The sequence below is a fragment of the Eubalaena glacialis genome, chromosome 14 (genome assembly GCF_028564815.1).
Source record: "Eubalaena glacialis isolate mEubGla1 chromosome 14, mEubGla1.1.hap2.+ XY, whole genome shotgun sequence".
NCBI lineage: Eukaryota > Metazoa > Chordata > Mammalia > Artiodactyla > Balaenidae > Eubalaena > Eubalaena glacialis.
The window spans coordinates 64960825-65030288 of NC_083729.1; the positions used below are offsets into that span (position 1 = coordinate 64960825).

The 69464-nt window shown below is 47.6% G+C and overlaps 5 protein-coding genes across 9 annotated transcripts in view; 1 reads left to right on the plus strand and 4 right to left on the minus strand.

Moving 5' to 3' along the window:
• Positions 1–6441: 6441 nt before the first annotated feature.
• On the minus strand, positions 6442–36367 carry DCTN1 (dynactin subunit 1). 2 transcript variants are annotated; one of them, XM_061168660.1, is made up of 28 exons: positions 36263–36367; positions 23304–23549; positions 22957–23035; positions 22723–22757; positions 16796–16987; positions 16251–16448; positions 15896–16100; positions 15741–15819; positions 15469–15628; positions 15253–15357; positions 14881–15072; positions 14675–14791; positions 14276–14428; positions 13519–13679; positions 13245–13413; positions 12910–12978; positions 12610–12672; positions 12349–12498; positions 12026–12187; positions 11807–11938; positions 11450–11575; positions 11067–11209; positions 10658–10791; positions 8600–8733; positions 8292–8484; positions 7970–8049; positions 7332–7421; positions 6442–6922 (listed from the first exon to the last, which is right to left on the minus strand). In XM_061168660.1, the coding sequence occupies exons 2-28, from the start codon at positions 23529–23531 to the stop codon at positions 6785–6787; spliced, it is 3687 nt and encodes a 1228-aa protein (XP_061024643.1). In that variant the 5' UTR covers positions 23532–23549; positions 36263–36367; the 3' UTR covers positions 6442–6784. The 2 variants fall into 2 exon arrangements, with proteins under 2 accessions (XP_061024643.1, XP_061024642.1); XM_061168659.1 differs by having other exon boundaries at positions 10625–10791.
• Positions 36368–55120: 18753 nt separating this feature from the next.
• On the minus strand, positions 55121–60003 carry LOC133074741 (retinol dehydrogenase 12-like). Its single transcript, XM_061168701.1, has 6 exons — positions 59826–60003; positions 59403–59642; positions 59020–59109; positions 56023–56211; positions 55427–55533; positions 55121–55309 (listed from the first exon to the last, which is right to left on the minus strand). Exons 1-6 carry the CDS (start codon positions 60001–60003, stop codon positions 55121–55123), a joined length of 993 nt encoding a protein of 330 aa, XP_061024684.1.
• Positions 60004–60681: 678 nt separating this feature from the next.
• On the minus strand, positions 60682–64830 carry C14H2orf81 (chromosome 14 C2orf81 homolog). The gene is given in 6 exon segments (XM_061211305.1): positions 60682–60839; positions 60842–61761; positions 61763–62112; positions 62115–62468; positions 62555–62776; positions 64705–64830. Coding segments are annotated over 6 exon segments (1974 nt in total). The 5' UTR covers positions 64723–64830; the 3' UTR covers positions 60682–60729.
• An 85-nt stretch (positions 64831–64915) lies between these two features.
• On the plus strand, positions 64916–68630 carry WDR54 (WD repeat domain 54). Of its 2 annotated transcripts, none has more exons than XM_061210957.1 (10): positions 64916–64980; positions 65292–65580; positions 65748–65810; positions 66211–66277; positions 66364–66417; positions 66745–66872; positions 67747–67847; positions 67947–68109; positions 68301–68375; positions 68452–68630. In XM_061210957.1, the coding sequence occupies exons 2-10, from the start codon at positions 65359–65361 to the stop codon at positions 68581–68583; spliced, it is 1005 nt and encodes a 334-aa protein (XP_061066940.1). In that variant the 5' UTR covers positions 64916–64980; positions 65292–65358; the 3' UTR covers positions 68584–68630. The 2 variants fall into 2 exon arrangements, with proteins under 2 accessions (XP_061066940.1, XP_061066941.1); XM_061210958.1 differs by having other exon boundaries at positions 66784–66872.
• Positions 68631–68772: 142 nt separating this feature from the next.
• RTKN (rhotekin) overlaps positions 68773–69464 on the minus strand; it is a 14843-nt gene continuing 14151 nt past the window's right edge. For all 3 annotated transcript variants that reach the window (XM_061211009.1, XM_061211007.1, XM_061211008.1), the window contains one exon: positions 68773–69461. In XM_061211009.1, the coding sequence (XP_061066992.1) occupies positions 69127–69461 (335 nt within the window). In that variant the 3' untranslated portion in view covers positions 68773–69126. The remainder of the gene's footprint in view (positions 69462–69464) is intronic.

A 69464-nucleotide genomic window follows, 5' to 3' on the forward strand; every position in this document is an offset into this window, starting at 1 on the left:
CCTGGGTATCTATCTGACCCCTTTCCATAAACATTTTTTCAATCCTTTCAAATCTTCAGTATAAATTTGTTACATCTACCATCATTTGTAAAGTTGGAGAGTCACTGCTTCAGCTATTTGACAGACTTCCCAAAGTGAAGGGTTTGATACCCATTACCTAGAGTATCTCAAAAGCAAGCTGCTCTCCCATCACTTTCCTTTCCCACTGCCCAGCCTTTCCATATACAATGCTGGGAGTGCTCCTTCTCCGGTGATGGGCACTATATATTTGGTATATTAATGGGTAATCTGAGGCAAAAGCAAGAGGATATAATTTCTTTCCTCAACACCAATTTGGATGCTGTTATGGACTGAATGTGTGTCCCCCAAAATTCATATGTTGAAATCTAATCCCCAATGTGATATAGTTTTCCAAGTAAAAGCTTTGGGAGGTAATTAGGTCAAAAAGGTGGAGCCCTCGCGAATGGGATTAATATCCTCATAAAAGGCCAGAGAACTAGCTTATTCTCTTTCTGCCATGTGAGGATATGAAGAAGTCAGCTGCCTGCAACCAAAACAGCACTCTCTCCAGAACCTGACCGTGTGGACACCCTGATCTCAGACTTCCAGCCTCCAGAACTGAGAAATCAATTTTGGTTGTTGATAAGTGACCCAGTTTATGGTATTCTGTTATAGCAGCCCAAGCTAAGACAGATGCTTACACTCGGAATGCAGGAAATCCTTATATTTAGTTTCAAAATATATTCTCTCTCCTTGACTTCCATCTTTTATCTCCTAACAACTCTGGGTCCATTTTTTTTTTCATTGTACTCCCCCTCTGGCAAATCTGTTCTTGCAGAGCCATGGCAGGACATCTTTAAATTAATGTTCTACATAGAAAACACTAAAAGGAAAATCTCTACAATCACTAGTGACTACGTACTGGGAACCTCTGTTCTCAATCTTCCTCCACGTTGTGTTCTTTGTATTCTCAGGATAACATAAGCTATATTTGAATTGCTGACACACTGAAAATGAAGTTTAAGATACATGCATATAAAGTATATGTTGTATTGATGCACTAATGATAATTTAGAATATGGAACTCAAAAGACAACTATTTGTAGTATGTATCTTTTTCTTGAACCTTACCCAAATACACATACTATAATACAAAACATTTATAAGACAATCAGGGAAATTTGAACACAGGATATTTGATGAATTTTTTTTTTTAGGTGCTATAATGGTATTGTAGTTTTCTTAAGTGCTCTACCTTTTAGGGATACTAAAATACTTTTTGATGAAATAATGTCTGGGATTTGCTTCAAAATAATCTGGGGGTAGAGGAGAGTGAAGAAGAGCTACACAGAGGAAACAAGATGGATCATGAAACAATGAATATGGGCACATGGAGATTCTTTACACTCTACTCTCTTCATTTGTATGTTAAAATTTCCCACAATAAAAAGTAACAAAACACAGGGTGACAGACAGTTATTTGAGCGAGATGTCCAGGTCTCACCCCCGAACTCCCCAGCCTTCTGGAGAGAAATGGAGGCCAAACATCCCAGGCTACCCCCCCCGAGCACCTCAGCAACAGAGGCTGTCTGTCCCTGGGAGCAGCACTGCCTGTTTCCGTTGCCACATGTGGTAGAGATGAAGGAAGCCTGGGTGAATGGACATGCTTCTCGATATACATACAGGAGGAGAGGGCTACATGGAGTTTAACGTCCACAGGGAGGCAGGAGAGGCTGCTCACCCTCAGATTCCGTGTTCTCTAGGTGTTCTGGGCCTACTTGACAGGGTTCAAGGTATTTAGTGCTATGAAGCTTCCCCAGTTGGGCACGTGGAGCTGTAGAGCACACAGGGTCCTGGCTTTCAGCTCCAAGGCTGAGTAGGGCAGAATTGGCTCTGGGGCCTTGCACATTTCCTAGGATTAGGCAGCAGAGACTCGGGTCTCTGTATTGCACCCACTCCTGCTTCCCGCTCCGTGACAGCACAGAAAATGGGAACCACGAAGGTAAATTCAAACTGGGGTGAGGTAGGAGTGCCGCGAACATTTGACTCTTCCCCAGCCTTGGCCTGCTAACAGTAGGAGGAAACAGTGCCTGGATGGTAGAAAATAGGATGGTAACCACCCATGAAAACAAGCCAAAAACTGGGGCACTGAGGATTGCCTGTCCTTTGGAGACCAAAATATCATTATTTGTGTCACAAGTGTATGTCTTGGGAATGTGGCTGCTTGCATTTTATTTCCTTTTCATTTGTTCAATATCATCCTCCCCCAGTATCATTTCTTATTGAGTACCTGTGTCAAACATGATTTCTCATTTAACCTTTCCCTGAAGATTACCTGAGGAAAAAATACCACCTGAGGAAGGTGCTATTAGCCTATTATAGAAACAGAAACAGAGGTTGAGAAGTTAAGCAACTTCCCCAAGTTCATACAGCTTATAAGTGTAAGGGCTGGGATATAAGCCTTATACTTACTTCACAAAGTTGTCTCCAGGCTGGGGAAGGTGATGTTGACCCTGGAAATCTGCCCAAGAACCCCAAAAAGAGAGGGGCTCCTAGGAGACAAAATTGAGACTGTGTTCTTGTATCACAACTGGCAGTTCTGGGTGTAGATGGATCAAAGGAGACTGTTCCCATGCTATGCACCATCCTTGGTACACATAGCGCCTCACTAGGCCTCCCTCCCCACCACCACATCCTATCCATTTCCAGAAATCTCCTGGGCTCCATGAGCAGCTCCCATTATCATCTACAGGCAATGATGCTTGCGTCAGCTATCTGCCATCCCCTGGCCACCCAACTTCCACCACTGAATATCGGGAAACAGTAGTGCACACGTGCTGCTCTCTCCCCTTTCTCGCCACCACAACCCAGTTGCTTTTCCCGCTCTTCCACCAATAGAGGGAACTCTGACCAGCTCAGCAGGCACCTCAGAATCAGATGCCACTTTTTTTCTGAACTCAGGCCCGTTTGACCACTGAGCAATACATGAAACTATCAACTACCTCCCCCAAATCTCTCTCTTCCTTGGCCCTGTGACACTTCCTCTGGTGGCCTCTGCTCCAGTGATGATCCCTGGGGCTCTGCTGTGGGGTCTTTAACTCTCAGAACTGCCCAGGGCTCCGCCCTCCTCCTGCCCTATACTCTCTCCTCAGGTGATCTGCAGCCTCACCTGATTCCCAGACCTCTAGCTGCTTACTCTGTCTTGACCAAGTCCTATAGGCCAGTGCCCTTCTGTTCACCTCACACTTCAGGACTTGGATGATACGCCATGCTGCAGGGCATGGGATCTGGCTTTTCTGGTGGTCAACTAACACAATCCCAACAAGTGAAGGGGAGCAAACACCCAACAGGGCAAACTTGGAGCAACGAAGGGCAGAAGACAGAAGAGACAGGAGGTGAATTTGCTCTCTCCATCCCTCCATCAACCCAAACGTAGCATTTCTGTATAGTCTATCCAGAGACATCACACATGGACAAGTGGCCGGTTGTGTATTTATGAAGCAGTGGCCCACTCATTAAAACAAACCTTGTGTTTTCTTCTCTTTTCCTGCCTAGCTTTCCTCACCCTCACTGCTTGGGGATTGTATCTACCAATAAAGTACTAGCACTGCAGCTTTGCCTCAGGTTCAGTTTTCTAAGTAACCTGAATTAAGACAATACACCTCATCCCAATCATGTCTTCAACCACCACTGACACACTCCCAACTCATTCCCCAAAGTTTATCTCCAATCCAGACTTCTCTGCTGAGCTCTGTACCCAGTTGGATCCACTTGGACATTCTCACAGGCACCTCAAACTTATTTCTAAAATGAAACTCACAGTGCTGCTCCCCAAACGTGTGCCCTTCTCCTGTGTTTTGGGGGAAGCAGAGATGAACGACACCTTAAAGGAACTCTCAGTCTGGCTAAAGAAGGAGACAGATGGGTGAACTCACAATTACAATGGAAAGAGACACTTACTGGTATAAAGCAATGCCACAGGGGCGTGTACTGAAGAAGAGAAGAAAGGCTGCTGTGGGCTAGGCTTGCATGCGTTCTCTCATTTAGCCTTTACCACAGCCCTGTTAAGGTATTGTTATTCCTATTTTGCAGTTGAGAAAGCAGACCAGTAATTAGAAACCTCGCCAAGGTCACAAAGCAACTAAATCCAAGCACACCTGAAAAAAAAGAGGTTCATATTCTTTGCTGCTCCAGAAGAGGAGCACCTAAGAGGTTACAGGGATTGGAGATTTCCTAAGGTAGCAGCGCCGGAACTGTCTTAATAAATGAACAGGCTGTCAGCTAAGATGGGGTGGGGTGGGGTGGGGGCAGAGAGATAGAAAGGAAGGAAGGAGGTAACTGGCATTCCTGGCAGTGGGAAGAGGCCTGAGCAATCACATGGTGGCAAAGAAACTGCAGGGGTTCACTAAGCCTAGACCATAAGGCACAAGAGAGGCTGGAGAGGTGGGCAGGATCCAAATCATGGATGGCCTCATGCGCCATTCTAGTGAATTTAAATTTTAAATTCTAGACACTTGGAGGAACCATTTCAGGATTTTGTTTAACTTTTAAATTCTACTTGAAAGAACCATTTCAGAATTTAAACAGAGAATGACACAGCCCAGTGTGCATTTTGGAAAGGTCTCTCGGGCATCCATGAGAATTGGGTGAGAGAGGCAACGGAGGTAGGATGACCATTTCAAAGACTGCTGAAATACCCAGAGCAAGAAATTATACACAAAGTTAGCAGTGGAGGGAGTGGAACAAAGTGAACAGATGTGAGAGACAGTAATGAAGGAAAAACTGAACAAGACTGGGTAACTAAATTAGCTAAGGAGAGTGGAGAAGCCATCAGATACCCTGGTTTGTGGCTTGTCGTATACGGGACATGGAAAAGATGCTTTCCGTTTTAGACATGCTGACTTTGAGATAGATACCAACAGGCAATTGAATAAATAAGTATGGTATTCGGAAAGCAGTAATGGTGAGAAACCACTACCAAGGCAAAAGGACAGAACAAGAAAGCCCTGTCCTCTTCTCGTACCCCCAGGAGTTGCCCAGTCTTGGCCCTTGGTATCTTGGGCCCTTGGTATTGGTGGCCCTTGGTAACCACCAATGGGAAGGGAGGTCAGCAGCTTAGGTAGAAAGGACAGGAACACAATCCAATCCCAGGGAAAGAACAGTGTGGTCTGCAACTTCCTCAGCACTAGAGGAGGCCAATTTGGAGAGGTGAGGTAAAGACTCTGATACCAAGACACAGCCACCCTCCTCAACCAATTCTGGAAGAATTAAGCCCTAATACCCTAAGGTATCCCTTAGGTATATAAAGAATTGTATCCTATGCATCTCAAATGGTATCAGCTATGTGTAATCCTTGAGAGTATTGAGGAAAGTCACACAAATCATTTTCTCTTGGAACCCCAGTTGAAAAAGGCTAAGGTGCAGAGCAGGTATCAAAACACCATAATCCACTGACCTTCCCAGAGGGTACACCAATTGGGAATGCGCCCAGTGCTAACGTGTGCCCTGGGCTCCCAACCTGGAACTTCCTTGTCCTGTTTGCTCCTTTCCCACAAGCAGAGGACCTGACCTAGCTGGAGCTGCTCCTAAGCACCAGGGGTCTCTCCCTCCAATTGGATCAGAGACCTCTGGCAGCCTGGGCAGGATTTCCCCAAGGAGGGAATAAAAGAGAGTATCAAGGGAATTCCCTGGCAGTCCAGTGGTTAGGACGCCACACTTCCACTGCAGGGGGCGCGGGTAAACAGCGCAGACAAAAAAAAAAAAGAGAGAGAGAGAGACAGTATCAAGGAAGTATCAAGGAGTCAGCCAACTGAACTAAACTGGGGCTAAGCTCTAAAATGCCGGGGCACTGCTCATTGGCCTAACGGGCCCCAAATCTAGAAGTGATTTCAGTAGGTCTGGGCCAAGGCCCAGAAACGTGCAAATTTTTTTCAAAGGAGCTCCCCAGGTGATACTAATTTGTAGTGGGACTTGGGAGCAGCTTTTGCAACTTCTATCCTTTCTTACCGGTCTATTGCTTTGGTCTTCCCTTGCTTAGTAAATGTTCCCTCTGAGAGGCCCCAGATCTTATGGGGAGACTGTGCCAGTGCATCAGAAAGTTGTCTGGGGTGGTGATCACACCATCAGCCCAGCTCCAAACACTGGCCTGAAGAGCAGTGGAAGATCCAGAAAGCAGAGGCAGGCCTGCTGGCAGAGACTACATACTCCTGGCCTCCTAACTCCACAAATGAACTCAGGAGCTGAGCCCGTGGTCTAGCCCTTTTCCCCTTGCTCCGAGAAACTTACTGCACACAAATTTGAGGAACACGGCATTCTACTGGTCACTACAGAGGGAGACCTTCAAATGTGACCCAGCCAAAGCCTCCTCAGCATCCCTTCTCCTCCACTCCTGCTCTGAGCCAAATGGCCCAAGTCCCACTCCCAACACCACACAGAGAACACTGAAGCAGAAGTGACTTTAATCAAGGGGTGAAGTCTTCAATCTGGGAGACCTCACTTGACCTTTGGTGGTGGGATCTCAGCCTACCTACCCCCCACGGCCCCTGAGGCTCCTCAGGAAGGAGGGAGCAATTGAACAGCAAGTTCCAGCAGAGGTCAGGGAATGGAAATAGGGGAACCAGGTCAAGCTGCAGGGGCAGGGCACTGACAGGTGGGAGTGAAGCTGAAAAGGGCAGGAACAGCTTTACACAGGCGGTTCTACCTGGGGGCTACCTGGTGGCTATGCATCAGGCAGAGCGGCACCAGGAGGGCTGAGTGTAGAAGAGGACAGCGAGGGAAGGAGCATTTAGGAGATGAGGCGACCATGAAGCTGGTGCAGCTGCTCCTGGGTGAGCACCAGCCGGTGTCGCTGTCCAAGGCCAGCAGCACACGAGAAGGTCACTTTGCCCATGTATACAGTGTCGTCCTGCTGCTCTTCCTTGGCCTGGGAGTTGGGAAGGGGAAGAGGCCTCCAGGTCAGGGGCTCACTTGAGCTGTGTGCCACTGACAGTGTCCCTGAGCACTGAGACCCTGGGTGACTGAGGCTTTGAGGCTGCTAGGCTATAATGACCACATTTTCCAAATCAGAATTGAGGTGCACAGCCTGACAAGGGAGTTTTGAGCCCCTCCTGATGTCAAAAGTCATAGAAGATGTTTAACTGCTAAAGTATTGGAATTTCAGGAAGCAATGCAAGCACTCTTAAGATACTTGCAAGTAAGACTTGGCCAGATTTCTCAGGATGTTCAGTTGTTGGACCTGAGACCCTAGAAGCCTCTTCGAATTCTGGAGGAGAGGGGAAGGACCCACCTGAGCCCTCCATACTGCCCATCCCCCTCCCCATGCTCCCTCTTACCCTGAGGAAGGCTGATGAAGGGAAGGTGGCAAAGTCAGTGGGGACCGTGGCTCCAGGGCGCTGAGATACGGTCTCCTTAAGGACCTCATCCTGGCAGAGGGGAAAAGGATTCATTTAGGGGACCCCCACAGGCTAGCCCAGTACCTGCCTGGTTTCACAGGAAGGAACACCAATACCAAAGAAGCAGGGACCAATCCTCTTTATCACAATACTTTTGCTCTCAACTCCAATCCCATCCCTACCCAACATCCTTACTTTACAGATACTTACCCTTTTAAGGCTCAACTCAGATTCTATAGCTTCTGGGAAGCCATTTCCAACCATTCTACTCTGCAGTGATATCAGCTCTGACAGAAGTTGTGCCTGAAACCACACGCTCTAAAGATGATCCTAGCTCAACCCATTTTGTCGATAAGAATCTGTTTTCTCTTGATGAGAATCTGTTTGGGAGTGAGGGCAGCTTCCCAAGGCAGGAGTCCTGCCTCCCCTTCCATCTCCTCCCCAGTGTGTCATCTAGCACAGGGCTGGGCCCCCAGGAACCCTGGGAGTCCTTGTGGAAATGAACACGCTAGGGGCTCCACCACGGAATGCTCTGAAGCGGACACTGTCGGGTGAAAAAGGGCAGGGTCTAAACTAACCTTGAGCTTCTCGATGGTGTCGCTTAGGGACTTGAGCTGAGCCACTTGCTCTAGGAGCTGGGCCGATGGGCTCTTGGCAGCTGTGGGGAGAGAAGGCTAGTGAGGCCCACCAAGGCCCAGGCAGGCAGCTGTACTGGATTAAGGGTCATTAGTGCAGATACTGGACCCGCTCATGGAGTAAACATGTAAGAGAGTAGGTAAATCAAGCAAATTAAACACTTAGGCCAAAGGGCAGTGCTAGGAAGAGCCTCTCTGGCGTGGGAATTGCCTGGGGCAAGGGGAAGGGGTGTGTTTTTCATCTCAGGAGTTGGCTGGTCCATACCAGGGCTAGTGCGGGTGATGTCCACGACATGGGTGTGTGTGCTCAACTGATTCAATGTCTCCAGCAGCTGGTTAGTCTTACGATACAGCACTCCAGCAGCTAGATCACTGCCAGGGCCTTCACGGGGTAGGAGAGAGAGCTTTGCCACGTGCAGAGGGGGCAGGGCTGCTAAGGATGCCTTCATCTGGGCTCCCTGTGGGGGAAGGGGGAAGAAGGGTAGTGGTAATAAGTGATAGAAGGCCCTGCCATCCATCATCAATGAGGCAGTTACACTCCACCTCTACCCATCCCCCCTGTGACCTCCTCACCTTGAGGATGCTGTTCTCATGCTGGAGCTGGGAGATGTGCAGCCTCATGGCAGAGATCTGCTGAAGCAGCAGTGGTGAGTCCTTCACCACCCCTGGGCCTGGCACAGATCCCAGAGCCTGCCCAGAGGCACCTCCTATGGGTACCATAACAAATGTCATGAGCCCCAGGTGCAGAAGGCTGAAGATGGGCTCCATCCCTACTCATCCCCTTTCCTTATCCCCTCCTACCTCCAGTCGTGATTGCTCCCAAGGGGGCAGTCTCACCCTGCTCCCCCAGCCCCAATTCCCACCAGCCCTGTTAACTCCCCACCAGGATGGGTCTCTACCTCGCTGCTGTTCTTCTGTGCTCAGGATAGCCCATGGGGGAGCAGGAAAAGAGGAGAGAGCAATTAGATGATTTGGGAGTGAGGGGGACATACCAGAGAAATCCTGGGCATGCAGGAAGATTTTTTTCCTGATCACCTTCTCTAACAAGACCCTGCCTCTACTTTTGGGGAAAGAGCAAATATGTGTGAAAGACAGAAAAGGGGAGCCAGGCCACGATACAGGGTGCAACACGTGAGGAAGAGTGGCAGCGGGAGTGTGCGCTGGAGGAAGCACTTGAGGCCATTCTTGCCTCCCTGCCTCAGACTCCAGCTCCCAGAAGGGCAGACGGAACACTCCTGAAACCCTGATACGTCTGCACCCTTAGTGCTCCCCAGCAGCAAAACTTAAGTTGAGGATGTAGACACATTCCCATGTTCCTCAGGTTCCCCAGTGCTCTGAGACAAAAGTCACCCTCTTTCTGGTGTGAAGTTTTATAAACTAAGAACCAATATTTGTTTAAAGAGCCTATGCTAAAACAACGCAATGCGGTAATTCTGGAGACTCCCCTCCCAAGGAACATGGAGCCGTCTGCACCACAGGAGTCTAAAGTCAAGAAGACGCTTGGTCACTTTCAGGGTCAAGCGGCACCAGTGATGGGGGCTTTGATGAGGACAAGACCCTAGGTGAGGCCAGCTGACAAGGCAAGCACAGCAGGGGAGATCTAGAGATCCTGAGGGTTTAATTCCATTACAAGGAGTTTGTCTTCTGGAGGTGAGAAGGGTAAGTAAGAAACTGAAGAGAGAACAAAAACCAAACTACATGGTAGATGAGAACTAACATGGTGGTGGCCGCCTCCTTGGTCAGGAAACTAAGGAGATTAGGCCTGGAAGCCAGAAAAACTCCAGGTAAGGAGCCCTGACCACATTAAGAGACCAGGCAAAGGTCAGAACACAAGCCCCAAGTGAAACTGGGAGAATTCAGTAATGGAAGAGACAACCACTCTATAGGGTGAAGCCACGTGAACTCAGTGGGGAAGAAAAAATGCAGTGCCCAAGCAGAGGAGGAATCAAGAGCAAGCACCATCCACTGCTGCAGGCTGATGACCCTCTGGAATACAGGGCTGGGACAGAAAAGCCAGACTGTAGACCCAGAAGAGACATCTACTAGAGTCCAACTGTCACTGTAATTCTGAGCTTCACCAACAACTTGGTAAGGCCCCACTGCCCCATCTTGGTCAGAACTCTGCACATATCTTCAAGGAGAAGTAAAAACTTGGTGAAAGTTGCCAGAGAGCTTCCCTGGTGGCACAGTGGTTAAGAATCCACCTGCCAATGCAGGGGACACGGGTTTGAGCCCTGGTCCAGGAAGATCCCACATGCCACGGAACAACTAAGCCCACGCGCCACAACTACTGAGCCTGTGCTCTAGAGCCCGCGAGCCACAACTACTGAAGCCCGCGCGCCTAGAGCCCATGCTCCACAAGAGAAGCCACTGCAATGAGAAGCCCGCATGCAGCAAAGAAGACCCAATGCAGCCAAAAATAAATAAATAAATTCATTAAAAAAAAAAAAAGTTGCCACAGAGTGAAACTGGGCAAGCATGTTCCTGGTTGAATATCCAGGGGGAAAAGAGGGGGGCAGAAGTCAAACTGAAGCCAAGGGCAGGAGGGGGGCCATTCAATTTCCTCTGGGCTAGTGCTGCCTGTTCCACTGCACTCACCACCAGCAATGCCAGACACCAGGGTAGCAATACCCGAGGGAGGGGGACCCCGGAGCCCCTCGATCGTGCGCTTGGACTGGCTGTTCAATCGCTGCTTTAACTCTGCTTTCTCTGCTTCCAGCTGGTCGATGTCAGCCTGAAGTGCATCCATCGTCTCCTCAAACTCTCTGTGAAAGAGAATCTGGGCTTGGACAGTGTCCCTTCCCCATGGCCCCACCCCCCCTTCTCAGTCCTAACTGAGTCCTTGGAGTAGCCCTACTAGTGAGGAGCCAGGGGCAGAAGAGGCTCAGACTGGGATGAGACTATGGGGATGTCAGTTGGGAAGGAAGATGGCATCTGTCCCCCTGGGGAGTCTCACTACAAGAGGCCCTGGGCTAGGTGGCAGGGAGCTGCTGGCAGGAGGGAGGCGTGGAGAGAGCAGGGGCCTGGGAAGGTGCCTGACTTCTCCTTCTTCCGCAGCAGCGCCTGGGTCTCCTCCAGCCGAGTCTGGACTTTCTCGATGCGCTCATCTGCATCCTTGGCTGCACTGTCCAGCTTCTTCTCCAGGAGGCTCAGCCGCACATTGGCCTCACTGAGCTCTTCCCCCTGGACGAGGGCAGAGAGCGTCTAGTTCCCTTACACCCTCCCATGGCCCCCCAGAGACCTGGGATGGACCATGAGATAGAAAGCTTCCTGAGGGCCCACGAGAACTCTCACTGATCACAGGTGCCACTTCTCCCCACTCAACCCCCAGCCCCCCTCAGTTATGATCACCAACACTCACTGCTTCCCTGTGCCCCATGCTATTTCCTGGCCTCCCAGATCCAGAGCCTTCCCTATCCTCACCTTGATCTTGAGTGACTTCTTCAACTCCTTGATAACTGTCTCTCGATCTTCAAGCTTCAAGCCCAGGCCTTCAGCATCTGTGATCTCTGCACGAAGGGCTGCAGCCCGCAGCTCAACTGGGGGAGGCTAAGGGTAGGGACAGGAGGCAGAGGGCAGGGATAGGGAGAGGAGGTCATCAAGGCACTCCTTTCAGAGATCCAGTCAAAGGGAAAATCTTCTCCTTGCCTTCTAAGCAGGATGGTGCTCCCCAGATTCCTTCCTGCTGCCGCCCAGCCCTCCCTCCCACAATTAGCAGCAGCTCTCCAAGTCCTGCTCCTCCAGGCCCCTGGAGCCCCTCCAAGGAGCTACCCCGCTCACCTTGCTAGGGGGCCGTTCTGCATCATACTCTCCCTCCTGCATGGCTGTGGCCAACTTGTTCATGGTACTGATCAAGATGTTGCATGACTGGCGCAGACACTCATAGGGGCTGCTGGAGGGGGTCCCGTAGATCTGCAGGTGCCAAGGGCAGTAGTGAAAACCCCACACTGGCCACCTGACTCCCCCATCACCACCTTCTGCCCAGCCATCCCAGCTCACCTGCTCGCCTGCTTTGAAAGCCAGCTCCTCCAGGGCAGCCACAGGCAGGCCTTCATTCTCTGCCAGCGGGGCAATGAGCTGGGCAGCAGCAGCGGCCACCTCCTGCAGCACAGCCACCACCCATGTCAGGTGTTTCCTGCAGTCTAGGAGTGTGTCGGATACCTGTGCAACAGGCCAGAGTCAGGAGCCCACTCTGGGCCCAGCACCACAGCTCCCAGCTACCTCAAAACCATTCTTGTCCCCTGACCATATCCAGATCTTGACATGCCGGGCCCGTCCTGGTTCTACTTGGCTTCCTTCCTGTCCCCCTTCACAGCCCAAACCTGTGGTCCAAAGGCCAGTGCAGCTGGGATCCCAGGAGCATCTGTCCCTGGCATTCGCCTCCGGATCTTCTTGCAGAACTGGCGGATATCACTGCACGAAGTTTCCAGGTCCCGGAGCAGGAGGGCAATATCTGAAGCCTCCTGCCCACCCTACTCAGGGAATAGGAAACAGATGGAGAGCCAAGTCAGCATTAGGGCTGGGGCGGGGAGGTGGAGACTAAAAAGGAAGAGGAGCTCAAATAGATCTAGTTGTGCTCTCACCTGCAAGAAGGCCCGCAGCCGTCCCACCTCCACACTCATGCAGTCCAGGGCACTCTGGGTGAACTGTGAGGACAGAAGCAGGTCATTGTCAGCCCCCAAGAGGAGCCCTTCTGCCCCATCACCATCTCTAAGAAGTCTCCGCCCTCAGCTGGCCCCCATCCATAAGTGGGTCCTCTGGCTTCCCTGATCTGGCCTTAGTGACCCTGTTCCAGTCTTATGTGACACCCCTTGAGGGTGTGATCTGATGTCTTCCATTTCTGATCTCTATAAGGGGCTCAACCACTGGCCCAGACACCTCACCTTAATGTGGTCAGCCAGCTGTATGGTACTGTCTTCCGGTTGTTCAGAGAGGTGGATGCTGTACAGATGCTGAGGAGGAATGGCAAAGAAACAGACAGTCTTTAGGCCTTGGAAGAATGGAGAATTCTTCCCAAACTGCAATTTGACCCTGTCATCACGGGGCTCCAGAGGTATGAGAGCATCCAAAACCCTCAAGGAGCTGCATCCTAAGGTGAGTCCATCTACGAGCCTCAAGCCATCAGCCTGGGACATACAACCCTGGCTACACTGCAACAGCCTCCAGCAGAAGAAACCCTCCCTCCTTCCTGTGCCAAGGCTGAATTCTCGCCCCAGACCTGGTAGTACTTGATGGCTTTGGTGAGAGGCTCTACGTTGACAGTCTCATCCAGCTGATCCTTGTGCAGCAGCTCAATGAGAAAATCCAAGGAGCGTTCGTGGGCACTCATCTCAGGGTAGAGGCTGCCCACCTTCTTATACACGTCCACACTGCACTGAGAGAGGGCACTAGAGACCAGAGAAGGGCCCTGTGAGGCCAGGGTCTACCAGGCAATCTCAGTTCCAGCCAATCTCAGACCCGTGGCCCTGGAGTAGAGGTCAGGGGTTACTTACTGCTCATAACGGTGGAGTGTGGCCTGCAGCAAACTCAGCGAATACACCAGCCCAGCAGCAAAGCTGAGCTGCTCCCCCACAGCTCCTCGAAGTCCTGGCCGCTCTGAACAGTTCTCACTTAGTTCAAACTTCTCCTGGGCCTGCTTCCGGATTAGCTCTGCCTGTGGGAAGAAGCACCAGAGACCTGGGGCTCAGAGCAGAGGATGGAGAACACAGACTCAGGAATATAGAGAGCTGAGCAACTATGTAGGGGGCATGGATACATGGGGGAGAAAGCAGAAACAGCTCTTAGATGGGCAGGGACTATCACATGGGGAAAGGGTAATGATGTGATTACTGGTGGTTATGAAGATTTGAGATGTGGGGATGAAAGGGTGGCAGGACCAGTGGGACCAAGCTCTTTCCCACCTTAAAGCTGCTGCTCCTGCTACCTTTCTACCTAGAATGCTATCCTGACAATTACCTCCCCACTAACTCCTAGTCATCTTCTAAGTCTCGCCTCAAATGTCATGCCTTCAGTGACATCCCTCTATCTAAATCAGCTCTCCGACCATGCTCTCTCAAAAACGCTACCTCCCCTTCACAACATGCCATCTGTAATATACACCCATCTGTAACTTTGTTGACTGTGTTCCTCCACTACATCATAAACTCTGTGAGCAGGGACAATGACTGTTACCTTCACGTGGCATCCTCAATGCCTGGTTCACAGCAAGTTCAACAGATTCCTGCTGGGCACGTGACTGATAGACCATACCTTGCAAATGAGACGAGGCATGAGCAGCAGCACCAGGACGCAGTCGTGGTCCCCACCTGGCCGAAGGAAGCTGTCAGGCATGAAGGCTGTCAGCAGGGACATGTGCCGGTTGGCCTGTGCCACCTCCATCTGCCTCAATTCCATCTCAATTGCCTGTGAGGTAGACAGGGAGGTGGGCTCTCAGCCAGGCTGCAGAGAGCCTCATAACCACCATGCCGTGCTCCACCACGTCCCCCGCTTCTAGGACAGGCCCAGGCCAGGAGTCTTCCAAACCACCACACAAAGCACCCCCCCATCCACGAAGCTGAAGCCCAGAACCCCACACCAGATCAGCCCACCGCCACACCCAGGCTGGGGTACCCAACACTCAGCCCTCTGCGACCCACCCACTTTCCTGACCTTGGCATGGGCCTTAGTCTCAGCAAACTTGATTTTGAAGTCAAAAGTCTCTGGGGGTGGCTGCTGCTGCCTCTCCACAGATGCTTCCTGCTGGTTTGTCAGTTCCCGGTTCACATCCTGGGAACAGGGACGGACAATGAGGCACAGCTGGGTCCTCAGGGAGCCCTGGGGAGATGGTGGGCAGAGAGTAGCGGGTATGCAGGCACCTGCAGGTGGGCGGTCAGCTGGCGATACTTCTTTATGGTCTGCTGATAGTCTGCAACTGTCTCCTGGGCCGCCTCCACACGCTTCTGGGCCTCTCGCACCCGTGCACCCGCCATATCCAGCTGCTCCCGCAGCTCCAGTTCTGTCTCACGTGCATTCTCCTGCAGCTCATCGTTCATTTCATTCATTGCTTCCTGGGAGGCCACAGGGGAGTTGAGGCAAAGGAAAGTCAGAGTCAGGGTAGCAGGCCAGGGTGGGTTCACTCACCACGCCTCCTACTCAAAGGTCAGGGGTCACATGTCAGCCCTTCTCTCAGCAAGTCACTTCCAAAACCCTCCATCAGGGTCATAAGTCAGAGTCTGCTCTTCTCTTACCAAGTCCCCCACGGTTTCTCTCAATTCCCGCACTTTCTCTTCCAGATTCAGGTTCCGGTCTGTCAGCATCTCCACCATCTCCTCAGCACCCAGAGCAGCATCCACCTGTGTTACAGACAGGGAACAAGGAGAAGGGCTGAAAGGTGCCTAGAAACAGAAGGCACCAAAAAGCGAGTCAGTGGAGGTGCTCTGGGCAAGGCGCTGGGCTCCCCAGACCTGCTCCTTGAGCTCATCAATGGTGCTCTCTGCCTGGCTCAGCTCCTCCTGCAGACGCTCCCGTTGTTGCCTCACAACTTCCAGCTCTTGGTTCTTCTTTTCCATGAGCTTCTGGAGTTTCACGTGCTCCTGCTTTTCGGAGGAAGAAAGATCCCGCATTCTGTGGGAAAATGGGGAGAGAGAAGAGAGCGCGTGTGTCAGCGTCACCGGGTGGTGGGCGCGCTAACACATTTGGAGGCAGGAGAGTGAGCCGCGCAGCGAGAGGACCCTACCTCACTAGGGCATCCTTTAGGCGGGCGTTCTGCTCCTCAAGCTGCTTGAGCTGGTAACTGGATGCAGCGCCATCTGAGCCTGGGGGAAACCATTAATACTTTCAGACAAAGTTCCAACCCCACCATTTGGCCCCCAGCAGCTCCTGGTCCCTTACCCTTCTCTTCAATCTCAGCCTTGAGGATCTCCAAGTCAGTGGTGAGCTCGTCCACACGCTCCTTCAGCGCCTCCACCTCTTGCTGTAGGGACTCAGCCCGCTCTTCAGCCATCTCCTTATCCAGAGTGGCCATCTCGATGGCATCAGCAGTGTCAGCCATCTCCTCCATGTAGCGTTCCTTTGCCTCTAGTGCCTCCTTGGCTTCCTGAAGAGGAGTGGAGGTTGGTTGGGGTACAAGCACAGAGCTGCCTCATGCACCCTTTCTCACAGGACATTCCAGCCTCCAGTTTCAGCTTCCAGTACACTTCCTTGGGCCCCGTGCCTCCCCAGGCACCCTCTTCATCCCAAGTCCCACCTTCCGAGCCTCTTTGAGGCGCCGCTGCAGGTCTGCCTGCTGCTCCTGCATTTTGCTTTTCCATTCCTGCACCTGCTCCAGCTGAATCTTGTGTTTCTCCAGCTCTTTTAGCTTTGCCTTGTCTTCTGCACGTTTCAGTCGCAGGGTCTCCAGTTTCTCCTCCAGGTCCCGCACTTGGGCCCTCAGCCCCTCCTCCTCCTGCAAAGGAGAGACCCTTCAGTCTATGCACAGCCTCCCCCGTTTTCCCCTTCAAGACTGAGCTGGAGTGGAAAGGACAGGAATGTGTGCAGACATCATTCCAGGCCCAGGGCCAAAGCAAGTGGCATACAAACATCTGAGAAGAGCCTGATACATAAGGGGAAAGTGTGGAAGGGCGGAGAGTATAAGGTAGCTTAGTCAGTGATGGGATACCTATATGCTGTGTCCCCCACTCTTCTAATCCAAGTTCTGGGTCTCCCCCAACCCTGGGAAACTTCAAAGACCCTGCCAGGGGTCATAGGCCCCTTCGTGTCTTGGTTCTTCTTCACTCCAACCCCAGACCTTACCTTAGACGGGGAAGGAAGCGGTGGGGCTGCTCCAGGAGAGGTGAGGGCTGGCGTGGGGATGATGGGTGCCGCCAGCGGAGTCTGAGCTGGGGTGCTGGGCTCACTGCTGCTCAGCTCACCTGCTGATGCTGAGCCAGAGGGGCCCAGGGAACTACTGGTCCCAGCTACCCCAGTGCTGGCTGGGCGGGTGGGCTATTCAGACAGGGTAGGGGCAGACCAGAAAAAGTGTAGGGGACAGGGAGGAGTGGTGAAAGAGAGTAAGACAGAATATGAGAATATGGTGAGGGAAGTGACAGAAAAGGAAAAAGGCAGAGAGTATCAAAGCACAATGAGAACAGAGAAACAGTGATGGGCAGAACGAAAATGACACAGTCAGAGATAGTGACAAAGGACCGGGGCAGGGTGGGGGTGAGAGGATGGCAGGAGAGGAAGGGATGGAAAAAGACATAAGATTACAATGCTCCTCCCTTGGCACTGACCCCACATTCCTCCAAGCTCTGGCACTAACCCCTTAGAGCAGAATCCCTTACTCCCCAGACCATTCCTTTTGTGACCCACTTGTGATCATTCTAGCAATTTCTTAATACTCCCAATCCCATTGTTGCTCTGGGCCTGTGCCCTCCTCCCCCAGAGGGAAAAAGTGCCTCAGTGTCATTCCCAGAGAAAAAGAACAGATTGATCTCTAACTTTCATGTTCCCAGAGAAGGCTGGGCTAAAAGTGGGGGTACTAGGCCCCCCAGCTCTTTAAATCAAGCTGATTCTCCTTCCCTTGATCTACTTCAGGGGACCCTGCAGGTAAAAGAGCCAGGGTGAAAGTTGTAATCCTTGGCTCCCCTCTGAAACAAGGTCAGTACAGCCAACCCATCTGTCACCTCCCTCCCTCCAAGACAGAGGGGCTCTCATCAGATGACACTACCCAGGCCCCTGTGGAGCTGAGGCCCTGGAGCAGACAGGCCTGCCCAGTGCTCCTCCCTGCAGTGCTGAGCCCTGAAGCTCTCCCGATGGGCTGACACTCAGAGACCACATGCCCAAAGCCTTTCACAGACACACCCACCTCCGTAACTCCTGACATTTACACTGCCAAGTTCTTTTTCACCTTTCTTCCAATCCCCGCCCCTCCCCCCCAACACACACGCGCGCACACACACACACACCCAAAAGCTGGTCTAAATGCCCTTCTTCAAGAAAGCCTACCTTGATTAACCACAACCACTCTCGTTTCTCTTCTGCACTCAAGCTACTGGCTCAGACACCCTCCTAAGAGCTGGATGTCACTTTCCCCGGAGGGGCCTGTCATTACTCTCAGTCCCCTCACTCCCCTTAAGAGAACCCAGGATACACTGTGACCAACTTATACTTGCTCATACACATGCCCACATACATGCACATGCCTAAAATGAGTGTGTGTACACTCAGCAGTAGCTTGTACAGAGGCCTGTTTTTCCTCACCTTGGGCCGCCGAGTTGTAGTCTGGACAGGCAACAGGAGCCAGAGGAGAAGTAGTCAGGAAAGAAAGGATAATGGCAGAAAGACAGCAAAAGGGACAGCAATGAGAGCAGAAGCAACAGAAATGAGGCTACGGTTAGCGGTCCCACCACTCCTCCCCCATCCCCATCCCATCCCCTTCATCCAGTGAATCACCTCGTTCCTACTCCAGGAACTCAGAACTCCTATTTCCCGTTAGTTCCTTCTCCCACTTTTGTCCTACCCTTGCAGACCTCACCCCTTCAGACACCCTGGAAATCCTAGAAGTCCCTGTCTCCTAGGCTGAACCACAGGAGACCAAACACAGCAGCTGGTAGAGAAGACCAGTCCTTCTGCAACAACCTCTCCCACTCTAGCCCAGAGCCCCGCCCACCCACCATTCCCAAGGACTTTCCCAGGTCAGCCCCTTCCTTCAAGTGCTAGACTCCACAGAGGACTCCCTAGAAATACCATGTGACAAGAATGATGATATGAGCCCGAAGTGAGTGATATGAACCCAGCAGAGGGAGATCAGGCCCCCAAGGCAGAACAGCGTTACTGTATACCCCACCCCCACTCCCTTCCCCAGGACCAGTTCCGGTAGCAATTCCCTTCCCCAGGGCAGAGAGCTCAGGTGTCAGGACCATGAATACTGCATGAGCCAGAAGCCCAGAGCTCAGCAAAGTAACCCCACCCAGCTGCAAGAAAAGAGGGGGAGGGTGGGCAGCAGCATAGGGAAACTACTGCCCTAAACCAAATCCAGAAACCCCTCAGGTTACTGCAAAGTGATACAGATGATTAACTCCAACTCCCAAATAATGCTCCTGATACCCAGTGTCTCATAGTTCTGGCAAAGCCAAGATTTGGCCTGGGCCCTGCTTCTAGGTCTCCCAAGGAGACCAACGCCCACCTCTACTACCCTGGGCTAAGCCTCCATAGCTGTGTATCAAAAACTATTCTAGGGAAAGACCCCTGACACAAACCCCAGTGGGGCAGGGATGCTGGTATTACAACCAAGAGTCATTCTAGCAAAGGCTGGGTGAGGTAGGCCTGCTAGAGGCACAAAGACATCTGGACCTGCTTCCCAAGATTCTCTCATAGGAAATGCATCCAGAGCCAGTTTGCAGCAAAAGCTGCCTGAAGCCCAAGCCTGTGAGGCCACTGGGTACAAGGCCCAGAACACAGATTCAAAGCCAAAAGCAGGCAGTCCAGGGAGCAAATGCCCAGGGTGTGGGGCATGGCAGTGACACACACCTCTCCCTGCCCCCCAATTTCATCACCATCCTCTTCCCCCAACCAGGTAGACAGAGGAAGTCAATCAGCCCCCACCCCCACCCCAGCAGCCTGCTGCCACCATCACACTGGCAACCCAGCAGCAGGACCAGAGCAAGCAAGAGTACCTTTCGGGCTGTCGGTGCCTGTCTCATCATTGCAGAAAACCAAAGAAAGCCAGGAGAGGAGAGAAGGAAGGACAGAGGAAGACGGACAAACACAGAGGAAGGGCAGACGGAGGGAGGGAGGGTGGGAGGAAAGAGACCGAACAGAGGGAAAGGCGGCGGAGACAGGAGATTAGTGCATCAAATCCCAACAATGCAGCCTCAGCTTCCCAGACCGGCAGCTTCCCAGCTGGCAAATGGCTGCAGCTCAGATGCAGAAGCCCCCACAGGTGCGCAGTGGGGACAGCCAGGCTCCGGCAGGCACCGGAGAGGTACCCGGCCTAGTTCGCCAGCTTAGGCTGATGGCAGCCTCAGTGGCCGCAGCAGCAGCTCCACCTGACGTCATGCACCCACCCTCCTCTGCTCCACTAGGGGTGGAGACACTGCTCCTCAGTCACCTAGCAACCACCAGGCTCTGATGGCTCCTCCTCCTCCTCATGATTGGACAAAGTCCTCTGCTGAACCCGCCCTACTTCCTCCTCCAAAGAATAGGTTCTGGCTCCTCCCTCTCCTTCCCTCTCCCCCAGCCCCAAGAATTTGCTCCAAGAAATTGGGCTAGGGGCCATCCCATTTCTGGGATGACCTCTCTGGGACCAGGGCATCACTGCACAGGGACACAGGGCCTCACTGCTTCATCAGGCCTCTCTCATACTCATACTCCCCTCTGTCCACAACCCCATCAACTCTACTTCTGTCTCATACACATGGACAATACCCTTATGGTGGCTCATCAGGCACATGTACCCACAGCACTCCTGCTGCATCAGCTCTGCAGGGCACACTAAGAAACCTGGGGAACATTCTATCTGGGCTGCAGCAGCTCTAATGACAGTGTTTGGCTCCTCTCCCAACTCTACCCTTGTTGTAGTCAGGTTAAAACCTGTCTCTAAAGGGCTTCCAGAAAGGACTGGGCACGTGGCAAAGACATCTGGGTTCTCTCTTCCACCCTCCTCCTCAAAGTTCCTTCTTTTGTTCTGGTGCTAGCTCCCTGTTCCCTGGGCTAAGTGATGTGCTGTGAGAGAAGCACTGGAGAGGAAGACCTAGGGGAGGACTTGACTACTTGACTGACACTCTGCATCATGAGCCAAGAAGGTGCTATATCCCAGCACAGGCAGCCTAGGCTAGGCTTTGCCACATTTCCCTAGGCAACCGCCAAAACCCCAAGATTTGGGCATGGCTCAGGTCCCTCTCAGGGTCAAGTCAGACTGTGGCCAGAACTCCTCCATAGATATCAGACTGCAGGTCCATCCTCTTCTCTATTCAGGGGTCTGATGTGAGATGGGAACCCCAACCCGGAGCCAATAATCAAGGGAAGAAGCCAAGTGTCTGGAATGGGTCCAGCATCCTTTTGAGAATTATTTTCCTTTTTATATCCCCATTCCCTCCCAAGCCAGGACCCAAAGCAAGTACCATCATGTTGTCTCTTCCAAGGCAAAACTCCAAAGTGAGGACCCACCACCAACCAGAAGTCAGAAAAAAGATGTTTTACTCTTCCCCTCCACTGCCCCAATCTAGTAGCTCTCCATGCAAGGTCAGAAGGGCCTGAAACAGGCTGGTGACAAGGAAATCACAGAATAATACATACAGCACAGCACATACAGGTCTGACAGGCACATGCAGGTCGGAGGCAGCTTGGGCATAGCCCCAAGGCATGGGCTGGTGTAAGGAAGTGGTCATGGCAGCAATTTATGACTAAAAGAGTTTCAGGGGTGTGGGAGGTGTGGGAGGTGGGCCTCAGGCACACCACCAGAGGAAGGAAGAGGCAGTGAAAGACTGACAGAGCACAGTGAGGGTGGGCATTCATGGCAGCACCCACCCAGAGACAGGAACAACACAGGCTTTTCAACTCAGGACTGTTCTTCCTGTGCTCTGTTCCCTGACCTCCCACCTCCTTACCTAACCACCTCACTTGGTACTTTCCTCACCTCTAGACCCCCAGTCTCTCCTCCCACTGCCCCCAAGATGAGGCTAAGTGAGAATCCACTGTAACCCAGTAAATGCTCTATTCCATGCTGCTACTGTTTACAGTCAAATGCTTGGAGTCTCTGACTAGATGTCCTGAGGCGATGGGCAGGGGTGTGGGAAGGGGTGAGGATCATCCCTAATGAGTACTACCTGAGCCTGATGTCATTGCACCCCTCAAAGGAACTCTGAAAGCCAAGGCTGCCATTTCCTCTGGCCATCCCAGCCCCAAGGTCACACACACATGCATGCAGCCCAAGGACATGCAGGACAGCTGGGGAGGGGGCTCATGGCCCTCACCCACCCAGGCACAAATAGTAAACACACCACCTTCTTAGGCTTCAGGCCCCGCTGCATGAGGAGTAGGAAAGGGCAGAGTTAGAGAACAGAGTTAAACATCACACTGTGCTAGCTGGCCAGATATCTTGGGTGTAGGTATTAAGACCAACTCAGGCATACCCAGGTATGGGGGGAGTCAGGTCACTGTCAAATCCAGGGTAAGTGAGATGAGGGCTCCCTTAAGGATCAGCTTCCAGGAGGTCCACACCCTGACCCAGAGGAGCTGGAGAGTCTGGAGCCCCACCTCACACACCCTGCGCAAAGCAGCGGAGGGAGGCTCCAGCAGGCCCTCTGCATACAGCTTAAAACAGGTGGCAGAGGGTCCAGCTCCTCTCCATTCACTTGTGAAAAAGAAAGCACCTTCTTTCTCCAGTTCTTACCTTACCCCTACCCTTCACCCATCAGATGTTGGCAGCCTTGGATACCAACAGGTAGGAAGTTGGCAACAACACTACTGGGGTCAGACCTGTCCTCCCTTTCACCCCCAGCCTCTGTTCCAATTGATCCAGAACTTCTGGGCCTTAATAACTTTTTCCCTGCTACCACCCTTACACCTAAAGTAGCAACTCATACCCAGAAAGCTTCCTTCTCAGGGAGGATGGAGACTGGAAGGCTAACTCAGTTTACTCATCTATTGCTTCTACCTGCCTGGTATTGAGTCTCCCTCCTCTCTTTCTCCTTTCCCTCTTCCCTCTACTACTCCCACCCCCACCCGTAACCACTTACCAGTTTGCTGGTCTTTGCATTTGAGTCAGTTCCCTCTGTAGAATGCAAACAGAAACAAAGCGTGTGTTTGTGTAGAGGGGTAGAGGCAGAGAACATCATGGCAGGTTAGGCAAGATATAACAAGGGAATATGGTGGTGATGGAAACTCTCAGGATCCACTATGGCCCCTTGTTCTGGGGAGAAGTCCTGGGGACTCCTGGATGTGAGGAGGCAACTTAAGTGGGTGGTTGTTACCTCTTCTGAGGACCTTTGAGGCAGAAGAATCAGGTGTCTCTGGGGAAGTAGTATCTGCTCCATCTTCAAATACCTGGATCTGAGGCCACAGAATAGACTCAATATAGCTAGATCAAGGCTGGATGTAATATGGGCCCCTCCCCAGGCCTTAAGCAAACCTGGGGTACAGGCAGCTTCCTTAAGGATAGCTCTTAATCTTCCCTCCCCCATTACCTCCCACTCTACCAACCAGAGACTTATGCTCATGCCCAGGAAAAGGGAGCACCAACACACCAGCCGCACATGCAACAGAGCATGTATACACACACACACACACATACACACACACAGAAGCAAGAGGTGAGTACCTGGGATTGGCGCACAAAGATGCCATGCCCTTCATCACAAGTGAAGTACCTCCTGCCTTGGACGGTTCCATCATTCTTGCCTTTTGCTTCATCCAGGATCACACCTACCCATTTGCCAGTGGCAAATAACGTGGCTCCAACATAGGCCACAGTGCCACGGTAGCCTTTTCCAATCACCTCCACGCGGGAGCCCACTCGCAGAGGCCGGGCACTTGCCTCCGCACTCATTCTGTTGCCGCTGGGAGTCTGAAAGACACATGCAAACGTACATAGTTAAAAGCCTCAGGTCAACGGTGTCATCCTAATATATAAGAAAGGCCCCAATCAGGATCCCGGCCTGAAAAAGGATCAAAAGTCACTTCCCTGAACCCCATTCTCAAGGTAAAGTGTCCCCCACCACCACCAAATTCCCTTTTGAAAAATGTCAGTGTTGTGTTCTAAAACTTCTCCAAACGCCTCTGGAATCTGCCATAATTTTTAAGAGATTATATTTAAATTTAATAAATCAGAATTCATTGCTAGATCTGTGAATGTCACCCCACATGGCTGCTTTCTCAAGGAGCACTGCCCCCTAGGAGGGGAATGAAGCTCAAACAAATAACTCAGTTTAGACCAGGCTCCCCACAACCCAGTGCCTGACTCAAAAGCCTGAGCTGGGCAGACAGGTGAGTCAGTGAGTGACCCCCTAGAATCCTGTTCCCTCCCTACTGCTGCCTGTCCTCCCTGAGGGCACCCAGCTGTGCCTCCTTCCAGCCCTAAGTCACTACCACTCCTTCCTGACCTGACTTCCCCAACCCCCACCAGCACACTCCTAGATGCCTCACCAAGCCCATCCAATGATTTACTCCCTTCTTCCTGGCCTGAGCCCTGTTCTATCAACTCTCTACCCACAAGTTCTGGAGATCCTTCACTCATGCTATGTCACTATAAAAAGAAAAATAAAGGCCAGGTAAATCGGGTACCTCAGATCTGTCCCGCATCTGTCCCCCAGACTCTGCCCAGTGGTTCAAATGGATGGCTTATCACCCTATCCATGGTGATAATGGACAAGGTAAGGGAATAGACTAAACATTGTCCTTGGGAAGCTCTCGGCTTCTGACATACCCGTGATGACAGGACAACATGAAATTAGGTTCCAAATAGGCCCATGGCTTAGAAGAAAATCACACCTAAGCCATTTTTAGCAATAGCAGCTCTGTGAACCAGGGGCCTTGCAACAAACAGAGAAGGAAGCATGAAGAAGTAACAGCATGGCCTTGAAGACTCCACAGGGCCCCCTTCTGATGCCCCCACTTGGCTTCCTAAGAGAGCTCTGCCAGGGCCAGTGACTCCCTAACTCTCTTCCCCAAAGAGCTCATCCAAGAAGGTGAGGATACCATTCCCAGGGGCTCCGAGAGGCCAAATCATACCTGGGACAGGCGAGTGGCTCTCACGGACCTGACAATAAAAGGAACTGACAGGAACATCAGGGCTGGCCCCAAACTCAGAGACGCTCTCCAACCTCCTACCCCTAATAAGCCTCTCAGAATCAGGTGGACACAGCAGTGGCTACAGATTCAATCTCAGTCAGAAGAGCAAGAAAGCGAGTGACAAACAACAAAGCAGCTCTAAAGAAAGACTTCACTGAAAAGCCATTCCAACCCACCAACCCCATTTGTAATCCCCAAGATAGTCTGGCCCCCTCAGGAGCCTCTGGCCTGAGGTCCACTTGGAGTCAAAGGTCAGGCCTCACCAGTACCCAGAGAGGGCCCAACTCTGGGAAGGGAAGCCTGTGCAGTCCCACACGGTCAGGGCCGCGAGTGGCCCCAGCCTAGCTCCCGCCTGTCTCCCCACCCCCCACAGCAATGTCCACAGCCACCCAAGGCCTTCTCCAGAAGCCCTCCCGTGGCCATCCCAGACCAGGGCCACTTACCCGGCTGTACACGTGCCTCTTGCTCTGGGCCATGCTGCTCACCCGGCCTCTACCCCCTCCCCCAGCTGGCCAAAGACAGAGAGAAAAGGCAGAAACCTAGGCAGGAGGGTCAGGGCTCCAGGCCCTCATGGACAAACACAGAAGCCAGCAGGCGTGGCCCTCCCCAGTCCATGGACCTCCCTGGGTGGCCTACTGGGGTACGGGTGGGGACAGAGATGGGGGCTGAGGAGCAAGTCCCCTCTGCTGCTGGAGGATTCCTGAACCCAGAGACACCGAATCCTGCTTGCCAGCTGATGAGTCTCACTCTGCGCTAGTGCTGCTCTAGACTTGTCAGGAATCGAGCTAGCCTCTGGGTCCTAGTGCCCCCTTGCTTCACCTGGGCCTGTCAAGAGGGACAGAGTATAAGGGACTAGGCCCACGTCAAAGACCCTCAACACTCACCTCTAGAGTACACTGTCCTACGGGTGGGAGCACAGCCCTGCTGATCCTCCTAATCTGCACCCCCTCACCGTCACTGCCACCCTTCCCACCCCCAGGATGTGAGGCCTCAGCAGACCCACAAGCATCAAGTGACACATTCACACAGCCAAAGTAAGGGTCTCTCGTCCCCCTTTCTAGTGCTCTTCCTCCTCCCTCCCCTTTCTAAACTCTGGAGTCAGGTCCAAACCCACGTGATTAGGGTCTGAATTTCAATCTCACCCTGGGCCAGAGCAGCCAGGCCCCCTGCCCAATACACAGCAAAGGAAGGGCAGCAATGGAGGCAACTTCACACACACACAAACACACACACACACACACAGAGCAAAGCAAGTCAAGTACCCCAGCTCCTTCAACACTGGCAAAGGTTGCCATGGTCATTCTTCCTCCCTTCTAGTTGTTATAAAGGGCCAGGCTCTGAACCCTAAGAGTATCAGGTTCAAACGGATTAGTAAGGGTGGTGGTCAGAAACAGAGTCCCACTTGCCCCCTACAAGTGGGGGCAGTGCCCAGTCCACCTCAGCCACCTGTCCCCTGTTCTCTTGGCCTTGCCTCCTAGGCATCTCCTTAAGAGAAACAATGAGATGGTTTGTTTTCTATATTTCACAAAATTTCTTTAATAACCATATTACTTTTATAATTTAAAATGTTTAATTTAATAAGATTATGCATTCTAGTGAGAGGTCTCAAGAGGGCTATGTAACCACTTCATTCATTTATCCATCTACTGGGCTAGAAACCAACAGTCCCTGCCCCTAAGTAGCTAACAAGGTTGTCCTGGGGTCTGATCTATGGCTCTACCGGGTACAGTGTGGATGTAGATCCCCTGGCCCGAGGGATACCTGTCTTGTCTGCACTGGGCTTCACTGGCTGAACAGGGTCTTCCTCCATTCCACCCTCTTTCTAAGGCAGGCCAGATAGCCTAATAGGAGAATGATAGCCAACAGCCAGATATATGGCCCCCAAACACCTCTCCACATCTCCAATCCTGGCCAGACCCCCTAGGAAACCATTTCTCTCCTCCTCTGCAAAATCTCCACGTTGCCCCCTCTTTTCCCTATTCACCATTACACAGGTGGGCAGGGCCATGCAGCTCCTTGCGGCCTAGACTTCTGCATGTTCAGAACACTTTACAGTCTACAGAACACCTTAAAAAACAATTGTATAGTACCATGGTTAAGAATACCGGTTCTAGACTCAGGCTGCTTACATTCAATCCCTGGCTTCACCACTTGGTAGCTACATAAACTTGGTCCAGTTACTTAACATCTCTGTCCCTCAACTTCCTCATCTGTCAACTGGGAACAAAGAACATGTCTGAGAGCTGTTGTGAGGATTAGCTGAGATAATCCATGTAAAACACTTAGGACATTGCCTGGTATTTAGTAAGTACTCAACAAAGTTAGCTAATAACTTAGTTATCATCATATTTGGACATCAAAGTAACCCCATAAGAGGCAAGCCAGGAACAATGCTGACAAGGAAACAGGGCTTAGAGAACTGAGCAACTTCCCTGAAGTCACACAGAAGACAAGGAGTGGAGCCGTAACTGGAACCAAAGCCTGAACCAGAACCCTCTGCACTTTTTACTCTCCTCATTGATACCACACATATTTCTAGGCTTCCAAAGCCGTGCTCTTCCTCTGGACCACACTACCTTCAAAGATTCAAAAGAGCGCACATCCAAGAACAACATCACAGCTCACTAGCCACACAAGTGTATATAGTCACCTAACTTCTTAGATGCTGTTTCTTCTATAAAATGGGACTATCACCTGCCATATCTACATTAATGCTCAAATAAGATAAAGCACATAAAAGTGCTCTGTAAAAAAAATGCAGAAGCTGTATAGGTATTAAAATAAAATGTCTAGATGATAAATATTATAAGGAATTACAGAGAGGAAAAAGGTAAGCTAAAAAGAAAAGGGATACTTGATTATCCCTTGAATCATGAGGTTTTTGTTTGGGTATGTGGAGAGGAAAAGCCTAAAACATTGTAATTTGTGAGTACAGTATGAGTAGAGACAGAAATAATTTTGCTTGACTGGGGAAAGTTAAAGATGACTAGCTTGGCTGAATTAGTGAATTCTGGATGAGTTCTCCTATCAAACTATAAGCCTTTTAAAGCAGACTCCTCAACTTTTCCTCTTTATGATCCCATCACTCTTAGCTCATGAAGTCAAATATTTATTGAATGAATTAACACTGATATGGAGATGTATTAGAAGGTAAATATGGATAGTCAGGGAATTTAACATCACGTAGAGATAGATGAATTGGATCCAATAACAACAGGAAGCCAGTCTCTTCCTGAGCAGGAGACTGGCATAATGAAAACTATTTTAGGAAGATCAAACAGGTGGCAGAGAGCAGAATGGAGTGGAGGCAAGAGCAACTTGATAAAGACAGGGAAAACAGCAAGGAGGCTATGGCAGTAATGAGCAAGGGGTGAGGGGGTTTGAGCCAGGCTCATGAGAGAAAAAGAGAGGGAAGAGGAAATGGACCAATTCAGAGACAGTAGAAAAAAGCCCCGAGAAGGCCCTATGATAGATCAGATGTGGGGAAAGAAGCAGCAGGCCTGTATGGGCTCTGGAGATGGACAGACCTGGGTACAGCTTTGGTTCTCCTATTTCCTCATGTGTATGACTCTGGGTAAGATATTTTCAGAGCCCTGGTTACCTCAACTGAAAAAAGGGGGAAATAATACCTACCTCACAGGGATGTTGTGAGGATTAAATAAGACTGAAGTAAAGCATTTAGTACAGTGCTGAGCACAGAATGTGTGTTCAACAAATTGTAGATATTGTCTTCATCATTACTGAGAGGGTACATCAATGACAAGTGCACACGGTAGGAACTCAAACCTTGCATGAATAAATGGATGGATGAATGAATGCATGGATAAGTAAAGGAATGAATAAACTTGGGAGTTTTCAAGCAGGTATAATGGGAGAATGATGATTGATAACAACAGAATTGGGACGGGAAACTGAACATGTTAAGAGAGAGAAAATAAGTCATAGGGCCTTCTCAGAGGCAAATTTAACTGTGACCACTAACACGTGTATTTCACGATCTCCTTCCAAAACGAACCTGTGATGCAGACAACACGGATTCCACTATTTCCATTCTACAGGTGACAGAATTGAGTCTCAGAAGTCAAACAACTCACCTAAGTCTCATAGCCAGCGGGGCACATGTGAGTAGAAAGGGGGGCACATTTGACCAGCTGTACAGGTAGGTGATCCTTCAACAGCACCATTGGGCCCCACCCCATGTCACACAGGACAACTCTGAGTTACATGCTACCTCAGCCAGAAGACAGATACTCCCTGGATTTCTAATCCATTTTCCTCCCCAATGATATTAAATACTGCTAAAAAGTCTAGGAAAATGGAAAGAGGAGGGAAAGAAATCTATGTCTGATAAATAGATTACCAGTGGTCTCGGAGAACATTTCAGAAATGAGAGGAAAAGAAGTGGATTATTAGGAATTAAGGAGGAACTAGTAAGGAGGAAAAGCCTCTTTGGCACCCAGACTGCACCATTTCTACCTTGCTTTTACTGGTACCACAGCATCCTTTACGCCCCTGACCTCCTCTTGTCTCACCTTACCAAACCTTGATCCTGGGCTAACCCAACTGTTTGCTTTCTCTGATCCCACTTGTAGAGGCTTGAAATCCAGGCAGTCTGACAGCAGGGTCCACACACTTGAACTGAACTGCATTAGGCACGGGGTATTTCGATTTGGTTGCAAAGAGATAAAATGAAACATAAAGGTAATCAGCAAGATACAGATTTTCTTATAACTAGGATGAAGTTGTACATCTCTAAAAGCACTAGTAGGGGAGGGATATGTGTGGATATAAGTCCCTCAGGAGTCAGGAAAGGAGAGGGGAATAGAAGCTCAGGTACTGGAAGCTTGGAAGGCCGGATTCCAGATATGCACAGGAACCCAGAAAGAAGATAAACAGAGCCTTCTGTTCCTAGGTCCTACTCCAGTATCTGCCTTGCAGATCTCACACAGATAGGACCTAGACCCTAAATAGACTTTTTTTTTACCTCTCCAGCTCTTCATTATCCCCAGAAATTTCTGTAGCCCACTCCCAAACTGAATACAGGTCTACCCCCTCCCAGGATATCCCCCTCCCCTAGGAATACCCAGTGACTACCAGGCCCACCTCCAAAGGGCCCAGACCTCCAAGAGACAGGAAGGAAAGCTACACAATATGCCTCACTTATCCTCAATGAAGGCGCTTCTGCAGGAAGGCAACAAGCACTTGAGTGCAGCCTGGTACTCAAGAATTGCAAGCCAGGACTTCCCTGGTGGCGCAGTGGTTAAGAATCCCCCTGCCAACGCTGGGGACACGGGTTCGATCCCTGGTCTGGGAAGATCCCACATGCCGCGGAGCAACTAAGCCCGTTGCCACAACTACTGAAGCCTGCACGCCTAGAGCCTGTGTTCCGCAATGAGAAGCCCGCACAACGAACAGTAGCCCCCACTCGCTGCAACTAGAGAAAGCCCACGGGCAGCAACAAAGATCCAAAGCAGCCAATAAATAAATAAATGTTCTTTGAAAAGAAAAAGAATTGCAACCCTCCCAGGGCTAGCAGCAGTCCTACTTAATAGCCTACTCAAAGTTCCTGCTGCTTTCTCCCCATGATCAACCAGCAAGTCCCTGGCACTAGGACCCTGCAGACAGGGAACCCTGAGCCTGCGCTCTAAAGAGAGAGATGCACCATTTCACAACTTCAGCAAAAGCCAAAGCAGCCAACAAAGCCACAGCCACCTCGGCTGTGCTGGGCTCTGCCTTTTGGGCAGCTCACCGGCCACTCCCCAGAAGCAGAGCATTCTGTCCTTTCTCTTTTTAAATCCACGTCATCATCTGATCATAATGGAAATCAATCTCCTCAAGTCACCACGCAAAGGCGTATCCATGGCAACATCAAGAGGAAGGACACAGAAATGATGCTCCAGTGGCTGCAGCAGGAAAAGGTAAGTCCATTTCTCTTCCACCCATGCCATCTCATCAGTCTTCCCTTTCACTCAAGTCAGGTGTGCACCTTACCTACAAATTCTATCTATCACACCAATGGGGAAAACACCAAAGGTGAGTGTTAATAATCTATGCTATTACGTAAGGTCATAGGTCTGCCTAGTCCCATAACTGGCAGTAAAAATTCTTTTTCTGGCTGATTGAGACAAGATCTCTTTTCTTATTCACCATCTCAATTGACATGGTCTTAGCCTGCAGTACCTAACAAATCATTATCAGTCACTTGTCTTTCTAGTCAGGTTGCTGGGAAATCACACAAGGATTTCAGAATTCTGTATGTAGTTGTAAAAACACAGCAGCAACACTGACCCCACCACCCTGCTCACCCAGGCCACTATCATACCCACAGACTGGCCCTCCTTAGCAGCCCTAAACTCCAGCCCCTCAAGGACCAGAAACTGGGAGTTGGGATTAAATTTCTGCATTTCTCTGATGCCTCAAGGAAGGAATGCCATTTCTGCAGAGGTAAGAGATTCATCAGACATAAGTTCTACTAAGTGTAAGTAATACTCCATGCCTCAGTTTCTCCTTCTGTAAAACATAGATACTAACAATACCTTTCTAACAGGGTTGTTGTGAGAATGCCTGAAAAGCACTTAGAAGAGTGCCTGGTATGAAGCACTCAATAAAAGTCAGCCATAATTATTATGAAGAAGAGGAAAGAGAGGCCTACATTGCAGGATTCAAGTTCGGAGGGTACTCAATGTTCTTGGAGCATATCTCAACTCTGCTCTCTTTCCCTTTCCTCTCTGGACAGTTTCAAGTTTCCCTTACCACTCTCAAGTCCCTGTTCCTATCCGAGCCCACACCAGGACCCCCACCCCTCAGCAGATAACCTTGCTGAGAAAGGAAACTGAACCTATTAGATAAGAATTCCTTTGCAAATTTAGGTGTATCCATCATTGCCTCTTTCTTCCTACATTCTTTTCCTTTCTTCTGTCATTCCTCTTCAAAAGAAATGATGTCTCCTTTTCAGAGACAACCCTCCACCCTCCTCTGCAATCATCATTTCCTTTGTGCCTTCAAATGCAACCTCTCTACTGGCTCTTACACATCATCAGATAACCCATGCTCAAGACTTCTATTCTAGGAAAATCTGTCTCGAGCCTCTGCTACTCCTCCACAAGCTGCCACCATCTTCCTTCCTTCCTTCCTTCCTTCCCAAACTACTCAAAGGGAGTACATCCTCCCTATCCTCATTTCCCATCCACTCTTCAATCCACCTGGCTCCCATCCAGCTGCTCACACTAAAAAAATGAAAGAGCCCTGGTGACCACAATCTCCTAACTGCCCAATCTCAAAGTACATTTTCCAATCGCATCCTACCTGACCTCGCTGTAGCAACAGAGGCTGCTGATTCTCTTCCTGCAACTTTTTCCTCTGTAGCTCCCTGGACACCATTCTCTCTCACCTTGCCCACCAATCCTTGTCATCTCTGTTATCTTCAGCCTTCTATAAGCATGGCTAGGCTCATCCATTCCAACAGCATCAACTACCACTTACATCTACCACCCCTAGACACAGACTCTCTTCTGAACTCCAGACCCACATTTCCACCTATCTGCTAAGCGCCACAGACGCCCAAATTCAACATGACCCAAAACACACAGAAGCTTCCCCCAGCAAATGTTCCTCGTCTATACTCCCCCTTTACTACTGGTACCACCATCAATCCAAAATAGAAAACTGAGTCATCCTCAACAACTCCCTCTCTCTCTTGTTCTCAACAACCAATTAATTAGTCATTATGTCAAGTGAACTCTGTCTCTACAATCTCCGATTTATCCCCTCCTTCCCATCCCCACTAACTCTTAATTCAGCCTGAAGCCAAACCCAGGTTACTACAAGAGTCTCCTGATGTTCTGGATCCAGATTCTCCCCTTTCAGTCTATTTCCACAATTAGCTTTCCAAAATATAACCACATCACCTCCCTGCCTAAAAACCTGCAGTGGCTTTCCTCCCACAAAATTGAATCTTAGAACAAAACTACAAGCCATTAAAAACCTGGCCTCATTATGAATCTAATCTCATCAACCACCTCTCCTTTGATCTCAAAGTTCTCTTAGATTCCAGCCACTTGGATCTACCTATCTTATGCCTCTGCAAATGTTGCAAACGTCACCAAGTCTCTCTCTTCGTCTTCAAGGCTCAACTTACTTATCACCTCTTTCCTGAATATTCCCCTGATGTCTCCCTGTGGAGCTAGTCATTCCCTCCTCTGCCCTCACACAACACTTTGGAAATATCTCTATTACAAGATCGCATTTTACTTACAATATCGTCTCCCTTAACCCATCATGAATTTCTCCAGGGCACAGAATTTTTATTCATCTCAGTATCCTAAGCACTAAACACAGAAGACACTCAATGTTGAATAGAAGCCTATACCAACACGAGGCTCTAGGGATATAAGTTGGTTCTGACAGGTTTCCCAGAGACACCATGGGGGAAGTACAACAGTCAGGCGCACATACACCCCAAGAGATGTAGCTCTTTGCTCACCAGATAGGAGCCTAAGAAACTAAAAGTGCAGGGACAGCTCTAGGTCCTATGGAATTTGGTAGTGACAATAAATCTCAACCTCATGTGCTTCCAGGATAAAAGGATGAGAGAGAGAGAGAGAGAGAGAGAGAGAGAGAGAGAGAGACCTCTAGGCTCTAGGGGAAGTGCAGATCTTCTGGGAAAATAGCTTTAGCGTGGCTTCGGGAGTGACAAGGGTCCAGTCTCTGCTTCAGTGAAACCCTCAGTGGATATGTGGGAGCTTGGGGAGGTCAGACTGGATAGCCAATTTGTCCATCAGCCAAGTACAACTAATATTAGCTGGAACTTCAAAAGAAAAATTATATAAAACAAAATTCAGAGACTCCAGGATGGCAAGGACCCTAAGATAGATTTGAAACAGTCAATTGCTCAGCATTTACCTTCTCAAGGGACACTGAGGATCCAGTTCTCAATTCCCTTGGTATGGGACAGCTAACCCAAGGCCCACACACCACCCAGTACCAATAGACAGGCTAAACAACCTAGGAATCCTCTACCACAATCCCTCCCGACCTATAACTCCAAACAGCCACTAACAATGATAGATCTGAGCAAGTACAACCTATGGCAGTTGTCGATCATGTATTATGATTTTCTGAACTATTTTGACTCCTCCCTAACAACTTCTTTTCCTTTGTACCCTCATGTTCATTCAGGCCCAACTTATCAATTCTTCCTCAGTATTGCCTCCTGCATTCTTCCTTTCTCCTCCATTACCACTGTCATCACTTTGGTCTGCCATGTAACAGCTTTGAGAATTAAGGCAAATCATTTACTCTCTTTGGTGCCTCATCTATAAAACTGGGTAACAGCTGCTCTGCCTACCTCACAGGAAAGGTTGTCTGTGAAAGGTTCTGTAATCTGTAAAATGTTATACATAAATAGAAGGCATTACTATTATCATCAACCTAAGTCCTCTTTACTGATATGTGAAGCATATGTGGCTCCCTGCCTCTCTCCTTCCCCACTTCCAACCACATTATACACCACACTAAGACAACTACACACTCTAAAACATTGCTTTGCCCAAAATCTTTCACTGACATACCATTTCTTACTTGAATCAAACAATTCTGGATCTGACATATGCATTGTCATCTCTGGACCACTGTCAGCTGCTTAGGATGCTTTCCCTAGTTTTGCAAGCCCCACCCATCCTTCAAAGTCCAGCTACAGCCCCACTACACAGAAGGACTAAATTTAACAGACAGAGATTTGAAACAATGTCATGGAAGAATAAAGGATAATTCAGTTTGGGGAAAACTTGGTAGAACCACTGTCATCTCACACTTTAAGAGTCTTTTTTTTTTTTTTTTTCCGCCATGCCACACAGCCTGTGGGATCTTAGTCCCCTGACCAGGGATTGAACCCAGGGCCTGGCAGTGAAAGCACCAAGTTCTAACCACTGGACCGTCAGGGAATTCCCAAGAGTCATCTTTTAAAGAGGGATTATACTTTTTTTTCTGTTTGATTCTAAGAGATAACCTAGGACCAACAGGATGGAAGTTATAGAGATGTATTTTAGCAATATGAAAAACTTCCTTATTGAGCTATCCCACGATGAAATGGGATGCCTACATGCAGTAAATTCCCCATTACTAGAAATGTTCAAGCCCAAACTGGCCATAGGGCAAGGATATTTTAGACGTAATTCAACTATCACAAGGGTAACTGGACTAGAGTCACAACATTTTAGGTCTGAAGGAGACCTGAGAGATCTTCTAGTCCAGTCTCCTATTTTATAGGTCTGGAAAGGGGAAGTGATCATTCAAGGCAGCACAGCTTGCTCTGGAGAGCAGGGAACAGAACATGGTCTCTTTCAATCCAGTGAAAACCCTTGCTACTCAAAGTGTGTTTGGTCCATGGACCGGCAGCATCCGCATCACCCGGGAACTTGTTAAAAATACAGAACTAACCAAAATCTGTACTTTAACAGATTTTGTGTATGCAGCATTAAAGTTCAAAACGCACTGACCTACACTGCCCCTTCCAAACCTTGAGTTTCTAATTCTGGAACTCCATTTCCCAAACTGTTTCATATGTTAAACAGAGGTAACACCCAAGAAAAACAGTATTTTCCGTTCAAATTTGGGAAACTCTCCATACTATACTTCCACTGGGAAATTCGTGATAAAAATATCATTAGCATACTGAAAGTTCCAAAATATTCTGTAATAGAGAAAACTTTAACCATGAAGTTTCTGAACATATTTGAGCACAAAATGTCTTTGGAAAAAAAGTTATCCTTAACCACTATCGCTAACATCCCCGGACCTTGGGCTTCGCCCGTACATTAGCTAAAGATCTTCAATCTCCACCTCATAGCTCCTTGACTCTCAGTACATTAAGCATACTGGATTAGTAAGTGGTCAATATGGGCTTGCTGCTCTCCACACTGTAATAAGTGAGGATAAGTTTCTAAATCACCGCCTCTTAAAAATAGCGGAGTTCGTCATCTGTGTGATTTAGTTGGGATGCGCAAGATGACTGCTCAAGGGTGAGCCTGCCAGTTAAGGCGGAAGCCAGGAATGGGAGACTGACACACCAAACGCATATCCAGGCCCTCACCTTGACTCCGCTTTGTTTTTTGTTTGTTTGTTTTTCTGTTTGACACAACTTCTCAACCGTGTGCCCCACAGGAAACCTGTAGCTTGGAATGGGTTCAGGGGTACCTTGGATGCTCCCAGGAAAGGAGTGGGACACTTGCAGTTCTGGAGGAATTCGGAGACGCAATCACTCGACCCCGGGAGAGCACCACACCGCAGGCTGAAGAGCTCAGGTGGGTCGGACCAGCCCAGACCCAGGGGGCGCCCACCCCCGCCGCGGCCCACCCCTGCCGACCCCCGCCCGGCCCCGCACACCCGGCTCCCGGCCGCACCCCAAGCGAGCGCCGAGCCCCCAGAGCACAGCCAGGAGCCTCGCGAACACGGTGGGGGAGGAGGCAGTTTCCAGGGTCGCCGCCTCCGTACCTGTCCTGTCAGGGGCTCCACGCCCGGCGCCGGGCCCCACCGGCGACCGACGCCCAAGCCCTAGCGGGGGCCCGCCCCGCCCTCTTGGGCTGCCCGCCGTGCCGCCCGACCCCTGTAGCCCCGTCCCAGGTCCTCTAGCCGCTGAGGCCCAGAGGCGCTCTGGGTCGGGGGAACACGCTACTCTTTCCCGAAGACCAGTCCGGGTTAAATACTGCGCGCTGAGCGCAGCCGAGAAGACTTCGATCAGGCACAAAGCTGGACAACTGGAGCGAAATACGCGCGTGCGCACTGTACACGGGAAGCCGATTAGGACCACAGGAGAGAGGCGAGCAGTGGCTAGCGACCTCTGCACGCAAAGGGTAGACAGCACAGAGAGGAGCCCGAGGATTCCTTTGCGTTGGGCAAAGGGCTCCCCCAGAGGGTGGCTAAGCTTTTGAGTGCTAAGCTGTTAATTAAAACAATACTAGTAAACCATCTTTCGTCAGGTAGCTTGAGGAAAAAATTAAAATTTGCTGCTATTCAGTATTATCCATCGTATGGGGATTCAGGCATTCTCATGCCCTTATTATGCAAATTTACGTAATGGACTTTGGCATTTTTTAATTAAAAAAAAAGAAAACATGGGTGGCAGGAGTGGCAGCGGCTGAAGTAGGAGATAGATGGGCCCCTGGGCTGGACAGCTGGTGCTTGTCAAATGGAGCAAAACTGAAGTTTGTCCTCAGCCAGACAAGAACACAAGGCCCATTTCCCTTCCTTCATTGATGTGGAGGGAATGAACTAGCAGTGGGGTATTTGTTGCAGTAAAAAATAGAAATGAGACTTTTCTTTTTGGATAAACAAGGAAAATAAGTAAACAATGAACAGGTTGGGGAAACAGCATAACCAGGCCTGAAAGTGTTACGCAATCTTGGTTATTCTTTAGCTGTTACTACTCATAAACACGTGTAGCTAGACTTGTCCTTAGCAAAGCTAATTACTCTCTGACCCCATATGAATTACCCTTTGCACCTGGCATTTCTTCTCCTACACACCCTTGCAGCACTCTTCATTTCAGAAAGAAGGTCACAGCTGATAACTTAAGGGACACCAGACCCGGTTGCTGAGCTGCCTGACGCCAGCTTTGGCCATGAATTTGCAGAAGAAAAGAAATGCAAGACCTTAATTACTTTGAGCCTTATCACCTACCCCAGACCAGGAGCCCCAAGCTATAAAAACCTTTCCCTATGGGGGGGTGGGGGGGGTCACAGTTCTTGAGACTCTAGCCTGCTGTGTTCCCCCTTTTGCCTAGCAAAGAATAAAGCTACTTTTTCTCCTTCCTCCAAAACTCCGTCTCCGTATTTCTTTTCGGCATTGGTGCAAAGAAAGCCAAGATTTTGGCATCACGGCCAGGCAACCCAGCTTCGCGAAGATTCGTGGCATGCTGTGGCCCGCAGGCACCCAGCACGCGCCTGCCCCGCTGCCAAGGTGCCCAAGAGGAAGGTCAGCTCTGCCGAGGGGGCGGAGAAGGAGGAGCCCAAGAGGAGATCAGCGATGTTGTTGGCTAAAACAGCTTCTGCAAAAGTGGAAACGAAGCCAAAAAGGTGGAAGGAAAGGATAAATCTTCAGGCAAAAAAGTGCAAACAAAGGGGAAAAGGGAGCAAAGGGAAAACAGGCTGAAGTGGCTCACCAAGAGACTAAAGAAGACTTACCTGCAGAAAACGGAGAAAATAAAAATGAGGAGAGGCCAGCCTCTGATGAAGCAGGAAAGAAAGAAGCCAAGTCTGATTAATATCAAACACCCGATCCTATCAGTGGTCCCTGTCTCCCTTCTTGTACAATCCAGAGGAATATTTTTATCAACTATTGTGTAAATGCAAGTTTTTTAGTAGCTCTAAAAACATTTTTAAAAAGGAGGGAATCCCACTTCATCTCATTTTTTAAGTGTGTGACAGGGAAGAGCTAAATCGGACTCCACATTGGATCTGTTTCTTTGACTTTAACCTTTGATTTTCGTTGCTTTTGTTATTATAATGATACACAATGGCCTGCCTCAGAAAACCCTGCCCACCTGTGAATGGCTGCAAGAAAAAAGAAACTAACACATCCCCTCACTGAGGCTGGTCATTCCAGGAGATGTTTTGCAAGACTGATGGCCCTTTTACTTTACTTCCTCACCGCCTCTCCCTCTCTGATTCTATAAAAGAAACTGGCATTCAGACCCAGATAAGATTGTTTTATCGGAGACACTAGTCTGCCATCTTCTCGGTCTGCCGGCTGGCCGAATAAAGTCGTATTCCTTACCTCAACACCTCGTCTCCGATTCTTTGGCCTGTCGTGCGGCGAGCAGAGCAATCTTGGACTCGGCAACAAATTTAGTGAGCCAACCAGGAGCCTTGCTCTTGTCTAACCAACCCTGGTCAGGGACTATTGAGGCAAGGCCCTAGCAGCTGCCAGGACCATTTGTCCTGAGGATCTTCCCTTCAAAATTCCCTGAAGCGGCACTGGCTATCCCAGCACTTGGCAATTGAAGCAAGGAACCAACAAACTTCAATTTGGTGCTACGAGTCAATGGACTCGATTCGATTTAGACGGTAAGTCGCTCCGGCGTGCACGACAGGAACATATCCCCCCCCCCCCAACAATCTGGGCTTTTCCTTTACGGGACAAGCCAATCTGGTTGGGGTACCCTGCTGGAGGGTGGAATTGTTGTTGGACTCTGCCCGATTCTGGGAACTGGTTCCCTGGGAACTAGTTCATTGGTTTTGTAGGGTAAGTCTACCCGATCTGGGAACTAGTTCGTTGGTTTTGTCTTGGTTTTGTGTGCATCGATGCTAGAATTTGTGCCTTTTGTGTTGGAATTTGTCGGCGTCTTCTGTGTCTTGGTGTCATCAAACTTTTAAAAGTGGAAAATACTCCATCTATCCTAAAGGAGAGCCCTTTGGGGAATATATTAGATAAATGGGCAAAACATAGCCGTGAGCCTATGACTAAGAAAGACATGATGTACTATTGTAATAGGGTGTGGACCCAATATATGTTAGGATCAGAAGAACGATGGCCCCTGAATGGCTCACTCAATTATTATACAATCTCGCAGTTAGAAATGTTCTGCAAAAGAGCAGGGAAAAGGGATGAGATTCCATATGTAGGAGCATTTATGCTATTGCATCAGGAGGAAAAGGAGTCAGAGGGCTGCCACCTTATGGTGCAGCAGTCTGAAAGAAAACCCAAGGGGAAACCTGTTCTACAAGGGAAGAGAAAAAAATGAGAGTGGGGACATGTTATTTCAAAACTTAAACTCCCGTCCAGCCTATCCAGCTCCCCTAGTGGCCAAGCAGGCTGCACCAGCAGTTGTTCCGACTGCCCCCCCCCACCGTGCCACCAACATATTCACTGCCTCCTGTTTCCCCTACCCAGGGGGATCAAACAGAAGTTTCTATGGTAACACCCGGGGCACAGGGACCTGGTTTAGTATTACCATCTAAGACCCGACAGGGCACCCAATTTGGACTGGGAGCCACTTCTGCAACAGGGCAATTTCCCTTGTCCCAATATCTTGTAAGAGGCCAGGACACTCCCTTGGACTTGAGGCTTGCAATTCTGATTTCCCCACAGGAGCCCCAGGTAACATTGACAGTGGGGAACAAGTTGATAGATTTTCTAATAAATACGGGTGATCTTAAGAGGCTTGTAAATATTAAACAAAGGGGAAACAAAGTCATCCTAGGAGAAACTTGCCTGTATCTTGCCTAGATACAAATGTCCTATCTGGTTTTCTCAAAAAACCCTTATCTCTGCCATCTTTTTAAAATGCAAATTTTGAAAAAGAGGGTACAGTAATTCAGAACTTGACTTGTTTTCCATAAATATTAGTAGAAAGGGTTTAGCCATCTAGACAAGTGAGCTTGATTTGTTCCATCTGCCAGAAACCCAACTTTAATGCAACCTCTTTTGTAAACTGATGGGTTTTACATTGCTGTACCTGACTCAGCGCTGAACTTCTGAAATGAGAACTATGATGTCTCTCTGTTTGTTTGTGTGTTTGTATATGTTTTTGTCTTTGGATAACATTGCTGAGGTTAATCTGTAAATGAGCCCTATTTAATTGGCTTAAAGAAAAGTAAGTGCTTACAAACCAAACAATTCTAAATACAAGAGAAATTAAGCTAAATGAGTTTCAGGTTCACGTGAACTGGGAAATATTTAGTATTAAATTAATACCTGGTATTAATGTTTAAGTTTGTTGATCTAATTAATACAGACATGTCTTTAGAGCCATCAGCATTATGTATAGTACTTTCACTGCACCTAGGTTTAATAAAAGTTAAATGAAATCTTGTTACATCTGTTGCAAATTTGTCAGCAAGAAAAATAACTTGATATGATGAAATTAAAGTAAATATAAATGAAATAAGATCTTTTGGGTAAGCTATAAGAATAATTATGTCTTAAAAATCATCTAAAATAGTTTCTCCAGATTTTGGTAACTATTACTTGCCTCTTGGTTGTCACTGAAAATTAAGGTTTTTAAGAGTCGGGGATTCTAATTTAAATATATAATTAAAGCTACTGAAAATAATAAAACATTTCAGCATGGTAGAATGTGTGTTTTCAGTTAAGAAGGTATGAGGAATGGAATTACATTTTACTGAGAAAGTTTTATACATGGCCAGGATTAACTAAATTTCGATTGAAGTTACCTAAGTGGATTTTGTTAAGTAAGCTAATACAAGACTGGAATTTGATCTCTCTGTTAGAAGTGCTCCTTTTGATAACAGATTATGTAAGTTTCTGCGCCCTTAGGTGATCCGTATTTGTTTTCTTTTAATCATTTTGTGACTTTGGTTAAATGAATAAGTACTGTTTCTCAGTGACCTATGATCCTGTTGTGTTTTAAAACCTTTTTGATATTTTTAACAAACTTCCTAAATATAAAAATCTGAATAAAGCTTTTTAGCCTCCAGCTGACTCTGAGATACTTCAAAAGAACATCTCTGAGACATCTCAGAGAGAGATGTCAAACTAATTTTATTTGGTATGTTAAATTACTTCAAAAACCTTGTCAAGTGATTGGAGATGAACCTTAGATTATGGTGTATGGATAAATGTCATTTTTGTAGATATTCCAAATTTTATATGGAATTCCTAACATCTGCTACGTCCTGATATGTTATCAATCATAATACTAGTTATTATAAAATGTTATATCCAAGTTTCCTGCTAATTACATTGTACTCAAATCTTTAACCATGCTATTTTAAGTTTTGTCCTGATGCTTTTACAAAATGAAGATTTTCAAGAAGACTGATAAAAAGGAACTTTTTAAGAAATATAAGTTTCTGATAGCCTTTAGATAATATCACTGGACTGGGTAACATATGACAAAACTAATGGGAAACCTGATTATTTCATCCAGATCAATGGGAATTAATTACATGAGACTGAATAAAATGGTAAATATGATTTATAACGTTATGACTTTGGGAAATATACTGACTTTAATCTTTGTTTTTCAGAAAAACCTTTTCTCTTATGCGATGACCTACAACAAGTTGATAAAGTATGCCTTTGTAAACAAAGACGAAACATTTATCTTTTTCTCTCTACCTGATCCTGCCGGAATTTTTTGTCTCCAGCTGGCTCTCCTGTGGACTTGATATTATGTTAATCATTGTTTGAATTTGTTCTTTATTTCCAAGTTGTTTGTGTCTCCCTGCAGCACTATGTCTTTGTCAATGCTACTAGCTGCATTACTTATATCCTATTTTATAAGATTGTTGTCTCTTGCAGTACCCAGTGTGTAACCAGGCTTCCAAACAAAACTTCTATGGCTAAACATCTTAAGAAAATAGATCACTTTTATAACATAAAATAATTGTAATAATATGATTCTAGGTATGGGAAGAAGCAACAACGGAAAATGTCTCCTGGATCATAATTAGAGGATCCAGAGAATCTTTAATTATCAATAGGGCCTAATCCAAAAATTAGCACCTGGAGTGGCATATCAAGAATCTTTGCCTGACCTGGGATGAGCCTCCCAGCATCGTGGGACAAAATTTGATCGTGAAATGTCTCCCAAATATTGGTCAGATTCCTGACCAAGAGGAGAGGATCAGTCATCGGCGATTGCAGCCCTCCAACTTGAGCTAGTGAACCCTGAGGAAACTCAGGAAGGAGAAGAATACCTGCCATCTAGCAGCCATCAGACTGCAGCCACTCCCTATGGTGAGCCCTGAGGACACTCAAGATGTGAAAATACAGGATACAGGCTCCTGTATATAGCTGTGGTGCATATCAAAGAAATGATTTCAGTGAGCCCAGACTCTTGCATCTTCCCATACATAGAAAAACGCTAAATACCTTAACTGGTTATTTGGGGAAAGGTGAGGGGAAAGTGGAATTTGAGATGTACCAACATCGAAGGTATGTCCCAGTTCACTTTTTAAATTTATTTATTTATTTATTTTTGGCTGTGTTGGGTCTTCGTTGCTGTGCGCGGGCTTTCTCTAGTTGCGGTGAGTGGGGGCTACTCTTCGTTGCAGTGCGCGGGCTTCTCATTGCGGTGGCTTCTCTTGTTGCGGAGCACAGGCTCTAGGCATGTGGGTTTCAGTAGTTGCAGCGCGCGGGCTCAGTAGTTGTGCCTCGCGGGCTCTAGAGCACAGGCTCAGTAGTTGTGGCACACGGGCTTAGTTGCTCCGCGGCATGTGGGATCTTCCCAGACCAGGGCTCGAACCTGTGTCCCCTGCATTGGCAGGCGGATTCTTAACCACTGCGCCACCAGGGAAAACCAGTTTAAAGGCTTTTAAAGGCACTGTGTACACACATTTTTTATTGTGGTAAAACATACATAACATAACATAAAATTTACCATTTTAACCATTTTTAAGTGTACTGTTCAGTGGCACTAAGTATATTTACATTATTGTGCAACCATCACCAGTATCCATCTCCAGAATTTTCTCATCTTCCCATATGGAAACTCTATATCCTTTAAACACTAACTCCCTTTTCTCCCCTCACCCTAGTCCCTGGTAACAAGCATTCTACTTTCTGTCTCTATGAATTTGACTATTCTAAGAACCTCATATAAATAGAATCATACAATATTTGTTCTTTTGTGTCTGGCTTATGTCTTCAAAATTCGTTCATGTTGTACTATGTATCATCATTTCTTTCCTTTTTAAAGCTGAATAACATTCCGTTGTATGTATATACCACATTTTGTTTATCCATTCACCTGTAATGGACATTTGGGTTGTTTCTAGCTTTTGGTTATTGTAAATAAGCACATTTTTAAAAACATAAGTACGTATCCCATTCATCCCATCCCCAAGATCCCTAACCAAAGCAACTTGATGCCAGTTTTTTTGTTTGCGGTTCCTGAGTCAGTCTCTGAAAACGTAAGCATTTTAGATGCAAACAGCATCTTCGTATACACACTATTCTGAAACTTGTTTTTTTTAAATTGAAGTATAGTTGATTTACAATGTTGTATTAGTTTCTGGTGTACAGCAAAGTGATTCAGATATACGTATATATGTATATATACATATATACATATTCTTTTTCAGATTCTTTTCCGTTGTAGGTTAATACAAGATATTGAATATTCCCTGTGCTGAACCTTGTTTTTATCTCCACTGGACAATACATCTTGGAGGTTGTCCATATTAATACATATTGATCTGCCTTGAATTTGTTTTTAAATATATATTTTTAATTTGAACTGGACCCATCTCTCTGAGTGCTTTACCAACCTTTAACAGATATGCTGGGTTTTCATGTGAAGATGCCAGGCCTTGGGTAGAATGGGGGTAATGATACAGGAAAGACCCAAATCCTTCTCAGCACCTTGAAAAGAGGTCCCACTGAAGACAGGATGTACAAACAGGAGACATATTGTTTCTTCTATATTGAATTAGGCTGAGTGATCTTCAAAGAAAATTAAAAATACTGTCTCTGTCTTATGTGTTTTTTCATAGGTGCCAGCCTGAGGCCCTTTCTGATGAGGAACATGAACAAGACCCCAAAGATCCTAAAACTCCAACTTGCATGACTAGAACCCATCCTTCCAACCTGTGATACTGAACAGAGAAAAACATCTGTGCTCATTTGGGTAGACTCCTAGGTACTCCAGAACATGGGAAGGAACCAAGAGGGGAAAAACTCCCCCTGAAGACAGAAATGCTGTTTCTTGGAGGGGGGAGGTGGTTTTCAGGCTGAGACATAGAGGGGGGATTGGATAAAGGCAGAGAGCAAATCAAAGGTGACAAAGCCAGGTATGGGGGAAGACAGATGCAGGGGAGAGAATCTTCTACATTAGCTGTACTGGCGCTGTCTGATAGAAATAGAATGTAAACTTTAAAATTGTCTTTAATTGTGAAATATGCTAATTTTTAAGAGGTTTTGTTGGAGAAAATTATTAAAAGTAAATTTTATATAAGCCAGCCACACATATAATCTTAAATTTTCTAGCAGCCATAATTTTTTAAAGTAAGAAGAAACAAGTGAAATTAATTTTAACAAGATGCCAAAAATATCATTTCAATGTGTAATGAATATGAAAATATTAATGGGATATTTTACATTTTTTGTACTAAGTCATTTGAAATCCAGTGTACATTTTGCACATATAGCACTTTTCTATTTGTATGTAGAGAAGGCTCTACAATGTGGGATAACCCAGAACAACCATAAAAAATCACTCTTACAGTGGGGACTTAGGACTACACAAGTTCTATTTTAGAAACCATGAGAGAAAACATATCTATAAGTAGGGACATTTATGTTAAAACAGATCAGACCCTTGAAATAATATAAGATCTCATTAAGCTGTCTAAAATCAGGAATACAAAGATGCCCAAAATCTCTGATTCTAACCAACATTGTATTTTAGGACATAGCTAATACAATAAGGTAAGAAAAAGATACAAAAGGCATAAAGATTAGAAAGGAGGAAGTTAAACTGTCATTTTTCACAGATGATATGATGAGATACACAGAAAATGCCAAAAGAATCTGAAAATTATTAGAATTGATTAAAAATATTCAGCAAGGTGGCTAGATATAAAAAAATCAATATAAAAAATCTGTTTCATTTCTATAACCAACAATGAAAAGTTAAATAATACAATATTTTAAATAAAACTGATGCATCTAGTAATAAACCTAACAAAATATGTTCACAACCCAAAATTATAAAATCATATTTGCAGACAATAAAGATATCCTAAATAAATGCAATATAGCACATTCGTGAACAGGAAGATTTAATGTCATAAAGAAGTTAGTTATCCCATATTAATATATATATTTGAAATAATTCCAATCAATAGCCTATCAGGATATTCTAGGAGCTTGAAAACAAATCTGTAGAGAAGCACAAAGGGCCAAAAATAGCCAAGAAACTTCTAAAAAAAAAGAACACAGTTGCGGGGGTGGCTGTGCTTAAAATTATGTAATTAAAGCAATGTGGTATTGATAGTGAAACAGACCATTAGAACAGAAACAAATCCAATTCCCTGGCAGCCCAGCTGTTAGGACTCTGCACTTTCACTGCTAAGGGCCTGGGTTCAATCCCTGGTCGGGGAACTAAGATCCCTCAAGCCGTGCGTGCGGCCAAAAAAAAAAAAAAAACTGGCTAAGAACAGAAACAAATCCAGACCTAAAACAAACACACATACACATGAAATTCTGATATGAGAAAATTTATATTATTAATCAGTGGGAGAAAGACACTATTCAACAAATGGTGCTGGGACAATTGATTATCCAAATGCAAAAGAAGGAAATAAGGAGAAAGGAAGAAAAAAACTGGACACTCACATTTCTGGCACTACAGAGGACTAAATATCACAGAAATTCCACCTGATATAGTGCAACTATAAATGCTGGATCATTACACACACACACACACACACACACACACACACACACACCTATTTTTATTGCCTGAATGAACTGGTCAGAAAGTAAGGGAATTCCTCAGAAGCTAGAGATGACATGAAGTTATGAATCCCAAGGCACAGATGATAATTAGAGCCAGCATTTGCTAAGCCATTTCCTGATCTGGAACCAGGGTTTAAAGGGCCATGAACAGGGACAGAAGACAAAATCGGGGGTTGAGCAGAGAAGGTTGAAATGGAAAGCTATCCCCTACACACATAAAACCAGGGTAGTCAAAGAGTAACACCCCCAGAGAGCAAACTTAAGAGAACAAAAAAAGGTGCCCCACAGAGGGAAACAGGAAGGACAAAAGCCTATCTCATCCTTGGTTCAAGGTGTAGTGGGAGAAAAATTCTCACATAATTCGGAACAATAAGTTTGTACTCACACAAGTTTGGGGGCAGAATGTATAGCATGTGAGTGGCCAAAAAAAAATTCCAAGACAAAAATTTAAAGTGGTCCAAATTGGCATAGTTCTCCTAGAAACTTGGCCAAACTAAATGTAAACCCTCTCTGGGGAATATACTTTAATCCCAGGCATCAAATAATTCCTACAGCTAGAGTTCCAAGAACCATGAGGGTACAAAGCCATTAAACACACAAAGAGACAAGCTGCCATAAACTATTCAAACCTGCAAAGATTACTGATTTTGGAATTTTCAGTTACCATATATAAAATGAATATGTTTAATTTGTTTTTAAAAACATAAAGGGAGATTTAAAATATAGGGAAGGGGACTTCCCTGGTGGCACAGTAGTCAAGAATCCTCCTGCCAATGCAGGGCACATGAGTTCGATCCCTGGTCTGGGAAGATCCCACATGCCACAGAGCAACTAAGCCCATGCGCCACAACTACTGAGCCTGTGCTGTAGAACCTGCAAACCAAAACTACTGAGCCTGTGTGCCACAATTACTGAAGCTGGTGCGCCTAGAGCCTGTGCTCTGCAACAAGGGAAGCCACTGCAATGAGAAGCCCACACACCACAACAAAGAGTAGCCCCTGCTCGCCACAACTAGAGAAAGCCTGCGCTCAGCAATGAAATCCCAATGCAGCCAAAATTATTTAATTAAGAAAAAAGAGAACTACAGTGTATATTCATATCCTCATATTCAGAAAATCCAAGGGATTCCCACCAGAATAAGTGAAAAGAAATGCACATCTGGAATTATACTTGTGAAATTGTAGAAAAACAATAACAAAGATAAAATCTTAAAAGGAGCAAGAGGGAAAAGGCAGATTCCCTACAAAGTAACTGTTAGATTAATATCTGATTTCTCAAAAGCAACGAGAGCCAGAGACAAAAAATATTATCTTCAACAGGATAAGAGAAAATAACTCTTCAAATATGAAGGTGATACAATAAAAAACTGCAACAAACACATGGAGGCTAAATAATATGCTACTAAACAACCAATGGATCACTGAAGAAATCAAAGAAGAAATAAAAAAATACCTAGAGACAAATGAAAACGAAAATACAACTATCCAAAACCTATGGGATACAGCAAAAGCAGTTCTAAGAGGGAAGTTTATAGTGTTACAGGCTTACCTCAGGAAACAAGAAAAATCTCAAATAAACGACCTTACCTTACAACTAAAGCAACTAGATAAAGAAGAACAAACAAAACCCAAAGTTAGTAGAAGGAAAGAAATCATAAAGATCGAGCAGAAATAAATGAAATAGAGACTTAAAAAAATAGAAAAGATCAATGAAACTAAAACCTGGTTCTTTGAAAAGATAAACAAAAATGACAAACCTTTAGCCAGACTCATCAGGAAAAAAAGGGAGAGGGCCCAAATCAATAAAATCAGAAATGAAAAAGGAGAAGTTACAACCAACACCACAGAAATACAAAGGATCATAAGACACTACTACGAGCAACTATACACCAGTAAAATGGACAACCTAGAAGAAACAAATTCTTAGAAAAGTACACTCTCCCAAGACTGAACCAGGAAGAAAGAGAAAATATGAACAGAACAATCACCACTACTGAAACTGAATCAGTAATTTAAAAACTCCCAAAAACAAAAGTCCAGGACCAGATGGCTTCACAGGTGAATTCTACTGAACATTTAGAGAAGAGTTAACACCTCTCCTTCTGAAACTAGTCCAAAAAAAATTGCAGAGGAAGGAACCCTTCCAAATTCATTCTATGAGGCCACCATCACCCTGATACCAGAACCAGACAACGATATCACACACAAAAAAAGAAAATTACAGACAAATATCACTGATGAACATAGATGCAAAAACAATCAGCAAAATAATAGCAAACCGAATCCAACAATACATTAAAAGGATTATACACTATGATCAAGTGGGATTTATCCCAAGGATGAAAAGATTTTTCAGTACCCACAAATCAATCAATGTGATACACCACATGAACAAACTGAAGAATAAAAACCATATAATCATCTCAATAGATGCAGAAAAAGCTTCTGACAAAATTCAACATCCATTTATTATTAAAATCTCTCCAGAAAATAGACACAGAGGGAACATACCTGAACATAATAAAGGTCATATATGACAAACTCACAGCTAACATCATACTTAATGATGAAAAGCTGAAAGCATTCCCTCTAAGATCAGGAACAAGACAAGGATGCCCACTCTTACCACTTTTATTAAACATAGTTTTGGATGTCCTAGCCACAGCAATCAGAGAAGAAAAAGAAATAAAAGGAATCCAAATTGGAAAAGAAGTTAAACTGTCACTGTTTGCAGATGACATGATTCTATACATAGAAACTCCTCAAGATGTCACCAGAAAACTACTAGAGCTCATCAATGAATTCAGTAAAGTTGCAGCATGCAACATATAGAAATCTGTTGCATTTCTATACACTAACAACAAAATATCAAAAGAGAAATTAAGGAAACAATCCCATTTACCATTGCTTCAAAAAGAATAAAATACCTAGGAATAAATGTACCTAAGGAGGTAAAAGACCTGTACTCCAAAAAGTATAAGACGCTGATGAAAGAAATCAAAGATGTCGCAAACAGATGGAGAGAAATACCATGTTCTTGGACTGGAAGAATCACTATTGTTAAAATGACCATACTACCCAAGTCAATCTACAGATTCAGTGCAATCCCTACCAAATTACCAATGGCATTTTTCACAGAACTGGAACAAAAGTTTTTTTAATTTGTATGGAAACACAAAAGACCCCGAATAGCCAAAACAATCTTGAGAAAGAAGAATGGAGCTGGAGGAATCACACTCCCTGGCTTCAGACTATACTGCAAAGCTACAGTAATCAAAACAGTACGGCACTGGCACAAAAACAGAAATATAGATCAATGGAAAAGGATAGAAAGCCCAGAAATAAACCCACACACTTATGGTCAATTAATCTATGACAAAGGAGGCAAGAATATACAAAGGAGAAAAGACAGTCTCTTCAGTACGTGGTGCTGGAAACCTGGACAGCTACATGTAAAAGAATGAAATTAGAACATTCTCTAACACCATATACAAAATAAACTCAAAATGGATTAAAGACGTAAATGTAGAGAGTTCCCTGGTGGCCTAGTGGTTAGGATTCCAGTCTTTCATTGCCGTGGACCTGGGTTCGATGATCCATGGTTGGGGAACTGAGATCCTGCAAGTGGTGTGGCAAAACAAAAACAAAACAAAACAAAACCCTAGGTGTAAGACTGGATACTATAAAACTCCTAGAGGGAAACATAGGCAGAACACTCTTTCACATAAATTGAAGCAATCTTTCTTTGGATATGTCTCCTAGTAACTGGTAATGGAAACAAAAGCAAAAGTAAACAAATGGGACCTAATTAAACTTAAAAGCTTTTGCACAGCAAAGGAAACCATAAACAAAACTAAAAGACAACCTACAGAATGGGAGACAATATTTGCAAACAATGGATTAATTCCCAAAATATACAAACAGCTTACATAGCTCAATATCAAAAAAACCAAACAAGGGACTTCCCTGGTGGCACAGTGATTAAAAATCCACCTGCCAATGCAGGGGACGCGGGGTTCAATCCCTGGTGCAGGAAGATCCCACATGCTGCAGAGCAACTAAGCCCGTGTGCCACAACTACTGAGCCAGTGCCCTAGAGCCCGTGAGCCACAACTACTGAGCCTGTGTGCCACAACTACTGAGCCCGTGCGCCTAGTGTTCCACAAGAAGAGAAGCCACCACAATGAGAAGCCCGCGCACCACAACGAAGAGTAGCCCCCTCTCGCCACAACTAGAGAAAGCCCGCACGCAACAACGAAGACCCAATGCAGCCATAAATCAATGAATAAATTCATTAAAAAAAACCCAAACAACCCAATCAAAAAATGGGCAGAAGACCTAAGTAGACATTTCTCCAAAGAAGACATAGCCAACAGGCATATGAAAAGATACACAATATCACTAATTATTAGAGAAATGCAAATCAAGACTACAATGAGGTATCACCTCACACCAGTCAGAATGGCCATCATCAAAAAGTCTACAAATAATAAATGCTGGGGGGAAGTCCCTGGCAGTCCAGTGGTTAGGACTCCACACTTCCACTGCAGGGGGCATGGGTTCGATCCCTGGCTGGGGAACTAAGATCCCACAAGCCACACAGTGTGCCAAAAAAATAAAAAATTTAAAAATAAATGCTGGGGAAGGTGTGGAGAAAAGGGAACCCCCCTACACTGTTGGTGGGAATGTAAACTGGTATAGCCACTATGGAGAACAGTATGGAGGTTTCTTAAAGAACTGAAAACAGAGTTACCATATGATCCAGCAGTCCCACTCCTGGGCATATATCTGGAAAAGACAAAAACTCTAATTTGAAAAGATACATGCACCCCAATGTTCAATGCAGCACTATTTACAATAGCCAAGACATGGAAGCAACCTAAGTGTCCATTGACAGATTAACGGATAAAGAAAATGTGGTATATATTTACCACAGAATATTACTCAGCCATAAAAAGGATGAAATAATGCCATTCACAACAACATGGATGGACCTAGGGATTATCATACTAAGTGAAGTAAGTCAGACAGAGGAAGACAAATATCATATGATATCACTTATATGTGGAACCTAAAAAAAAAAAATGATACAAATGAACTTATTTACAGAACAGAAACAGACTCACAGACTTCAAAAACAAATTTATGGTTACCAAAGGGGAAAGGTTGGGGGGAGGGATAAATTAGGAGTTTGGGATTAACGTATACACACTACTGTATATAAAATAGATAATCAACCAAGACCTACTGTATGGCAGAGGGAACTCTACTCAATATTCTGTAATAAACGTTATGGGAAAAGAATCTGAAAAAGAATGGATATATGTATATGTATAGCTGAATCACTTTGTTGTACACCTGAAACTAACACAACATTGTAAATCAACTTTACTCCAATATAAAATAAAATTTTTTTAAAATTAAATAGATAAACAATAAGGACCTACTGTATAGCACAGGGAACTATATTCAACATCTTATAATAATCTATAATGGTAAAGAATTTTAAAAATTATATATATATATATATATATATATATATATATATATATATATATGTAACTGAATCACTTTGCTTTACACCTGAAACATTTTAAATCAACTATACTTCTATTGAAGTTTAAAAACAACGAAGGTACAATAAAGACATTTCAAACAACACTGAAGAAGTTTGCTATCACTAAATCCTGTATTAGTAGTCTACTGCTGCATAACAAATTATTACAAACTCATTGGCTTAAAAGAAAACATGTATTATCTCACAGTTTCTATGGGTAAGGAGTCTGGGTACAGGTTAGCTGGGTCCTCTGCTCAGGATCTCACCAGGCCGAAATCAAGGTGTCATCCAGGGCTGCAATCTCATCTGGGCTCCAGGTCCTCTTCTAAGCTCACTGGTTATTGGCAAAATTCAGCTCCTTGTAACCGCAGAACCGAAGCCTCAACTACTAGAGTCCATGTGGCCTTCTCTACAATGTGGCAGTTTGCTTCTTCATGATAAACAGGAGAATCTCTCTGACTTCTAAGAAGGCCTGAACCCTTTTAAAGGGCTCGCCTGATTAGGCCAGATCCACCCAAAATAACCTCCCCTTTGATTATCTCAAAGCCAATTGGTTACTTGAGTCTTTAACTCGCCAACCTATTTAAAATTTCAAACTGGGCCCCTCATCATGACACTCCTTCTTTCCTTTCTTGCTTCACTTGTGTCCATAGCACTCATATGAGTGCTATGTAATTTTACCATATATTTTTGTTTATTATCTCTCTTACTCCACTAGAATATACACTTCTTGAATTCATGGATGTTTATCTGTTTTACTCATTACTGTAGAACAATGCCTGGATCAGTCGACACTCCATTAATTTATTCATTTAATAAATTAAATTCATTAAATTTAAGATCATTTAATGAATAAATTAATGAATGACACAGACCGTGGAAAGCTTTGAGGAACTCAAATGTAGAAAGACGTAATTTAAAGATGTGAAGAAAAGTATGGTAGACGTATAAATATTGTTCAGTCACACGCACACAAAGCCAAACGGTTATAGACTTGAATTACATCAGCAAATCCCATTAACCCAATATATAACAAAATCACAGAAGTAAAATTCTATCATGTTCATGAGATCTGCTCACACCCAGGGGGAGGAGATTATAGAGAATGTGTACACAAGTTGGTAGGGATCTTGGGAGCCATCTTAGAATTCTGTCTACCACAAATCCTCATGAAAGGAACTTCTAAAGGATGTACTTCAGGGTAGAAGGAAAATAATCCCAGATGGAAGATCTGAGACACAAGAAAGAAGAGTGAGCAAATAAAATACTAAACATATGGGTAAATCCATACAAATATCAACTATTTAAAATAACAAAATATCTGATTTGTGAAGTTAATGAAATAACAATATAATTAAAATATTGGGTTACAAAAGCATATGAATTCAAAGAGAATGATTAATGTTAAAGAACTCTAAGCTCTATGTATTGTTTGAAAGAAGAATAAAGATATTGATTAAAGCTGTTAAATAAATATGCAGGGACTTCCCTGGTGGTCCAGTGGTTAAGACCCCAGGCTCTCACATGTGGCACGGCCAATAAAATAAAATAAAATAAAATAAATATACAGGTTAAGGGACTTCCCTGGTAGTCCAGTGGTTAAGAATCCGCTTTCCAATGCAGGAGACATGGGTTCGATCCCTGGTTAGGGAACTAAGATCCCACATGCCACAGGGCAACTAAGCCCACACGCTGCAACCACAGAGTCTGTGTTCTACAACTAGAGAAGCCCGTGTGCTGCAACAAAAACCCAGCACAGCCAAAAAAAAAAAAAAAAAAAAGTTAGACTAACCACTAAAGAACAGAAGTAGATTGTATATTAGAGAGGGAGTTTAAAAATGGAAAAATCGGGACTTCCCTGTGTCCAGTGGTTAAGACTCCATGCTTCCACTGTAGGGGCTGCAGGTTTGATTCCTGGTTGGAGAAGTAAGATCCTGTGCACAGCGCAGCCAAAAAAAAGGAAAAATCATCCCACTGCACTCTAAGAGGCTCCCAACCAACCTTCTCTCCTTTATTCAGGGTCAGACTTGTACCACAGTCTGGTGGATCTCCCTGCTTCTTCCCCACTTTCTCTCACAGCCATTTGCCCTAGCAAGTTTCTTATACATTTAATCCTCAATTAATTGGCATCTGTTTCTCATATAATGTCCCTAGACTAACACAAATTCCCAATTTATTTTATAAAATGAATCTATCCATGACAGCAAAACCAGACAATGGCAATATAAGTAAGGAAAAGTACAGTACAGGCCAATCTCATTTATGAATAAACAGTTCCAAGCAAAAACATGACTATACTAAATTTAGCCATGTATACAAAATTAACACTCTGACAAAGTTGGTTTAAATGCAAGTTTGGTTTAATACTAGAAAATCAATTAAGGTCTAGGAAAAGAAATAAAATTTATAATAGTTGAAAGAGAAGAAATAAATGTTATTATTCCCAGATGGTGTGATTTTCTATGTGGAAAAACCAAAAGTCTACAGATAACTTGTCAGAATTAGATAACTTAATAAAGTTGCTTGATGTATGATTAATATACAAATTTTAAAATGCCATTTGCAATAGCATAAAAAGTAAGGTATCTGGAATTAAATATAATAAAATTTGTGCAAGATCTTTATGGGTAAAATTATTCAAAATTTTATAAAGATATTAAGAAGATTTAAATAGACAAAAGTACACTTTGCTCATGTTTAGAACTCATTATCATAAAAACTTCAATCCTCCCAAGTAGATGTAGTGCAATCCCAACAAGGTTTGTGTATGTGAAATTTGAAAAGCTGATTCCAAAATTTATGTAGATTTAAAAGAAGCAATGCACTCTCACTCTCAGAATTCACTGGCCTTATTGCATGACTCAGCACCCAGGAGCAGCTGGTTGATAGAAAGGTGGAATGGTTACCTGTAGGCTCAGTTACAGTACCAGCTGGGAGACAACACTCTATGAAGTTGGGATGCTGTCCTACAGGATGTGGCATATGCCTTAATCCAGAGGACACTATGTGGTACCGTCTCCCCCAAGGCCAGGAACCAAGAGGTACAGGTAGAAGTTTCCCCTCTTACTGATACATCTAATACCCACCAAAAGGAGTCTTACTCCCCATCACCACAACATGGGACTCGGTAGGTTTGGAGATCCTAGTGACCAAGACATGAATACTTCTATCAAAATACTAGCAGTAAAGTAGAAGCTGAAACTGTCCCCTGGCTGATCTGAGCTCTCACGCCCCTGAACGAACAGGAAGAGGAAGTGGTCACTATACTGGACAAAGAGATTGATCCTTGGAGCCAGCAAACAGAAGGCATAATCAGAGTAAGGGCTGAGAGTCAAGGAGAGGGTGGCTAGTTAGGGCAGGGGTCACAGAAGATCAGTCCACCTTGTCTAGGTTTGTTAGTCGGACTGAGGTATTCCAGAGGCTTTGGGCCACATGACAATCCCGAGCAGCTTCAGGGGGAAGAGTTATCACACAGCAACAATTAAAATGTTTTCCAGAAATGCCATCCAGCTCCTTTGCCAAGCACAGGTAGAGGACTGGGATTGCACCTTGTTTGCTATCCTGTAGAGACACGGGGGAAGAAGAGGAGTAAAGGACACTCAGCAGCAGAGCCCTGCCTCACCCTCCACTACCCACCTTAAAGAAGGTGGAGGCCGAGCCAGCTCCCCCACTACCCACCTTAAAGAAGAAGCTGAGGAGCCAGAAGAGGAAGTGATATGGCCAAGAGAAATGCCTCATGATCTTCGTGTATACAACACCTGGGTCCACAGAGTTCACAGTCACACCTGAGAGGGTGAGACACGTGTAGTACAAAGTGAAGTGAGAGGAGGATGGTGGGAAGAAAGGGTTAAGTGTGGTTCTGCAATGTGCAATGAGGGGAGGATCCTTTCAGATCTGTCGGGTAGAGGTGACAAGAGACCTGGGGGTGGTGCCAGGGAAGTCAGTGTTTAGTAACTTACATGAATGGTGATATCTGAGCCAGTAAGGAGACATAAGTATTTGAAAGTGTTGGCTGATCCTGAGGGGGAACATGATGGATGATGTTGGAGGAGAGGGAAGTTGTAGGTGATGAGAGAGTTGGAAAAGGACGAAAAGGAGATATGAAGATGGGGTTGAGAGCAACATAGGGTGCACAGATGATAAATGGAGGATATTAACAGCTGGTTTGGGGAATATTGGGAGTATTGTATGGCCAGAATATATTGGAATGAGATGGGAAGTGTTGGGAGGTAGTGTTGGGAGTGGAGGAGTAGGGGGGTGTCAGAGGCAGTTACCTGTCCCTTGCAGTCTCTGGGCAAGCTTCCCAGTGAATGAGGCCAAAAGAAGTTTGCTGCAGTCATAGTTCTGGTTGAAGGTCAAAGGTCTACCAGCCCCTATCAGATGTTCCTCATCAATGTACCCATGTGCTTGCCGGAAGGAAGACACATTCACTACCCGGGCTGACCCTGCCCGCTGAAGGGCCCCTGGGTAGAGAGAGGACCACACACTTTCAATCCAAGTCCTAGAGTAAATTCCCATGCCCACTCCCCAACCTGCTTCTCCATGAGACTCCAGGAGGACAGGGACCATCTCAGGCTTTCAGGAGAGAGTCAGTGGGTCCCCATGCAGGGGCCCAGGCGAAGCACAGTGTAATGTGAACTGAGACTTCATTTTTATTATCTGCTTTCCTAATGCTCTTCCTCTTGTTTTATTTTAGTGGGGTTTTTTTTTTTTGCCTAAAGTAAAAGTGGAGTTTTGCCTTTTCTTTCACTTGCTAGCTGGAGCTAATTTAATTAATCCTTGTTTATATTTTTATCCTGCTGATGGCTAAGAAGGGGAAGGAGAGGCTGGAAATGCTGTGAAAACTGTCTTTCACACATTCATACATTCATTCTTTTACTTATTCATTCCACAGATATTCACTAGGCCCCTGTATTATGGCAGACACCACGCTAGGTGCTAAGGACATATGGGTGCTAGGTTTAGGGGAAAAGAAATGTGTGCAGAAATGCTTGGGAAGGTGTGTTTGTTTTTTTTTTTTAATTTTAACTATCTTCCAAAAGAGTGAAAGTAAAATTACTATCAATAGAACAGGTACAAGTAAATCTTAAAAAAAAAAAAGAGTTCCTAACTATACAAAAAAAAGGCTGGATTATATAAAGTATCAAAAGTTGTAGGACTTCCCTGGTGGTGCAGTGGTTAAGAATCCGCCTGCCAATGCAAGGGACATGGGTTTGAGCCCTGGTCCAGGAAGATCCCACATGCTGCAGAGCAACTAAGCCCATGCGCCACAACTACTGAGCCTACGCTCTAGAGCCCGTGAGCCACAACTACTGAGCCTGTGTGCCACAACTACGGAAGCCCGCGCACCTAGAACCAATGCTCCGCAACAAAGAGAAGCCACCACACTGAGAAGACCATGCATTGCAACGAAGAGTAGCCCCCCTCACCACAACTAGAGAAAGCCTGTGCGTAGCAACGAAGACCCAACGCAGCCAAAATAAATAAATTAATAAAATTATTGGAAAAAAAATTGTAGTTGTCACATATGAGTTTACTTATTGTTTCAAAATGCTAAAACTATTTTTTTAAATAAATTTATTTATTTATTTTTGGCTGTGTTGGGTCTTCGTTTCTGTGCGAGGGCTTTCTCCAGTTGCGGCGAGCGGGGGCCACTCTTCATCGCGGTGCGCGGGCCTCTCACTGTCGCGGCCTCTCCCGTTGTGGAGCACAGGCTCCAGACGCGCAGGCTCAGTAGTTGTGGCTCACGGGCTTAGTTGCTCCGCGGCATGTGGGATCTTCCCAGACCAGGGCTCGAACCCGTGTCCCCTGCATTGGCAGGCAGATTCTCAACCACTGCGCCACCAGAGAAGCCCGCTAAAACTATTTTGAGCCCTCCATTTAAATGAAGAATCACAAATGAAAAGTAGAGCAGGAGGTACTTAGCCAAAATTTGTTGGAGAGAAGATTATTCTTAAAGAGGACAGTGAACTCCAAACTTGCAGACATAGTGACATGAAGACCAAAGGGGCTCACAACCTAGATGGAGACTGATCTTCATGCAGCAACATCAGTGCAGGAACAGAGATGTGTACAGGGACTAAGGGAGTCCTGTAAATGGGGACGGCTGGGGGAGGCAGAGGTGTCAGGGCAGGATCCACAACACGAGTGGTATCTGTGCTGAGTGTTGGCAGCTGAATTAAGTTAGACAGGCTAAAGAGATGGGAAAGGATATTCCAGATAGAGGGAAATACATGTGCAAAAGCACAGCCAGAATTAAAAAACAGTGTGGCCCAAGAGATACAGATTGTCTGGTTGGAGACAAGGGTGTGGGTTTGGGAAAGGCAAAGGTGAGACTCTCAGCCTGCAGATGGTCTTTTAAGTGGAGAGAAGCAGCTTAGTTTATTATATAAAGTACAGAGTTCCTTCAAAGGATTTGAAGCAAGAAAGTGATATGATGAAAGGTGATTTCTTAGAAGTGGCAGAAGGGAGAATAGATTAGAGAAGGGAAGATGGGAGAGAAGGCAGTTTAAGAAACTATTACTAAGCAAGGTACAGACAGGGTATTGTAGCATGTTATAATTTTTGGAAAGGGGGGGAAATATTTATACTTACAAATGCATAAGGTTTGGCCTTGTTCTTTGTTCATTTTCCAGTTGGGGCTAATTTAATCACCCACTAAAGGGTACATGAGACCTGGCAATAGTAGTTGCCTCCCAGGAGGGGAATGGGTAGCTGATTTTCCAAGAGAGGAGGAGACTTTTTCTTTCTTTCTGTCTTTTTTTTTTTTTTTTTTTACTGCATACCCTTTTGTACTTTGGACATGTATTACCTGGCCAAAAAATTAATTTTCTTTTAAAGAGGCTATTAGACAATCCAGAGAAAATGTTAGGGAGAATGTGCCTGTCACCCAATCCCTCCCCTCCCTAGGAAGAATACAAACCTCCTTAATTCTAGTAGCCTAATACCACCCTCAAGAAGCTTTTGTTGAGATGACTGACTCCACTAGTCTGGCTAGAACTCAGAGCTGGGGGAAAGAGAAGTGGGATGTAGATCTTACATCCTCTTGCTGGTTGTATTTGGGGCTGACTGATTCCATTACCAGCCTCCTAATCCTGACTGTTGCCAGGTGGGTTCCCTGCTGTGTACAGCAAAAATATACTGGGTTATTGCTCAGCAAGCATCTGGGTGCCAAGGGAAAGGAGATGACCATGGGAGACAGTAAGCACAAAAATGCCAGGGGAATGGAAAAGTGGGGGTGGCACAGAAGGTAAGCACCCATCCTTCCTTACCTTGGAGCAGATTTGCAAGCAGAAAGGGCCCAATGTAGTTGGTGGCAAAGGTGAGATCAAGGCCCTCTGGGGTAAGTGTAGTGGGGAATCCTGGGAGGAGATGAAAACATAGGTGGTGGGTGATGGAGTGAGGACCCTGAGGGAGACAGAGTCTGGGGAGGACATATTGGGTTCCGTAGAAATGCCACAGGAGCATGGATGTGTTGAGATGGGGGCAATGAAGTTTGAGGCTACAACTTAAGGTAGGCTTTTTAGGATAGTGTCTGAATTATAGTGTTTCCATGGTATGTACAGGTTAGGCTTGGAGGATGCCTGTTTTGGGGTCCCTGAGCTAGAAAGAAGGTTCCTGAAATGTGCTTAGGGGAAGCAATCAAGGCACATACCACAGACTGCAGCATTGTTAACCAGTAGATGTATCTCAGGATACTCCTGCAGAAGCCACTGAGCAAAGCTTCGGATGGAGTCCATAGAGCTCAGGTCCACCTCACCAAGCAGGAGGCGGTTGCTCTTTGACGCTGCTTGTATCTCGGCCAGGGCTTGCTGTCCACGCACCCGGCTACGGCAGGCCAGGATCACACGTGCCCCGCGGCGGGCCAGCTCCTGGGACACAACCTTCCCGATGCCTGTGGGAGGGCAGCTTCAGAGTATGCTAGTCTGGGGAGTAACTAAAGGGCAACGTGGGAGGGGGGGTGCAGGGGGAGACAAGTGTTCTGACAGTGGGTGCTGGTCCTCCTCCCTGCCCTCCCTGTTGGGGCTGTTAGAGGCTGAGGCCCTTAGTGAAGTGACAGGGCAGGAGGAGCACTCACCACTGTTGGCCCCAGTCACCACTGCTATCTTCCCAGTCAAATCTGTGGAGCAGCATTGGAGGTCCCAAAGATATAACTTATGCCAGACCTGCACACTTAGTCTAAGCAGGAAGACCAGAATGAGGAGGACAGAGCCAGGACCCCAGACTGGGGTGCTGATTAGAGACCACAGTGACATAGCAGAGAAGTCTGGTCTGCCACTGGAAGTGCTGCCCATGGGAGGGTGGGGAGGGACTAGTCAGAGCTGAGTAGGACTAGGCAAGATGTTGGTGTGGAGCATAAGGCACAAAATTTAAGGAGGCACTCACTCGTGGGTGTGCTTTAGCATCCCGTTTGAAACTGAGAGTGAATTCCTCCTTAAATTGTTTTCCCTAGCTATCTGATTGCCTCACTCCATTGCTGGTCCAAGTCAAAGATCAAGAGAGTCTGGGTTTCCCTAAACCCTGCATAGGCTCAAATGTGTCTCCAAGTGAAACTTGGATTTGCACTCTAAGATGAATTGACAGAGCTCCAGGGACTGGAAATTAAATTCCTCATGTCTCGAATCACTCTGTGCTTAAGTGGGGCCATCCCCTTCTTCCCCTACTGGAAGGAGACTCTCATAAGTTCTCCAAACTGAGGCAGACCCCACTTGTAACCCTTATGTCTGCTCCTTTGTGGAGATGGGGATGGTTCTCCAGAATGCCTCTGCTGGGGAGCCACCTTGGCCCTAAAGCAGGGTCTCCTAAGGGTGTAATGGAATTATTCCCTGGAGCCAGTGTTCTATATTCTTCTAGACCACTCCAGTTCACGAGAGCACACACGTGGAAGAAACTGACAGACATCAGGGCAATACTTAAGGCAACTCAGGTGTTTATTTCTGGCAAGCAGACAGAAGGAAGGTAGGTTTCACACTGCCTGAGGTTCAGGGTTCAGAATGGGGCAGGTGCTTGGAGGGGAGTGACCACATTTTGGGGGTTGAGTTCTTCATTAGCTGTGCCACGGTCACCTGGGGCTTCGGGGTGCCTGTGTGGATGGAGGAGAGGTGCTGCCTTCTTTGTCCTCCTTTTGAGGTTCAGCAGAGCTGAGCAGCACCTGGGTGGTTGGGTTCCACATGCTCACACCAGGAGCCAGCTTCAGTGCTACCAGCAGCAACACGGGCTTCCACATCACCTGGGACGTGGCCTCGAGAACTCGGGCCACGGGATGAAGCCACTTGTGAGGATCCTGGCTCTCCCCGTCCCCAGGGTCCAGGCCCTGCAGAGGTACGCGCGTGCGGCCAGCCCACAGCTCACCCAGCAACTCGGCCTCCCCCTCCCAGCCGCTGGGCCACTTGGCACCCGGCCATAGTCTGTGGCTGGGGCTGCGGGCCACGTCGGGGCGCGCCAGGTGTGTGGCGACAAAACGGAGCCTGGGACTGGGGAAGGGCAGCTTTGAACCAAAACCTGGCGACGGTAAGCCTAAACTTAAAGTAGGGAATTGGAGGCTGGGGCCGGGGCCCAAGGCTCGGAAAGGAACGCCAGGCGGGATAGCGAAGAACACTGACGGGGAGACGCGGACGCTGGGGGAGGAGGCTTGCGGTCCGGCTGGGGCCTCGGTCTTCTCGCCTCGCTGGCGCCCGCGGTAGGCTTCCAGGGGGCGCGCCTCGGAGTCTGGGACCAGAACCTCCGCCAGCGGGCGCACCCAGGGGCGCGGCAGCCGCGCCGGGTCCAGGCGCGCCATCGCCGCCTTGCGGCCCATTCTGTAGTGAAGCGCGCTGGGCGGTGCATCGGCGCGCCCGGGCTGCGGCGGCTGGAACCCCCCGGCGGGGCTGAGCGCGGTGGGGCCGCCCGTAGAGGGGCCGGAAACCGACACGACCGAGGGGATGCGGGGCACCTTCTCCTCCTTGAGCTCCGGCCGGTCTCCAGCCGCGTGCGGCTGCGGCGGGGAATAGTAGAGGTCCTCGAGCGAGAACTGAGCTGAGGGGCTGTGCCCTCTCGACAGAGGCCTGAGGGCTGGCTACCAAGGACAGCTCCAGAGAAGGGTGGGGACGGCCGGCGGGCGCCATCTCTCCCGACGGTTGGCTGCTCGCGTTCAAGGATCCGACTGCAAACAGGTGGCCCCTCGCCTGGTCGTCCAGTTTCTCTAAAGGACCCCTGGGCCCTGTCTCCTGAAACAGGACCGGGGTGGGTAGGGGGCCCGGGGTGACTCTCAGTTCAGGAGGACGCTCCCAAGATTCCATCCGCTCCTGAGAGCCTGTATCCATCCACGATCTTCCTAAAGGGATCTGGTCCACGTTCTCTTGGTCCTGGGGAAATGCACCAGGGTGGAGGTGAGGGGTGAGTGGTGAGACGTCAGAAAGGGTAGAGAGGAGGTTGGAGCAGTCCAGTGAGGCCCTGAGGAGATCGAAGACGCGGCGGGGGCGGCGGTGACAGCTGGGAGGTAGCTGGGGGCTGAGCTTACTTCGCCTTGGAAGGTCTCCTCCAGCCCCACCGAGGTCAGCGCGTGCAGCACGGGCACGGATCCCTGAGCCCAGGCGTCCGTCGTGCAAGACAAGGGTTCCTCGTCCTCGCCCCATGTGGGGTCCTTTGCCACTGCAGTTTCTCCCTCGTCCCTGGCCAGGAAGCGCCACTCGGTGATCTGCAGCATGGCTTCCCGTGCCTGACTGATGGTGAATGGAATGCACTGCAGAGGCGAGAAAGGGTCTCAGCCCAGCTGGGAGGGGTCAGGGAGAGGGGAGATGGGTCTGAAGAACAAGGATCCAGGCCCACCTGCTGGGTCAGGTAGACTTTAAAGGCGGAGTCCATGACTCGGGCCAGCAGATCAGCCAAGATGTCCCCCACCACTTCCTCGCCCTCTTCGAGAGCCGTGAGCGCCATCCACTCGGCCTCAGTGAGCCGCCCAGGCACTATGTCCACCTGCGGCACCGGAACCGTAGGCGGCCGCGCCTTTTCTGCCTTGGATCGGGTCACCCCGCGGTCTCGGAACTGCCTCTGTGGGAAAGGAACAGGGCAATCAGGGCGGGAAACCGAGGAGTGGAGAAGCAGTTATGGGCTAGGAGGAAGCTTCTTCAAGTTGTCTAGTAGGAAAGAAAGCCTTTAGAGAGGGATAATTTACTAAGAGACTGCTATATGACAGATGCTTTTCAGGTGTGTGACCTAGCTAATTTAATTTTCATAACAGCTCACTAAGCCCATTTTACAGACAAAGAAACTGAAACCTGACAGCAGTTTACCTCCACTTGCTTGGGATTACACAGTGAACCCAGGCTATATATAGCTCTAACTGCACAGTCCTTGCTATTTGCACTAGTTCAAAGTGTTCAAAACTCTTGAGAGTTCAAGAACTTGAGAAAGAAAAGTCAGTAGGACTTCCCTGGTGGTGCAGTGGTTAAGAATCCACCTGCCAATACAGGGGACATGGCTTCCATCCCTGGTCTGGGAATATCCCACATGCTGAGGAGCAACTAATTCCACGAGCCACAACTAGAGCCCACGCGCTGCAACTACTGAGCCCATGTGCTGCAACTACTGAGGCCCATACGCCTAGAGCCCATGCTCTGCAACAAGAGAAGCCACCGCAATGAGAATCCCACGCATATTCTCTAAAATATTCCCTGTGATGTCATTTATAATAGCAGAATATTGAAAACATACATCTAACAAAAAGAGAATAGGTGGCTAATTGTGTGCTCCCTATATGATGGACTATTATGCAGTGATTAAAGGCAGTCTTTAGGAAGAATTTACAATAGCATAGGAAAATACTTATGATGTAATGTTAACTGAAAGAAACAGGATACAAAATTACATATCAAGTATGATCTCAGATATGTAAACCAATGTGTTGAAGAAAAGGAAAGCACAAAAATTGTAACAGTGGATATGTTTCTTTCCTACACTCTTCTCCATTTTATAAGTTCTCTACAGTGACTTTGTATCCTTTTATAATCAAGAAAAATCCACTGAAAAAGAAAAATCTAGTCCCCCCAAAATCCATATTAAGGACATAGGAATTTAGTAGCAGATTCTTGGGAGCTTTCTCATTTCCCCACAACAGTCTCCCTGAACCTGATTCCTTCTAAAATTTACCTCCCAACGTAATCTTCCCAAACCTTTGCCTCCCCATCCCCACCCTTATTGCCTCATACATGGTATTCCCCAAAATTCATTCTCCCCCAACTCTGGTGTTTCCTAAACCTCACGCTGAACTCAAAATCCCTTAAGCCTCATTTCCTCTCTCTGCTAGAGAGAACAGTCCTGTTGGCAAGCCTAGGGAATGGCCCACGGCCCAGTCCAGGCTTGGCCAGAGCAGAGCAGCTAGGGCTGGGAGAGGAGAGTTGGTTCCTTAGACTTCCCCACCCAGCGTCTCATGTGACACCCGTGATAATGGCTGTACCTATAAGTGGCCGGAGCAGAGGGGCCAGAGATTGTTGCACGAATTCTCTTCAAATCTGTTTATTTTAAAGTTTCTTGCCTTTTAAACAATTGACTTTCAAGTGCAGCCTCAGAATTGTTGTTTAATCCATTTCTTCCTCCTGAAATTCTCGAAATGTATCATATCTAGCAACACCTCTCCCCAGTGCCTGACTAATTCTGGTTTATCCATTTAAATGGGTACCTCAGTATAAGAAACATTATCATACATGCGTTAACTGTTTCCAAAGTCACTACTTGTTCTTGAGCTCTGCACTACCCATTTAACCCCTTTCCCTCAGGTTCCAAGTGTGACAATGCTTGTGAGTGGGCGTGGTGCAAGTGTAGATTTTCTGCCCTAGTGCACCGACATGACTTCCTTGGTCATCTTGAACGCCCTCATGGAGGGCGGGCGCCGGGTGGCACAGAGCTGGCCCACGGTTCCGGACACCGATCTTAACGGTCTATCCCCGCTCTGGGGCACCCTCAGCTGAGCTAAAGCTCACCGGGCCTTCGTGCGCCATCGCCGCAGCTGTAGCTCCAGCCCCGGGGATCCAGCTGCTTTCCTGTCCCGCCGCCGCTGCTGCTGCTGCCGCCTATCGGTCGCCTCGGCAACCACGCTGCAGGCGGGCTCGCCCCGCCTACAGTTGACCTGGCAGCAGCGCAGCGCGCTGCACGTTTGGGTTGCTCGCCCCACCCAACGGCCGTGCGTACGTGCGTCGTCTCTATGGTGGCGGCGGATTCGGAGGGATTGGAAGCTTCTCGTGTCCGGCAAGCTGCTGGTGTGAACTCTGACCTGGTCCGGGGGCTTCGGGGAGCCAGGCCGAGGGGGGAAGGGCCTGGGGGCTACCCTGCTTCATCCCGCCTTGGCTCGGGCTCTTGGGGCCACTGAGTCCTGGGCCACCGCAATTCCTCCTCTGGGAACCCCTGTCGCCTCATGACTCAGCCCTAGGGTTCCCCTCGCCTGCTCCACAATGCCCTTCCCACGCCATGTGATCCCCCATCACCATCCTCGAGGCCCTCATTCACATCATTACCCAATCTCAGGGGTCTTTCCCAGTGCCTCGTGACAGCACCCACTCCCACCTCCCAGCCCCCACAGGACTCTCCGCTGTCGTCTGTCTTCCGCGCGCCTGTGATTCGGACGTCTCTCCCCAAGGATGTTCCGCCGGGAGCGCTCCATCCCCCTTCGAGGCTCAGCCGCCGCCCTGTGCAACAACCTCAGTGTGCTGCAGCTGCCCGTCCGCAACCTCACACATTTTGGAGTAGTCCATGGACCCAGCGCCCAGCTTCTCAGCGCCGCTCCTGAGGGTGTGCCCTTGGCCCAGCGCCAACTCCAAGCTAAGGAGGGCGCTGGAGTGAGCCCCCCACTTATCACCCAGGTGAGGCGTGGAGTTAGGAGTGGTGTTGCTGAACCCAACCCTAAACCAGTCCTTCCTCTCCAAACCTCAAGGAATAGGCCTTCCCTAACCATCTGAATTTCCACTCTTTTGAGTCCTCATTCCCCTGCTCTGACCACTTCTTCCTACTCTGATTCACCTCCCTCTAGGTCCACTGGTGTGTCCTCCCTTTCCGAGTATTGCTGGTACTCACCTCACATCGAGGAATACAAGTAAGAAGAGGACCTTCCTGCCCTCCCCCACTAGAGTCTTCTCAACTTCTCTCCAAGGCCCCTAGACCTTACCCCATTTATTTCTAAACATTTCCAAGCTGTTCAAATGCTTAGCCCCCTCTTCCTTATTTCTCATCTTCATTCCTTCCTTGTTTTCCAGTTCTCAAGTGCCATCTCCAATATCTGCCCTTTTATCAGTTGTATGACCTTGGGCAATTTAGTTAACTTCTCAGAGCCCCAGCGTCCTCCTCTGTTAAATGGAGATAAAAGTAGTGCCTACCTCCCAGGGTGGTTTTGAGGATTAGATGAGCTAAGGCTAACATGAGTATGTAGAGTAGTCAGCACAGAGCTCAGCAAAGGTCAGCTGGGTCATGACCCCATCCTTGCCTTGGTCTTCCAGATGTATGAGTCTGATGGCTCCGTCATGGTCTATTGGCATGCACTGGATGCTGGAGATGCCTCTCTAGGTACCTGCAGGACTGAGTGGGTTGGGGGTAGGGAGTGTTTGCTGGGGCTAGGAGAGACGCTATTTCTAATCATTTTCCCCTCTCAGTGCAGGCTGTGTTTGCCCGAGGAATTGCTGCCAGTGGCCACTTCATCTGTGTGGGTGAGGGGGCCAAGGGCAGGGCATTGGGGGGTGCTGAGGTATAGGGGTATAGCCTTTGGCCAGGAGGATGCCAAAGGTCTGAGGAAAGTGTGGAGTGTTAGAGGGAAGGGTGGGAATGAAGGGGGGTCTGAGAGACTCCAAAACGCCATGGCGGGGTTCATAGGGGCAGGGTTGGATAGGAAAAGGGTAGTGAATGTAGGGGTGGGGCTGTTGGAGCAGTGAGAGGTGGGTTTGTTACTAAGGTTTCTGGGATGGAGGGAGTGCTGAGTGTGGTGGCTGGAGACCTGGGAGGATCAGGAAGCCATCAGTGGAGCACTGGTTCTGCAGGAATGTGGTCAGGCCGGGTACTGGTTTTTGACATCCCAGCCAAGGGTCCCAACATTGTACTGAGTGAAGAGCTAGCTGGGCACCAGACACCAGTCACAGACATTGCCACCGAGCCTGCCCAGGGACAGGTGAGTGGATTCCCCCTACTGTTCCAGTGAATCTGGGGGCCTCCCACCTTGGGAGGCAGGGGACCTGGGTTCCAGCCGTGGCTCTGCCACTAAGCAGCTGGATGACTTTGGGCAAATTGCTGCACTTTCCTAGGCTTTAGCAACGTCAGTTCCAGTGATGAAGCCTGAGATACTTTACATTTACATGGCATTTAATAGTTCACTCACACTTTACAATACTGGTGTGAATGGAAGAGTTGGGACAGATGGTTTCTGAGATACTTTGCAGCTCTGACATGTGTGGCTTCCTTCTCTGAACTTGGGTAAGTTCAGGCCCACCTCCAGTGCTACCCTCTCCAGGAAGCCTTCCCCCTATTCCAGCTCCCACTGATCTCCCTTAGCTGAACCCTGAATTGATACTGCCCTCAGACAACTCTTGTCTCCCCAGTTGGATTGTAAACCTCTTGAAAACAGGGTATGTATCTTCTATGTTACACTGCACCTGGCACAGAGCTGGGCCCATGGGCTATGTTGGCTGTCTGGGTTTAGGGGTTGTCAAGAGGCCCAGAGTCTAGTCATGACTGTGACTGGCTCACTGCAAGACCTCCAGAAGGTCCTAACACTATGGCCTCAGTTTCATCATCCATTCAATGAGGACAGTTATATACCCTAACACATGGTGTGTGTGTTGGGGTCAGGGTAGGGAGTAAGACTATAAAGAATACAAGGAAAGCATTTTATGCCTCCAGGGGACCCCTACAGCCAGTGATGGCTTCACATCTTGCCCTTTCCCTGGAGAGGCAAAGATGCAAATACTGCTTCCCTTCCCCTGCTGCCCTGTATACAGGACCTAGCAGGGGAGAAAGGGAAGGGCTGATCCTGCCTTTCCCCTCAGGACTGCGTGGCTGACATGGTGACAGCAGATGACTCAGGCTCGCTGTGTGTCTGGCGGTCAGGGCCCGAATTCAAATTATTGACCCAAATTCCAGGATTCGGGTAGGTGAGGTGGAAGGGGGCTGAGGCCTTCCTGAGGTAGCTTCCAGGTGGGGAGTAGGCTTGGGTCTGGGAAATCAAAGTAGGGTATCACCCTTGCAGGGTCCCGTGCCCTTCTGTGCAGCTGTGGCAGGGGACCATAGCAGCAGGCTATGGGAACGGGCAAGTGCGTCTGTATGAAGCCAGTACAGGAACTCTACATGTCCAGATCGACGCCCACGCCCGGGCCATCTGTGCCCTGGATCTGGCTCCTGAAGTGGGCAAGGTCAGTCTCCTCCTCTGTCCCTACATACCCTTGTTCCTGGTGCTGGGATGTTGAGAGGGACTCCACAGGCTTATCTCTGCCACTCAGTGCAGCCCCCTCCTCAGGCACCTGGACTGGGCTCTACAGCCTATACCAGTCCCCTGTCAGCACGTTCTGACTCCCACTGGTCCTCCCTGCCTTTTTTTTTATAGCTACTCTCTGCGGCTGAGGACACCTTTGTACACATCTGGAAGCTAAGCAGAAGCCCAGAGGGTGGCTACATTGAGGTGTGTCTTGTAAGGGGAGTGGAATGAGGACCCAAGCATGAGGCAGCAGGCCCTGAGCAGCTCTCTTCTCTCCCAGGTGGAGCACTGTCATGGAGAGTGTGTACCCGACACCCAGGTGTGTGGTGCCCGATTCTGTGATCCCTCAGGCAGCTCCTTTGCTGTGACTGGCTATGACCTCGCTGAGATCCTGAGATTCAGCAGCATGTGAGAGAAAAGCAGCCCTCCGTTTTCCCTGTGGTATTTATAAAGTACCCGCCTCCACCCAGCCCTTGTCTGATTACTCAGTATCAAAGTCATACTTCACAACTAGTGAACTAAGCTCCAGGGATGAGGGGATGTGGCAGGTCCAGACCAAGCCAAGAGGCAACCTGTCCTCAAGAACCAGGTGAAGGCTGATGTTAAATAACTTTAATGGTCAATGTGGGAGTCACAAGGGAGGTGCGTTCCCTCCCAGGGCTCTTCAGTGCCATCCTCAAAGCTGGTTAGTGCAGGGAGGTAGGGCAGGGTTGGTTCCAGTTTTCTCCCAGGAAGTGTTTAGGGGGTCCCAGCCAGCCCTGGGAATGACTCCCTCAGCACCATGGCAACCACAGCTTAAAAGGGGCTTCTGCTCCCCCTCCCCAGCCTATCCCCAGTCCAGCAGAGGAAGGGGAGGCCAAGCTGGCCAACCTGCTACAAACAGCGCCGAATCCAGAGCCCAACTGCACACAGATCATCTCCTCTTCTGACCAGATCCTGTTGCCAGCACACCGTCTCACACTGGTGACTGGAGCCAAGTGTGGGGTGGGCCTTTGCTGCAGAGGCCTCTGGACTGTGGGGACCGCTTTGGGGGTAGAGGGGCAACCGAGTGAGAAGCCCCAGGGGAGTGGTCTGGGGGGACAGCATCCAGGGAGAACGTTCGGGGTCTCCCCCAGGGCAGGGAATGGGTCTGGGCTGGGGTTGGGGCCACTGAAGCAGGCGAGCAAGGGCCAGGCAGGGCAGGCTGGTCTGTAAACACTGCTAGCCAGGGTGGGGGCGTCTCCAGCCTCGTGCCCTCCCGCTGGGCCAGGATGTCTGTCACCGCTGCGATGTCATCCAGCGGCTCAATAGCTG

Coding starts and splice junctions, on each gene's coding strand:
- WDR54 (XM_061210957.1), top strand. CDS start 65,359: ATGTTCCGCCGGGAGCGCTCCATCCCCCTTCGAGGCTCAGCCGCCGCC. Junction 66,418..66,744: donor TGGCCACTTCATCTGTGTGG/GTGAGGGGGCCA, acceptor CTGGTTCTGCAG/GAATGTGGTCAGGCCGGGTA. Junction 68,376..68,451: donor CAGAGGGTGGCTACATTGAG/GTGTGTCTTGTA, acceptor CTTCTCTCCCAG/GTGGAGCACTGTCATGGAGA.
- LOC133074741 (XM_061168701.1), bottom strand. CDS start 60,003: ATGTCACTGTGGTCTCTAATCAGCACCCCAGTCTGGGGTCCTGGCTCT. Junction 56,212..59,019: donor GCTTGCAAATCTGCTCCAAG/GTAAGGAAGGAT, acceptor CTCTCTACCCAG/GGGCCCTTCAGCGGGCAGGG. Junction 55,534..56,022: donor CCAGAGACTGCAAGGGACAG/GTAACTGCCTCT, acceptor TCACCCTCTCAG/GTGTGACTGTGAACTCTGTG.
- DCTN1 (XM_061168659.1), bottom strand. CDS start 23,531: ATGAGTGCGGAGGCAAGTGCCCGGCCTCTGCGAGTGGGCTCCCGCGTG. Junction 14,429..14,674: donor AGACTAAGGCCCATGCCAAG/GTCAGGAAAGTG, acceptor TCTACCTCACAG/GCAATTGAGATGGAATTGAG. Junction 8,050..8,291: donor CATCACCCGCACTAGCCCTG/GTATGGACCAGC, acceptor CTCTCCCCACAG/CTGCCAAGAGCCCATCGGCC.